Raw genomic sequence first — 72,089 nt, 5'->3', positions numbered from 1 at the left:
CTTTCTGCCACTGAATAAATTGTAACTTGATATTTAGAGGGTGCTTTCTGATTATAATTTTAAATCTGTTTAAAAAAAAAGGCTTTTAGGAATAAAATTTCCATTTGTTGAAAGAAATTTGTTTTGTTTTCATCAATTACTCCCTGGCAACTACTTCCACGCTCACATAGTGTGATTCAATGTGTTAATGTTCTTGATGAATCACTAGTAAATAAAGAAAATTCTAAAGAAAAGGTTCTGAAAGTAAATTCACGGTTCAGAAACCAAGAGATGAATACAGCAAACACATTGAGAAGAATGCAAGTTGCAGTAGTTATTTGGAGATGAAGAGGGCTGCACAGGATAAAATAGCACGGAGTGCTGTATCAGAGCAGTCTTCGGACTGAAGATCAACAACAACAACTTGTGAAACCAGAACTGGGATTTCATTTACTTCCCTTTCCTTATGTTTGACAATTTGTCTATTTCACTTATATTAGGTTGCTGAGTCTAGATGCGAAAGTTTTCTTTCCTACGTTTTACAAATAAAAGACAATTTTCAGCCATTGGCCGTCATCAGGTCATCTCGATGCAAATATTCTCATACGATGTTACCACAGTTACGACATCCATTAACAGGCACAAATAGAAGTACACTCGGCTGTAGCCACCTGAATATAACTGTGACGGTATACTATTCATTAAATGGCTTACACCCCCGTAACGCCCGACTGTCGAAACTAGTGATTTATTATTGAAGTGATCTAGACGGAAGACTTTAATTAAAAGCGTCGAAAAACAAGCTCTACCTCTTACTCTAACAGTATACGTTCTTTATTTCGTAGTACCGGAAAGGGATACAAATTCTTGTGCTGTTTCTTCTTCTCTGGGAATCTGTAGCCGATTCTGAATGAAGCGCAGTTCTGAGAAGTAATTACCGAAGAAAGAGTGTTCTGTTCCTCCTTACTCTTTCATTTCCTCTGTAATTAGCTTACTTGCGTATTCTGTTTCTTTCCCTGCTGACAGTAAATTGCCTTCCGCCGGCCGGACGAGTATGAGTAACCGTTCGACGCAAGAGCGCGCGGCTCGCCGCTCTGCAAGGTCGGGTGCTTCGCAATGAGAAGCGTTAAACCAATATTTGTATCGATCAGTTCTTGTTTGCCGAGTTAGGGCCCGCTCTGCAGGGCGGCGCCGTGCCTCGGTGTCAAAGCGAGGTAATTAACAGCGCAAGAGCGGGCGCGCCCTCGCCGCGCTACGCTATGCTTCCGCCAGCTCCCTTCCCTCCACTCTGAACTCTCCGCTCGGCGCCAGGTGGGCTCGCGCGCCTGTGCGGCCTCCACACTTTGCCCCGCCTTCCCAACAACCTGCCTTGCGTGGAACGTCTGTTAGTTCCACACTCACGCCGGACAGAAAAACATATGAAGAAATTGCGGGTAACAGAAGAGTGGTTGAACGATGAAAGTAGAAAGTACAAGAATGTTCTGGCAAATTCAGGAATACGGAAATGCTAGTCATGTAGGAATGAAATAAATACGAAATGCCGAGACAAAATGGATGCAATAAAAACATAACAAAATGGAAAAAGGAATGATTGTCGGAAGGACTGACTCAGAGCACGGAAAAGTCTAAGCAACCTTCGGTGAAATTAAAAGCAAAGGCAGAAATCCCAAGGTTAAATGCAGAGTGGAAAATGAATAAGCGGAAAGAGTACATTGAAGGCCTTTGTGAGGGGGAACAATGGCTGATGACGTGGTAACAAGAATCGACACAGAAGATATAGGGGTCCAGTATTAGATTCAGAATTTAAAAGAGCTTTGGAAGACTTAAGATCGAATAAGGCAGAAGAGATAGATAACATTCCATCATAACCTCTATAATCAGTGGGGGAGTGGCACCAAAACGACTATTCAGCTGGTGTGTAGAAAGTATGAGTCTGGCATACAATCTGACTTGTGAAAAAACAAGATCCACACAATTCCGAAGACTGCAAGAGCGGACAAGTGCGAGAATTATCGCACAATCAGCTTAACAGCTCGCTCACGTTTCCAAAGTTGCTGACAAGAATAAAACACAATAGAATGGAAAAGAAAATTGACGATGTGCTGGTGACGATCAGTTTGGTTTCAGAAAAGGAAACGCACCAGAGAGGCAATCCTGACGTTGCGGTTAATAATGGAAGCAAAGCTAAAGAAAAATCACGTTTGTGGGAAAAAGCGTTCGACAATGCCAGGTGGAGCAAGGTGTTCGAATTTATGAAAATAATAGCGGTAAGCTGTAGAGAAAGGCGGTTAATATACAATATGTACAGGAGGCATGTGGGAACAGTAAGAATGGAAGACCAAGAACTAAGCGCTCGGATTAAAAAGGAGATAAGACAAGGATGCAGAGTTTCATCCCTACTGTTCAGTTTATACACTGAAGAAGTAATGACGGCAGTAAAAGAAACGTTCAAGAGTGGAATTAAAATTCACGGTGAAAGGACATCAATGATAAGATTAGCTGATGACATTGCTATCCTTAGCGAAAATGAAGAAGAGTTATGATATCTTCCGGATGGAATGAACAGTCTAATCAGTACAGAATATGGTTTAAGAGTAAATCGGAGAAAGACGAAATTAACGGGAAGTAGCAGAAATATGAACAGCGAGAAGTTAGTTAGCAAAATAACCCATGACGGACGGAGCGAGGAAGACATCAAAAGCAGACTAGCACTGGCAAAAAAAGCAATTCTGGCCAAGAGAACTCTATTAGTTTCAGACACAGGTGTTAATTTGAGGATGAAACTGCTGAGAATGTAAGTTTGGAACACACCTGCCCGCAGCTCGTGGTCGTGTGGTAGCGTTCTCGCTTCCCACGCCCGGGTTCCCGGGTTCGATTCCCGGCGGGGTCAGGGATTTTCTCTGCCTCGTGATGGCTGGGTGTTGTGTGATGTCCTTAGGTTAGTTAGGTTTAAGTAGTTCTAAGTTCTAGGGGACTGATGACCATAGATGTTAAGTCCCATAGTGCTCAGAGCCATTTTTTTTTGGAACACACCTTTCTGTGGCAGTGAAAAATGGACAGTAGGAAAACCGGGACAGAAGGGAATCAAAGCATTTGAGAGGTGATGCTACAGAAGAATGTGTAAAATTAGGTTGCTGATAAAGTAAGGAATGAGGAGCTTCCGCGCAGAGTCGGAGAGGAAAGGAATATACAATGTTCAAAGATGTTGGTTTGTGGGGAGCTCAACATCGCGATCATCTTTCCATTTTGCTGTCTCGCCACTATCCGAATGAGGATGATGAGACGATGAGGACAACACAAGGATCCAGTCCCCAGGCGAAGAAAATCCCCGACCCGTCCGTGAATCGAATCCGGGAGCCCACGATCCAGAGGCAGCAACGCTAGCCACTACACCACGAGCTGCGGTTAAGGAATATGTGGAAAACACTGACAAGGAGATGGGACAGGATGATAATAGGGTGTACATTTGTTAAGACATCAGGTAATATTCTTTATGACAGTAGTGGTAGCTGTAGAGCGTAAAAACGTAGAAGAAAATAGATATTGGAATACATTCAGAAAATAATTGATGCGTGGATTGCAAGTGTTACTGTGACATGCAGAGGTTGGCATAGGAGAGGAATTCTTGGCGGCCGCATCAAACCAACCAGAAGAATGATGACTCAAAGAAAAAAAAAGTTGGGGTGGGGGATATTCCTTCTCACTCTACATCTACATCTGCAACCAACAGACCACAGTAAAACTGTAAAGCGGATAACGGAAAGTATGCACTACACAGATTTGGGCGCCTTAATTTTTTAGATCAAACAATTTTTGACTCGACAAAGTCAAAAACGCACTTCTCTGGAAACCTTAAGAACGAAATAGATGAAGAAATTAACACATTTACCACTCGGTGCAAATGAATGAAATTGCGAGATCATGTTGACATGTTGGCAGTGCTCTCCCAGTCGTACACAATAAGCTGGGCATCACATGACGAGAAGCTCGCATGACTATAACGCCAAATATAGCTGGCACAGCAATACAAGGCAGTTGAGCGGCTGCTCTCCACTGTGGTGGTATTCTTTATTACTACAAGTCCTGGAAACAACGTTTGGATGACTTCGAACGGGAAGGAATCGTTGCAAAACTGGAAGGACGAAGCTCGACGAGCTTAACTCAGGAGTTTGGAAGACCTATATCTCACAGCTTTGTTTCACGTGCATGGGGACCCTTCCGGGATAACAAGCACTACTGCTCGAAGGAGACGAGATGTTGGACTAGGGTCAACCACAGCAGCAGATGATCAATATGTTACGTAACAGGCTTGAAAAGACCCACGCCAAAGGCGGGTGCAATTGCAACTGATATAGTCCACTTCGATCTGTCGATCGTCAGCATAGCTGAGACTCTTTGGCCAGTCGTTCGTTGCGAGAGGGTGCGAGTGGCAATGTGGAGGCTGCAGACTGGATGCAGCGCACGCGAGCCTGGTGTGTGGCGGCCGGCTTCTGCAGTAGCCGAGGAGGGGCAGCACTGTCGTCGCCGTAGACGACGACGTGCACGGCAGAACACAGCGGCTCGCATCTGGACGAGGAAGGACCTGGTGTGGGGCCTGCTCACTGAATCAAACCTCCTGCTGATCTGTAATTGGTGAGCATATTCCGGATTTCCTTATAGGGAAAGGCGGGTCGTACACGGCCAAGAGGGATCAATAAGACTGGAAGACCGAGAACAAAGAGCTCGAATTAAAAAAAAGGTGTAAGAGAGGGATGCAGTTTTCGCCCTTACTGCTCAATAAATACGTCGAAGAAGCAATGACTCAAATAAAAGAAAGGTTCAAGAGTGAGATTAGAATTCAGGGTGAAAAGGTATCAACGGTAAGATTCGCTGATGACATTTCTATCCTCGGTGAAAGTGAACTTATTGCACGACTTATTGAGTGGAATGAACAGTCCAATAACTATAGAATATGGATTGAGAGTAAATCGAAGAATGACTGAGGTAATGAGAAGTAGCAGAATGGTAACAATGAGAAACTTAACATTACAACTGGTGATGACGAAGTACACGATGTTATGCATTCCTGCTACGTAGGCAGCAAAATAACATATGACGGACGTAGCAAGGAGGACACAGAAAGCAGATTAGCATTCTTAGCCAAGACAAGTCGGCTAGTATCCAATATAGGTCTTAACGTAGGGACGAAATTCCTGAGAATGTACGATTGGAGTACAGCGTCGTATCTTAGTGATATATGGAGTGTGGTAAGACTAGAACAGACGAGAATCGAAGCCTTTGCGACGTGATGCTACAGACACATTTTGAAAATTTGATGGACTGAGAAGGTAGGGAATGAGGAGATCCTTCGCGGAATCGGAGAGGAGAGGAACACACGGAAAGCACTGACAAGGGGAAGGGACCGGATGATAGGACATCTGTTAAAGTATCGTGGTACTAGACGAAAGTGTAGACGGTAAGAACTGTGGTGGAAGACTGGTATTGGAATACATCCAACAAATAAGTGAGGACGTAGGTTGCAAAGTGATACTTAAAGATGACGAGGTTGGCACAGGAGAGCAATTCGTGGTTGGCCGCATCAAACCACTCAGGGGACTGATGACTGAAAAAGAAAAAGAAAAGAAATTAAAAGGAGATACAGCCCTGTAATGTTCGAATAAACTATGGGTGATGTGCAAAGACAACGTTTCCTGCAAAGACAACGTTGTCTCCGGCTGTGACTTAGAGTGTTAACAGAGACAAGTGACATTGAAGCTGTGTAAACTGTAAATGGTGTCTGTAACATTTGTATAGGATGCACACTCGGCTGTAGTGTCACTCAAGTTCAAATTCTCTGAAGAAATTAAGTTTCAAGTTACGTCCATAAGGTTCTGCCCAATTGACTGATTGCCTGTCTCATGATTTTTAACCGCTTATAGCGCCCGTGATTTCCTTCAGTATTTAAACTGAGCACTGTTGCTTTATTGCGTTTGCTAAAACTAAATCATTATTTATGTGCCATTTCTTGTGAGGCACGTTAAAGCAAGATTTTGATGTAATGATTTGCTGCATTACCTTTTCGCTTCTGCCAAAACAAAATCATTTTTGGTATTTATCTGCCATTTCCTGTAAGGCACGGTAGAGGAAGATAGCGTGCGTGATTGCGTATCATGATATGTAAGCTTAATGTATTTTTTCTCTATTACACAGGTTGAATTGCACACTGCGTTTCGTAAGGCGTCCGGGCTCAGGGTGTGGTTCACGGGCATGTTTCACTCGCGTGCTGTTGACGAAGGTTGACTTCGGCCTGGTACGCCGCCTTCAAAAACAACTGCCGCCGCTACATTCCCTTAAAGATTCATACTGGCCATTACCATTGCAACACCACGAAGATGACGTGGTACAGACGCGAAATTTAACCGACAGAAAGAAGATGCTGTGATATACAAATGATTACCTTTTCAGAGCATTCACACAAGGTTGGCGCCGGTGGCGACATCTACAACGTGCTGACATGAGGAAAGTTTCCAACCGATTTCTCGTACACAAACAGCAGTTGTCCGGCGATGCCTGGTGAAACGTTGTTGTGATGCCTCGTGTAAGGAGGAGAAATTCGTACCATCACGTTTCCGACTTTGATAAAGGTCGGATTGTAGCCTATCGCGATTGCGGTTTATCGTATCGCGACATTGCTGCTCGCATTGGTCGAGATCCGATTACTGTTAGCAGAATATGGAATCGGTGGGTTCAGGAAGGTACTACGGAACGCCGAGCCGGATCCCAATGGCCTCGTATCACTGGCAGTCGAGAAGCCAGGCATCTTATCCGCATGGCTGTAACGGATCGTGTAGCTACGTCTCGATCCCTGAGTCAACAGATGGGGACGTTTGCAAGACAACAACCATCTGCACGAACAGTTCGACGACGTTTGCAGCAGCATGGACTATCAGCTCGGAGACCATGGCTGCGGTTACCGTTGACACTGCATCACAGACAGGAGCGCCTGCTATGGTGTACTCAACGACGAACCTGGGTTCACGAATGAAACGTCATTTTTTCGGATGAATCCGAGTTCTGTTTACAGCATCATGACGGTCACATCCGTGTTTGGCGACATCGCGGTGAACCCACATTGGAAGTGTGTATTCGTCATCGCCATACTGGCATATCACCCGGCATGATGGTATGGGGTACAATTTGTTACACGTCTCAGTCACCTCTTGTTCGCATTGATGGCGCTTTGAACAGTGGACGTTACATTTCAGATGTTTTACGACCCGTGACTCTACCCCTCATTCGATCCCTGCGAAATCCAACATTTCAGCAGGATAATGCACGATCGCATGTTGCAGGTCCTGTACGGGCTTTGAACAGTGGACGTTACATTTCAGATGTGTTACAACCCGTGACTCTACCCCTCATTCGATCTCTGCGAAATCCAACATTTCAGCAGGATAATGCACGACCGCATGTTGCAGGTCCTGTACTGGCCTTCCTGGATAAAGAAATTGTTCGACTGCTGCCCTGGCCAGCACATTCTCCAGATCTCTCACCAACTGAAAACGTCTGGTCAATGGTGGCCGAGCAACTGGCTGGTCACAATACGCCAGTCACTACTCTTGATGAACTGTGGTATCGTGTTGAAGCTGTATGGGCAGTTCTACCTGAACACGCCATCCAAGCTGTGACTCAATTCCCAAGCGAATCAAGGCCGTTGTTACAGCCACAGGTGTTGGTTCTGGGTACTGATTTCTCAGGATCTATTCTCTCTATTCTATCGAGTGCGTCTTGTCCTGCGGTTACGCAGGATCGGCCTTGGTTAACCAGATTTGGCATGTTAATTGTAAGGGGTGGCCGGATGCCCTTCCTGCCGCCACCCTGTACCACCCCAGGATGGATTAGTGTAGCCAGCTGTCTGTGTCTAGTGTAAATCGTGAAATAATGTGAATGTGTTTCAGATGTCTGTGAGTCGTGTAACTGAGGCGGGACATGGGGGCCAGCCCGGTATTCACCTAGGAGGGTGTGGAAAACCGCCTAAAAGCCACATCCAGGCTGGTCGGCACACCGACCGTCGTCGTTAATCCGTCGGGCGGATTCGATCCGGGGCTGGCGCGCCTATTCGAGTCCAGGAAGCAGCGCGTTAGCGCTCTCGACTATCTTTGCGGGCTACTGATTTCTCAGGATCTATGCACCCAAACTTAGTGAAAATGTAATCACATGTCAGTTCTAGTGTAATATTTTTGTCCAATGAATACCCGTTTATCATCTGCATTTCTTCTTGGTGTAGCAGTTTTAGTGGCCAATAATGTATTTCGGTAACATCGTGTTTATAAGTTTTGTATCTTGGTCTCGCCAGTTCACTAAAGCTGTACCCGAACATTTTGGGCAGTGCTTTAGTTAAGCTGTCAGTTGTGCTTTAACGATTTCAGACAATTTACGTGCCTCTTGAATTTTAAATTTTTTTATTGCAGCTGTCATCTGAGTAGAAGATTTAGAGCCAATCCACTTACGTTCAATTTAAAATCTTGTCAATTGTGTTTAAAAACATTAGTCAATTTCCATACTTTTAAATTTAAAATAATTTTATTTTCAATTGCCTTAAAGATTTCTGAAAGGTTTAAAAAGTTCGTGACTGAGATTATCCATTTTTCCTTAAAGATTTCTGGCTAATTAACGTATTTCTTTCCTGGTTTTTCCTTTTTTTTTCTTTTTTTTCTTGGTTTTTAAATACCGACGTACTCAGTCATCTGACTTTCCATAAATGGTTGTAAGTGAAATCTTAAAGGTTCAGTGGCTTGTCACCTACGGATCCCCGTATCCAAGCTATCCTGCTCAACCGCACTTAGTGCACATCAGCAACCACGTTTCACAGGACAGCAAGACACATAATCACACCCTTCAAGGGGTTGGTCTCTTTACCAGACGACGAGTGCGTTGTGTTCCGTTGACAACCGCACATCGGTGGCGCCGTTTACGATGGCGCCAAGAGCATGTGGACTGAACCGACGACAAGTGTGGACGCGTATTCTTCTCCGATACAGCAGATTCAGAATACCTTCATATGGCGAGAGGTGGGAACGCGGAATACGTCCAGGAAATGATCGTTTTGGTGGCCCAGGTGTTACGGTGTGGGGAAGCTTAATGTTGCGTGGGCGTGCTGAACCCCAGAACTGAGCACACGGTACCCACGCCGGTCAAGGTTATTGTGACACTGTAGTGCTTCCCCACGTTTCCAGGGGTGTATTCGTCCCTGACTTCATTTCTGCGGGTGACAATGTGCGACCGCGTGGAACAGCAGACTGGAGATCTTGGAACGAGTGGATATTCGATTAGATTTAGATCACTTGGAGCACGTGAGGGATGCGTTGGGCAGACGTACTGTGGCATATCCACATCCACCAACGACCATCCAGCAGTTGTCAACCCCGCTGATGGAGAAATGGAACGTCCTACCACAAGAGCTCGTTAGCGACCCTGCGACCGCCATGCACTGCTCTCCATGGTGATCACAAACCGTCCTGACAACAATGTATTGTCTAAGGTCATACCCGTGGTCTAGGGGAGCCGGCACGGTAGCTCAGCGTGTTCGGTCAGAGAGCTGGTTGGCCTCTCTAATAAAAAAACTGAGTGGAAGGATGGAAGGATCAACAAACGAACTTTAACGAATGTCATGTGACGTCCGCAACGACCAAAAACAACGATCAACAACGAACAAAATGCAAAAAAAGGTAGCGTCATTGCTTAAACTAAACTAAAAACTTAACTCCTCCCGAACCGGCCATGAAGGCTCAAAGGTGCCGACCGGCTGCCGTGTCATCCTCAGACCACAGGCGTCACTGGATGAAGATATGGAGGGGCATGTGGTCAGCACACCGCTCTCCCGGCCGTATGTCAGTTTCCGAGACCGGAGCCGCTACTTCTCAGTCAAGTAGTCCTCAGTTTGCCTCACAAGGGCTGAGTGAACCCCGCTTGCCAACAGCGCTCGGCAGATCGGATGGTCACTCATCCAAGTGCTAGCACAGCCCGACAGCGCTTAACTTCGGTGATCTGACGGGAATCAGTGTTACCACTGCGCCAAGGTCGTCGGCCAGCGTCATTTAATAGTAATTGAAAAGTACTCGGTAGCGGGTTCGAAACCCGCCACCACGTAAGTTTTAATAATCAGCATTGGCGGTCGAAAGACTTACGGCATGAGAAATCATTCTGCCAACGGCCTTGTCAGAAGAGGCCGGAGGAGTGGACAGAGGTTCACTAATGATGCAATAGGATGGTGCAACTTCCTGCTCCAAGAGGTGACACGCCATCTAGTAGCTGCGTTTGTGCACACAATGACTGCAGATGGCGTAACTTTATTTTAGAAAATGACTAAAGACGAACTGAGAATGACAGCTGCTGTTTACGCAGTCATTATTGCAGTAATATCTCGACGACGTCGCCGAAGAAATTTACGTTGGTATGTAATAGAAGATGGTGTGGTTTTTAAGACGTGACACGATGAACTGATATCGGGGGCAGGCAATTATACAATGTTTTCTGAGAATTAGCAAGACTGAATTTTTGGCATTGCTTCGTTTAGTAAGTCCAAAACACAATTATACGAGAATGTTTCTCAGTTTCAAAGAGGTGAGTAGTTACCTTTATATAAGACTAGTGTTACTAAGCTTTTCTATTTACATTGCATATTTGTAAGCTTTAGGTGAGTTCTAACACTGAGGTCTCTAGCTACTGGAGAAAGCTACAGAAGCCTCATGTTTCCATGCAGAATATCTGTAAGCATGATATACTCAACTATTTCTGAAACTTGTGACGCAATTTACCAGTGCTTGAATGATTTATACATAAAGATATGTTGATTTTCTTAAATTTCTTCAGAACATGGCCAAAATAAGTTAATGTCATGACACATTTAAATAAGCTGAAAAGTACAATAAGGGAAACCATTTTTTGTTCAGATGTGTTTCAGAAAGAAACATATTTCGGGGTAGGTTGTATGCTGGGTGCCTCTGCAACAACTTCCTGATGCAGTTTTATTTGTTATGTTTAATTAATTGTCGAACCCCTTTATTCTGCTAACTTCATTGGAAACAGCAACGATTCTTTAAAGTGGTATTCTTAACAATTTCGAAAAAAAAATATTCAAGGGAAAGATATATCCCTGATCAAACCTTCAGTTTTGCCTGTCTGCAGGCATTATCATGTATTTTTTATAATTTGGCAACTATATTCAAAATGTAGCCCTACATTGTAAAAGCTTATGTCAAGAGTAGGACCTTGCAATTTATAGGGCCAAACTATTCCTCTCCTACCTGAGAATTTTCAGACAGAGTAAGTACACTTCATAATTCATCACTTTCAGTTTTAGGGGAAAACATGTCTGACAAGAAGTGGTTCCAGAGCTTTAGATCATACTTAGTTTTCAGCTAAAGTTTGTCTGGAAGTCCGATTGACATATTTACGTCAGATTTTCTATCTTTCAGATACGCTCAACATAAAGTGAATCGAAATATATGTGGAACTTTCCAGATTGTCTCGTGCTTTAGGTGACAGCATTGTGCTAGTGGTACTTGTTGATGAGCAGTATAAATTCACATGTGTGGATATTGGTTGCAATAGCAGGGTTGGTAATGGAGGAGTGTTCCAGAACATTCCGCTCTGTGAACATTCCTACGCCAGATATACTATCAGAATGTCGAACTGCTGTGCCTTTTTTACTTGTACCTGATGATGCTTTTCCCTTATCAGAGCATATAATGTAGCCACATAAGAGAAATCTCACACAGGAACAGAAAATATTTAACTAACGTTTGAGCAGCGCAAGAACTACTTCTGAAAATGCTTTTCGCATACTCAGCAATAGGTTCAGAATTCACCTTAAGAAAATGGAGCTACCTGTTCAAACTACGGAGAAAATCAAACTGTCTACTTGTGTACGAGATAAGTTTTTACTTGGCACGTGTGGGAGGAGTTATGATGGGCAATCGGAAAAGAAAGAAGACACAGATCAACGTGTTATCATTCCAGGATAACGGCAGCAAAGTAATGTGAAGGGCAGAGGAATATTAGGTCAACACAAGTCAGTTAAGGAAGCTAGGAAAGTGTGGGACACTCTTCAGGAATATTTCAACACTGCCGGGTATGTACAGTGGCAGTGGGAATCTGTAAAAAATTGTCAGTACTGATACAGTCCCAAATTTTGAAAGTAAATAATGTGAATTACGATTTAGAAGGTAATGTAGTGTGCGGGGCAATGTATGATACTCATAAATTAACTCAATTGGTATCAGCAATAAATTTTGTAATTTGAATTTGCTGTAATTACATTTTACAATCAAGATAATGCTCTGCATTCAGCTTGTATTTTATAGATATTTGGAAACTACATTTTAATGAAAATAAAGATACCTATTATTCAAAATAGAGAAATAAGCATCATTGTTACACGTTATTGTCCACGTCTTCCTCTTGTACATTACAAGGTATGTTAAATATCTCTCTCTTAGCTTTCAACACCAGAGCTTTAATTTTTATTCGCTGTAGAGAAGCAGTTACATATGAACTAAATACTTCAATATCAGTTGGAGCAGTTTTTGGTTTATTTATGCTGGTTAGTATAGTGTCAGCTCATTTCAAAAAAGCATTTTCTTCTTCATTGTGAGCACTCTTCCTTTTCGGGCCCATGATCATACCTCGTGGGTTGCTGTACGATGATGACGACGATGCTGTTTGAAATGGCTAGCCATCTTGTGCAACATCACATTCCTCTATACACTGCATAATATATAGTATACTGTTTCTTGTACTGTCCGCCAAGACAAACGTATTATCAGCTTAGATTTTTTTCACCTACTGTACAGACTGCAGGTGAAACTGAAGGTTTAAAATTTACTTACTTTGACCTTAGTGTTTTTAGTGCAGTCCACTCCGTCATGTGCGAATTCTGCGGTGCAAGCCCCTTTCTCTGCCTCAACATGATCTCGCAAAAACAGAAGTATCTCAAAATCCCACGTTGTGGCTTCATACACGTCCGCATATCCCATAAAACTCTTCGTCGAAACGTTTACATTATTTAGTTCCGATACAAACGTCATTTTTAAACTTTTCATCTTCATTACAATTTCGGCATGAGCCGAAAACCTAACCTAATTCAGTGAATTAACTACTTTGTCTGGTGAGTATTTCCTGTTGTGTTTGTTATCATATATGGGTGATTTTGCATCATAAAGATATGTTTCTTGTCCGTACGCTTCAACAAGCATTTCTATACTCCATTCGCCGCGAGGGGTAGCCACGCTTCGCGCAGCTAGCCCCGTCGGAGGTTCGAGACCGCCCTCGGGCATGGGTGTGTGTTGCCCATAGACTAAGTTAGTTTAAGTTAGATTAAGTAGTGTGTAAGCGTAGGGACCGATGACCTTAGCAGTTTGGTCCCATAGGAGCTTACCACAAATTTCCAATTTCCTACTCCACTCTCATACATTATCAATGAAAATAGAAAGTCTACGCACTCAAATGGCAGTCATATGGCGTGGAATACAGCTTCAGCCTCCGACCGCGTGGATACCTCGCGCGGCACTACGCCAGTCATTGTACAGGAAATGTTTCCGTCTATACAGGGCTTTAAGGCGGAAGAATCAGCAACAATGAACGCCGTGAACGTGCAGAAGGCAGTGGAAACCCTGATTTAAAGACACGTAACGTGTATCCACAGGACATGTGACCTGTAACATAAAAAGTGTCATGATGATCTCTTTGTTGACACTTCAGAATAGTCCTCCACTGGGATGTCTAGGAGGGCGTTGTCAAGGGGGAGTTGAGCGTGAGAAAAAGACTGAATAACCAACGAAAGGATAACGTTCTATGAGTCAGGACGCGGAATGTCAGAAGCTTGAACGCGGTAGGAAAACTCGAAAATCTGAAAAGGGAAATGTAAAGGCTCAATTTAGATACAATAGGGGTCAGTGAAGTGAAATGGCAAGAAGACAAGGATTTCTGGTCAGATGAGTCACATTTAAAATTGGCTTATCTTATGCTTACATTAACCTGTGATTATGCAATATTAATCACTTAAATATGTTTCCAAGAAAAATGTATTGGCGAAATTTCAGTGCTCTATATTAATTACTTTTTGATGCTGCGATTTTTTTAATCATTTTTCTGCAGATACTGTTCTTCACAAAACGAGATAACAAGCAATGGGGACACATCATACAGTAGCTGCCTTTTCAGCTACGTCGTGAGCTGTAAAGCTAGCGCCTCACACGACGGTCGCCTGTCCGGGCAGACATGCCAGCATCGATTCGGCCCTGCAATTAGATCCCGACTGTGTAGAGGCAATCTCTTAAGAAAACCATTACGGCGTTTCCTGGACGAGCCGGAGGGGGCTTGGTGGAGGCATAATAGCCAGCCATTGGGCCCCAGCCTTCCATAAACACGACTCCGCTCCGAGCCCTCACCACCCCCCCTCGCCCCCCACTCCACGAGTAATCTTTCGCCGAGATAGCGCCGCGAATTATTTTCGAGAGGGAACCGCAAAGGCGGGGTGCGTGCAGGGGAGACCGCAGAGAGTCCGCCGGAGGACCGCATTACCAGCGAGGCTGCGGCATCGGCTAGTAGGCAGGGATTCAGGAAGTAGCCGCAGCATGTGAGCATTTCTAAACAGCCAATCCGCTGCTCCCTCAGCCTTACTGTGTGACACTGCAAGCGCACAGGTACAGTAAAGTGTCTGATTTTTTTTGTTAAATCAGGACTCCTCTGATTATTACGATGCAGTCGGCTAGAGTTTCCTTTAGTCCTGAAATGTGTTGTCTGTTCTGCCGGGTATTCCGAAAGAACAAACACCACACTTAGAGCCAAAGAAACTTGTGTACCTGCCTAGTGTCATGTAGGGCCCCACGCAGAGGTGCCTCAGCACGACGTAGAATGGACTCGACTAATGTCTGAAGTAGTGCTGGAGGCAATGACACCATGAATCCTGGAGGGCTGTACATAAATCCGTAAGAATACGAGGGGTGGGAGATCTCTTCTGAACAGCACGTTACAAGGAATCCTAGATCTGATCAATAATGTTCATGTATTTAAACTCATAAGAGTTTTCAGGGAGCAACTCTGTAGCAATTCTGGATGTGTGAGGTGCTGTATGGTCCTGCTGGAATTGCCCAAGTCCGTAGGAAAGCACAATGGACATGAATGGATGCAGGTGATCAGACAGGATTCTTACGTACGCGTCACCTGTCATGAGTGGTATTTAGATGTATCGGGGTCCTACATCACTCCAACTGCACACGCCCCACACCATTAAGGAGCCTTCACCAGCATGAATAGTCCCCTGCTGACATGCAGGATCCATGTATTCACGAGGTCGTCTCCATACCCATACACGTCCATCCGCTCGATACAATTTTAAACGAGACTCGTCCGAACATGTTTCCAGTCATCAACAGTCCAATGTCGATGTTGACAGGAGCAGGCGAGGCCTAAAGCTTTGTGTCGTGCAGTCATCAAGGGTTCACGAGTGGGCCTTCAGCTGCCCATATCGACGGTGTATCGTTGAATGCTTCCCACGCTTTGCTGATGGCCCAGCACTGAAATCTGCAGCAATTTACGGAAAGGTTGCACTTCTGTCACGTTGAACAATTCTCTTCAGTCGTCGTTCGTTCCGTCCTTGAAGGTTCTTTTTTCGGCCGCAGCGGTGTCAGAGATTTAATGTTTTACCGGATTCCTGATATTCACAATGCACTCGTGAAATGGTCGTACGGGAAAAATCCCCACTTCATCGCTACCTCGTAAATGCTGTGTCTCATGGCTCGTGCGCAGACTATAACATCCCCCTCCCCCGCCCCCCCAACTCATTTAAATCTTGATAACCTGGCACTGTAGCAGCAGTAACCGATCTAAAACTGCGCCAGACACTTGTTGTCTTATAAAGGCGTTGCCGACCGCAGCGCCGTATTCTACCTGTTTACATACGTCTGTATTTCAATACGCATGTCTACATCAGTTTCATTGGCGCTTCAGTGTATATGCGCGAGAACGGCTCTAGGTAGTTTCAATGCGAATGACCCATGTCTTCCGAAGCCCCACGGGGGTTAACGAATGCTACGAACAGTGCACATGACAGGTTGAGAATTTAGGTCGACTGTGAAACGTGTCCGGATGGCCGAGGCGCTTAACGCAACCTTTCTAGAGAAGCAGAGCATCGAGGTTCAAGTCCTCGTCCGGCAAAATTTTTCGAACTTCAGCACCCATATATTTCAGTGCCAGGAAATATTCGTTTTCGATTTATCAAATGGTTCAATGGCTCTGAGCACTATGCGACTCAACTGCTGTGGTCATCAGTCCCCTAGAACTTAGAACTAATTAAACCTAACTAACCTAAGGACATCACACACATGCCCGAGGCAGGATTCGAACCTGCGACGGTAGCAGTTCGATTTATCGATTGTCATCTTCGCCCAGAGTCTTTGGACAGTCTTTCTTCGCGAGAGGCCGCACGCGGCAGTATTTAGGCGCTTCTTAAGCCGTGCGCATGTCCGGAATGCGAGATTCCTGATAGGTGCAGACTGGATAGAGTGTGTGGCGGCCGGCTTGGACACCGGTCGTGATCTTCACTGTACCATCTAGGGGCGAGCCAGAGGCTGTAGCCGACTAGGGACGGTTTTGTTGTCGTGAACGAGAACTTTCGCCGCAGAACACAGGAGACTCGCGTATGGACGAGTAAGGACGTGGTGCGGGGCGTAGTCGCCACATCAAAACGAAGTCCGTGATCCGAAAGGCCATCTCGCTGATCTGTTGTTGTGAACATCTGCAGGATTTTTCTGATTCAATAGGTCCTTTGGCCTTTGTATTATGAGATCGCTGTGCTGTCCGTCAGCTCAGAGAGTTTTTAGGACCGGTGTTAAAAAGCCTTCTGAATATCTATAAATATGACATTAATTTGAGATCCCCTGTCGATGGTACTCATAACTTCGTGCGAATAAAAATTTAGTTGTGTCTAACAAGAACGATATTTTCTTCGTCCGTGCTGACAATGTGGTAATACACTGTTTCCGTCAAGGTACTTCCTAACGTTCGCACACAGTACATATTCCATTATTCTACTGCAAACTGACAACAAAGTATACAAGTGGTAATGACTAATTTGGGTTCATCTTGTCTAGCAGACTGCTTTTCTGCTGTTCCGTTAGAACTACTGATAGCCTTGGGAGAGCCAGCCATGACTATACTCTTTTTACAGAAGAATGGGAAAACTGATAGAAGCCGATATCGGGGAAGATCAGTTAGGATTCTGGAGGAATGCAGAAACATGCGAGGCAATACTGACCCTACGACTTATTAAATAAGATAGGCTCACGATAGGCAGACCTACATGTATAGCTCTTGTAGACTTAGCAAAAAGCTTTTGACAATGTTGTCTGGAACACTTTTTTGAAATTGTGAGAGTGGCACGGGGAGCGAGAAAGTCGAGGGGCATGAAAGGAAAGCAGTGATTGAGACAACGTTGTAGGGAAGGCAAACGGAAGTCTCCGTTTTATTGACAGAAGACTTAGAAGATGCAACTGGTCTACTAAAAAGACTCCTTACACTACGCTTATCCGTACTCTTCCAGAGTACTGCTATGTGGGTGGCGCGGGATTAGCCGAGCGGTCTGAGGTGCTACAGTCACGGACTGGGCGGCTGGTCCCGGCGGAGGTTCGAGTCCTCCCTCGGGCATGGGTGTGTGTGTTTGTCCTGAGGCTAATTTAGGTTAAGTAGTGTGTAAGCTTAGGGACTGATGACCTTAGCAGTTAAGTCCCATATGATTTCACACACATTTCAACATTTGAACTGCTGTGTGTTATGAGCTCCTTACCAGACAGGGCTGACGACGGACATCGAGAAGGTCCAAAGAAGGGCAGCCCGTTTCGGATTATCGCATAATGGAGGAGACAGTGCCACAGATATGATAAGGAGAGTTGGGTTGGCAATCATTAAAACAAAGGCCTCTATCATTACGGAGAGATCTTTACACGAAATTTAAATTAGCAGCTTCCTCCACCGAATATGAAATTATTTCACTGTCGCAAACCTACATAGGGAAAAATCAGTTTTAAGTGTTCATTTGTTCCACGCGCTCTTAGAGTGGAATGGTAAAGAAATGGTCAGAAGGTGAAGGTTTTTAACTGACTATCTGACGCTGTCAGGTATGACCGCAGCTTTCGTATTTTTTGGTACGTTATGCTGTAACATGTAGTTTTAATTTTGTCCGAAGAAGGTGTCCCTTGTGACACCGAAACCTAGGTCACAAATTAATTGTGTTCGCGACTGAGAGCTGTGTTTTTCAAAATTTTGGGTCCGAAGGTGGTTCGAAGAAACCTCCGGGAGGCACTTAAACGTGAATTGCAAAGTAATGATGTTGATCTAGATGTATCCTCATGTAGGTTTCATGTTCAAGTTGTACATACTTAAGTCCAGTCCCTCTAAATTTATTTAATGAACTGTTATAAGAAAAGAGACGCGATGGCGAATCCTAGAAGATGCGAAACTTCAGTGTACTCTAATACAGAGTGCTTCGACCAGCCAGCACGTGGGCATGCCTCAGAAGAAAAATCCCAGAAACCTGAGTTACGAAGGGCTTTGATGCATTACGTGTAGATGATTACCTCTGCGTATTTACGGAGGCAAAGGCGCTTATCTGCCCGTCTGTGCGGCAAGGCGCTGCTGGTACTCCTTCCCGCCAGCGCCCCGCCGCTCGGAAAACAAATTTCTGCCTCAAGAAGCGCGTAACTGGGCGTAAGTACCCGAAAACTTTAAATACTTCTGCATAAATCCGTTTGCTCCCGCACTTTAGCAATGTAAATCCGGCCGAAGTCTGCTAAAACTTCAATTAAAATGCAGGAAGATGTCAGCTATATCCAATATCCTTGAAGCAAAAGTTGACGCAAGTTTCTGAGCATTGTTTGATGTACACTCTTGTCTCCCAAAAGCGCTGCGGGCCAACTTTTTAAACAAGTTCTCAGCTGGACGGAAGATTACTTTCCAAGTACTGTTCGCAAGTCGTGCGCTTAAAATGTCGGGAAATTCAGAATTATGAAGTACTAATTTGTTTTCTTTTTCTTTTTTTTTTTTTAATTGTCGGTCAGACACAGTATCAATTTAGATGCTAAATTCATGAACCACTCATGGTGTACTATGTTAACTGTAACCAGTCATTTTTACATTTCTTTAGGGTAGTTTTGGTCTGAAGAACTACGGAAAACATGGCCACACAAATGAAGAAATTAGTTGTACATTTATTTGTTGCCAACCATGAAATTTCGGAGATAATATCAGTAAAACTTAGAGCATCACATTGAACGAGACATATGTTTCTAACCCCTTCTTTGACCCACTTCGTATCCCAAATGAAGTATCATAAAGCTGTGGGTGTGTCCAAATGCTGCGTAGATAATAATTAAACTAACATCATTTTCCAAACTTTTAGGGAAGGTGATGTATTCTAGAATAGTATCTCACCTAATCAACAATAATATCCTCAGGAAGCCACAGTTTGGATGTCAGAATAGTTGCTCTAGTGAGAATGCTATTTACATATTCACCCACCAGATTTTACAAGCTTTAAATAATAGAATGGCGCCTGTTGGTATTTTCTAAACTCTGTTTAAGGCATCCGATTGTGTATCACAGTATTCTCCTAGATAAACTGAAGTTTTATGGTACTGATGGCACATCTGATCAAAAGAATCCAGGAAGTTGTACTTAGTAATCCAACCAATGTAGTCTGCTGACATTATTGTGATTGGGGAGAAATTACATTTGGGGTTCCTCAAGGTTAAGTCTTAGGTTCACTATTGTTTCCAATATATGCAAAAGATCTTCTGTACAATGCTCAACAAGCAGAATTAGTTCTTTTTCCCAGATGACACTAGTAATCAATTCAAGCATGCATAGAGAACAGAAGAAATAGTAAAAAATGCTATTGAAAGCATCATTAACTGGTTTTATGCGAATAGCCTCACCATCAATTTTAAAAAGACACAACACATTCGGTTCTGCACATCTAGCGGTACTACACCAGCGATAAGTGTAACACATGGTGAGGCAATAATAAGTAGGGTGGAAACTTCAAAATTCTTAGGTGCCCATAATCGATGAGAATTTAAACTGGAAAAAGGACATTTTTGGGACTCCTATAATAACATATTTTGTTTCAATAATAGCAAATAATGTTCTGGGCTAACTCGTCTTTAAGAAAGAAAATGTGTTATAAGAGCAACATGTGGTGCTCACCCACGATCATCTTGTAGACATCCGTTTACGGAGTAGGATATTCTGACAACCGATTGTGTGTGTATTGAAATGAGTGTGAATTCCTAAGGGACAAAACTGCTGAGGTCATCGATCCCTGGCCCTACACACTACTTAAACTTATGCTAAGAACGACACACACACCCGTGCCCGAGGGAGGACTCGAACCTCTGGCGGGAGGGGCCGCGCAATCCGTGACATGGCGCCTCAAACCGCTCGGCGACTACAGATTCCCAGTGTATTTGTTCCCTCATGACGTTTGTTGTAAATAATCCATTACAGTTCAAAAGGAACACTGATGTACATAATTACAATGTCAGAAGAAAAAATAACATTCATTACTAGACATCAAGGTTGTCTTTAGCGTAAAAAGTGGTGTCCAACGCTGCAACTAAATTTTTTTGTCATTCACCGAGTGATATAAAGTGTATGACCGACGGCAAAGTAAACTATAAAAAAACTAAAAAATTTTCTCCTTGATAGCTGCGTCTGTTCCGTAGGAGACTTTCTATTGTTATACTATGTAAAAGTTTGCGGGTAGGAACTACTAATTCACAACTGTATGTTTATTTTAAAAAAAGACATATTCAATATTTAACTGTTTTAAAAACGGAAAAATGTTTTTAACGTTCAAAGTAGTATTCCTTGGTATTTTCATGAAGTTTTTTTTTGTGTATATGGGATCTCCTTGAAGTTCGTTTTTTTTTCAGTTAAGTGCCAAATCTGTATCCTAAAGAAATATACCGTTTTAAATGAGACTGTTTTGTTCAGACTTAATAATTTGCAACAGGTTATGGGCCCAGGCTACGTGAAACTGAACAAAATACAGGTTTTTTCAAGTTTGATTCAGTTCAGTGTCTGCTGGTAGAAGCTATCTGTTGTTGAATCGAGATGTGCGATAAGAAAATAGCTACAGACGGAGACTATAAAGTGATTATCGATAAACTCGAAGGGCCTGAAGATTGGGCAAAATGGAAATGGCATATCTCTATGGTACTCCGTTCATGTGAACTGGAAAACGTTATTATCGGTACGTGCGAACCCACGGTGCTGCCTCGGGAACCAACAAGTGAACAGAAGGCAGCAACGCAGAATGGCAAAAGAATGACGCGAAAGCGGCAAGTTTGGTAGCAAGTGTGCTAAGCAAACCAGTAGCTGAACTTGTATTGATGAGCAGAAACGCTAAAGAAATGTAGGACAAACTAGATGCGAGATTTGAACGTATTAGTACGCAACGCTTGAACATGTTAATTGAAACATTCGTCCGTGTCAGACGTGACGAAGCAGAAGATATTAGCTCTCATGTTGCTAAGCTACAAAAGTTATTTGTAGATTTAAGTGATGAATTAACGAAACATGAAGAGAATACGTTGTCTGAAAGGAAGTTAAATGGTCGAATTTCATCTACGCTGGGAAAGGAATATGATAATTTTAAAGATCTCTGGGACACAATACCGGCTGAAAACCAGAATTTGAACTTACTTATTGAAAAACATTGTGCTGTTGAACTGCGTGAACAAAGTAAAACGGATGTAATTGCATTGTTTGCGTATTACTCACGAAAAAAGATGATGTTAAAAAAGCGAGCAAACCAAAAATTTCCGTGTAACAAATGTAAACAACTAGGACACTGGGTAGCGGAGTATCCACAGAACCCTCGTGACTGCAATAACGAGCGGCAGGAAGAGAAGGTGAGTAAAAACGCTGTGTTTTCTTTGTGTGCCATGGGTGCGTCAACTGTAAATTATATTGACGTAAATAAATGGTATTGTGATAGTGATGCACTGAGAGATACATAAGACATCCAACTGCCTCGCTATAGAGAACGGAGGACGAAATTGCTTTTGTTTCATTCTGAACATTTTCTTCATATCCAATGGGAATTGAATTCATGTTAGATTCTGCCATTCGAAATCTTTCCAGTATTTCTTTCGTGTACTTTCCTTGTCATAATTGCTCCATTTTCATTTTGTTTTATTTTTATGCCAAGAAAACTGACATGAGTCCCTAATGTTACATCAAATTCACATTGTAAAGTGTTCAGAAATGCTGTTACTTCTTCTTCGTCACTGCCAACAATTAGGCCGTCATCATCGTAAATATCTGCATAAAGTCTTTTTTCATTGCATTTGCGATAAAACAAACAAGGATCTGCAGCACCGTTTCGAAAACCTGCTTTCTCCATAACTCCCATCAACCGTTTGTTCCAGCAGCGTGGTGCTTGTTTTAGTCCATAGAGACTCCGTTTCAGGAGACACACTCGATGCGTACTATCTTCAAAGCCTTCTGGATGTTCCATGTATACTTCATCTTGAAGTATTCCATTCAAAAATGCCGTCTTCATATCAAATTGTTTCAACATCAGTTTTTTTGAAGCTGCTTCTGTTCCGTAGGAGACTTTCTGTTACTATAGTATGTAGAAGTTTGCGGGTAGGAATTGCTAATTCACATCTGTATATTTATTTAAAAAAAAGAAATATTCAATATTTAACCATATGTACAAATTAATTTTCAATGTGAATGTAAAATGATTCGTTCCACGTCATTACGATTTATTGTGCAAAATGATCCATAGAGCATAAAGCTACCTATCTAAATAAACGAAACTGGCCACTATTCTTTGGACCTGAAGAGCTGAGTCTGTGCTACAAGGTAAAAACAACAGGCGAATATTAGTTCGTTTCGTCACAATGGCTAAGCCACAAAGTCGCACAGCCCTAAACGACGGAACGCTTACCATGGCAAAAATAAAACAATAAAACAGCGTTCTTATTTTAAAAAATGACTGAATTTAATATCCAATTTATTACTCCCTCTCTCATTTTCCGTAATTTTGTTGATACAGATATATGTTCCCTTATTGACTGGTTAATCAGTTGTTATCAGTTTCTTGAATTTCTATAGCAATAAGTCGTTTTCAACTGTCTTTCATTTTCCTTGATTGAATGTTGTCGTTTCGGCTTCCTATCCTGTAGTGTATTCTCCCACAGCTTTTGCCCTCGTCTTCTCTAAAAGCACAAAGTGCAATTAATTCCCCTATGTTATTCAGAAATCTTTCTGCCGAATGTGAAAAATTCCAGGGAAGTTCTGAATATTTCTGGGCAGCTAAAACCAAAGAAGATAGGGCTACGTAAACAGTATTCGTTTCGAAAACACGGTTAAAAATGTTAAAAAGAGCTTCAGAATTATGAGCTATTGTCAGATATCACAGTACGTAAGGTGAGGTCACAGTTCTTGTGTGCGCTATAACATTACAACATAACATAATATTATTTGTAGTCCACAGATCCCACGAGGATGAATGTAATGTAAACTGTAATACAACCTAAAACACTGTTTTAAGACTTCTTGTGAAGGTTGTCTTCTGTGCCGTACAAGCAGACAACTTTTTAAACTAAATCTTAACTATTTGGTTTGCCCTGGCACATTGTTGAATACCTATCTTTGGATCTCTTTTCCGTACTAGCGTCAAATCAGCGGCAGTAGAAACTACAAGGTTTTTTGAAGAGATCTTTACAGGCTGTTCTAGAGCTGACGTCACAGTTTCTTGGAAGGGGAGAGGGGTGTTAGTCACTGATGCCAGTACCATCCCGCCCTCCCCCACCCAACCACCTTCGCGGCGTCCCAGCGTTACTTAAACATCGATAAACTACCAATTAATCGATAGTATCTCCACTATCGTCATAATTGGTAGACTGATTTAACTACTCGATAGTCAGGGAATAGGACTAATTTAAGAGACCACTACAAAGAAAGCATGGTGAAAAACTAGGGACCAAGAATTAGTAATAGAATTGAAAGTTGGAGGGTCAACTTATCAGCTAGATCAAGTGCAAGAGGTTCAACCAAAAGAGTAGAGAAGCTCTGTAAAAAATTATTTTAGCAGAAATCAGTCGTACTGTGCCAGTTCAAAGGTAAAAAGAAGAACTTGATTCTCTTTATGCATAAATGATTGCTACCGATAGGCTGCGTTACAGAAATTCCGACCAGCAAGGTTTGAAAAAAATTGTTTATGCCTTAAACAGCAGATATGAGCTGCCAGATAAAACCACACTTAAATGTTTTCTGATCTCAAAACTGTGGGAAGAGATAAGAAATAAATTAGAGGAAGTTTTTATAAAATGTAATTTTTTGTGTGTTTCAACGGACTTGTGGAAAAGCAGCGCGAATGAGGGCATACTGCCATTGACTTGCCACTTTATTATAGATGAAAAATTAGGTTAGCCCGTATTAAAGGTGACAAAACTGCAGATCATCGCAATGCAGAATCTATGCACATGTAACTAACATTTTTTAAAATGTTTCTCTCTCTAACTCGCCAATGCCATGCTGAGTTTCGTTTCATTCTTGTGATAGGTACATGTCGGTGTAAGTCAAGTCGACGTAACTTGTAAGGTATTTCCTGGCAGTTCCATCCCTCCCCTCCCCGCCCCCACTCCCCCTCCTGTTAACAGAAATCTGAAGCCGTCGTGTCATTTGTGTTCTGTTTACGGACATTGCCAACCGTAACAATTCACTGAATAATTGCGTTACAACACGTTTAATGTATTTTCTTATTCATTACTACAAATAAGCAACACATCTGAACACAGATGTCTCTATAACGCACTTTCTCAAAACATTGTTACTTCCTTACCCAAAGGAAGATCTTCGGAAGCTTTTGCTTATAATTTCCGACTCATGTAAACGCAGGCACTCCTCTGCTGCCGGCGCATCTCATTTGTCGTTGCTTTAGCGTAGTAATCGTGCATCAGAGAAACTTAGTAATACAGCGGCAGTACACATGTGAATACAATTTCTGTTGTGTAAAGGCGCATGACGGTAAGGTAGAAATCCTGCTGATCTACGGAGAAAGTACGTTGACAAGAAATAATACAGTAACTTGAATTTTTATGTTCAGTACTAACAGAGAACATTATGATTATCACGAGGGTTGAATGAAAAGTAGTGAATCCACCTTCGTTAATTAGGGTTGCATGGGAGTATTTTAATAAATCAAACGCAGAAATAATCCTTAGAATGTCATCTTTAATTACCAATATTCACTTTTCCGCATAATCAGCAGCCAGTTGGATACATTTCTGCCAACGATGAACAAGTTTTCTGAAGCCGTCACCGAAGAAGTCGACACTCTGTTTCCGCAACCACAGTCTCACAGTTCTTTCAACGTCTTCATCAGAAGATCACAACTGAATGGAGAAAGGCGTCGCCTTCATCCTCGTAACGCGAGAGGAGTTCCTGGCAAATTTCAAGTCTGTGCACTTTCATTTCAGGAGTCAGCATCCGGGATATCCATCGTGCACAGATCTTTCGATAGCCAAGCAAAGCAATAATGTGACTCACACGTTCTTGTGAAGTGCTTCCTGTTTCTCTCTGCGTGATACGACGATCGTCCTGAATCAATCTGCCAATATTTTGCTTGAGAAACTATGTGGTTGCTGTCATAAGACGTCCAACTCTTTGTTTGTCAACCACGTCAGATGTTCCCGCCTCAACTTCTTTAAATGTACTCGCCCAACGACGCACAGTACTCACATCAACACAATCACCATAAACTGCTTTCATTCTCTGATGAATCTCCTTTGGGGTGACTTCTCCTGCTGTGAAGAATTCAATGACTGCACGTTGGTTAAATCGCATTGACCCTCTGCGCAGGGTTTCATACTTCACACTGTAACAAAACAACTGGTCAATGCAAAGGCTTCCCGCCAACTGGACCTGTAGAGAAGAGACTCCGGAACAAGCCAGTACCTGCAGCATACCAATGCTGTCAACTGTTGAAGAGTTACGAAAGTGGAGGCATTACTTTTCAGTCAACCCTCGTATTTTATTATGTTTTCTTGTACTCTACTGTAGACACCTGTATTGTACTTTGCTGTGGGCGGGCGAATTTCCTTTCAGGCACGACTACTGCACAGCAGACGACTTTTTTCTATGAGGAGCAGTCAGGGATGCTATCTACGAAAGTGTTCCAAAGACACTAGAGGACATGCAGCAACGCATTATCGATGCTTCTACAGCAAGCACAGAGCGAGCGGTAGCACGACGCAGGGCATCCTTCATCCACAGAGAGACCCTATGTATGAATGGCAATGTCACCATTTTGACCATTTAATGAATACACTCTGTTTTCCATGTAGTGGTAGTATCACAGTAAAAGTTACTACGAAGGGGCGTGTTTGTTACTTCTGCATTGTGATAAGTACTGTAAAACGGTACTGTACAATAACAAGATCCAATTACTGAAAAGTGCAGTATTGTTGCATTCTGTTTTCGTTGGTGACCCATAAAATGTTCAAAAGCGCCTTTAAGAGATTAAATGATTTAGTTAATTAAACTCACTGCAGTGATATTTAAATCAGGACGTTATGTATTTTTTAACATTTCCATAACTACTAGTTTCTAGGATAAAACGGTGCGGTATTTTTTTTTTCCACGCGGTGTGGCAGCGCAGTTAGAGGCGTCATGTCACGAATTCCGCAGCCCATCCCACAGAAGGTTCGAGTCCTCCCGCGGGCATGGGTGTGTGGTGTGTGTGTTGTTCTCAGCATAAGCTTGTTTAAGTAGTATGCAAGCTTAGGGATCGATGACCTCAGACATTTGGTCCCTCAGGACTTCACGCATATTTGAACATTTTTGAACACTTTGAATAGCTCTTGGAAAAGGTAAGTGCATTCTTGAATAAAATTTACGTGGTACGATTTAAAAAATGTAATCTATACCCCTTGTCTCCTACATCTGTGGGGATGCATGAAACGTATACCCGCTTCAAGAACTACCCATTGATGTTAAAAAACGTTGGTTGAAACAATTTTTCATTTAACGCATCAGAAAAAGGTTATTTTGGGTGAGCCAGATGAAATGGACGCACGACTAATAAGTTATGCAAGGTGGTTACAAACCTGATATTCACACAGCTATCGACGGGAAATGCAAAACCGTTAACTTCGGTGCCCGATGGATGAGTTTGTGACGCTGCAACGTAATTTCACTACACAGTTGGCAAGGATAGTAACCATAGAACATGTCGATACCAGGGCATAAAGTCTTTGCGAATTCCATTCTGTGTATTCTGTTGGAAAGTAACTATGTCTCGCAAACAGGCGCGCGAACAATATACGCAGATGTCGGCATTTGACAGAGGGTATCAAGTTGGACTCATAGAAGTCGGATGGAGTAATCCGCGAATCGCTCGATATCTGAATAGGAACGGTGCCACTATTCGGCGATGATGGTAGGAATGAGTGAACCAAGGCCGAAAGCACTGTCAAGAAGCAACCAGTCGATCTAAAGGGACGACAGAACGAGAGGGTTGAACGATCGTCACAGGGGCACTGAAAATTCCAGATTCATCATTATCATGGAACCGACGTGTAACAGGTGCATCAGTGGCCACAACGACCATTAATAGACGACTCACAGAAAGGGACCTGAACTCAGGGCGCCCCTTGCGCCGACTACCATTGACCTCCGCGCACCAAGAAGCCCCTTTTGCAGTAGTGTCCGGTTCATTCTCCAGTGAATGAGATTCGGGTTGCGTATTTCTTCAGTGATGAGTCCCGCTCCGAAATGAGCCCCTATGACCAGCAAAGACGTGCCTAGAGACGTCCCGGCCAGCGATGATTTATCAGCCTGACTGTCGCCCAGCATAGGGCTCGACAGCCAGGAATGATGGTCAGGAGTGCCATCCCATTTCATAGCAGGACTCCCTTGGTTATCTTCCGTGGCACCTTACAGCACAACGATAAACCGAAGCTATTCTACGCCCCGTTTTGTTGCCTTTCGTGGCAGGCCATCCTGGACTTACATTTCAGGAAGGTGATGCCAGCCCGCGCACGGTGAGAGTATCTACTGTTTGTCTTCGTGCTTGCCAAGCCTTACCTTAGCCTGAAAGGTCGCAAGATCTCTCCCCAACGCAGAACGTTTGGAGCATTGTGGGCAAAGCCCTCCAACCCGCTCGGGGTCTGACGATCTAACTTCCCAGCTAGACAGAATTTGACACGATATCCCTCAGGAGAATGTCCAGTAACTCTGTTAATCAATGTCAAGCCGAATAAATGCTTGCGTAATGGCCAGAGGTGGACCAACGCATTACCGACTTGTTCAATTTGTGAAGCTCTTTCTTTTGAATAAATCATCCAATTTTTCTGAAATTGTAATCATTTATTTGTCCCATTGGTATAGTTCCTTCGTGGTGCGTAGTATTTTTGTCTTACATTATATATTGTATTTATACAAATACGTTTTTGCTGATTTTCTACTACGTATAAAGAAACTTCGTATAAAATCAGCACCACGAAGGACCTATTCCTACGGGATGGATATCAGGATATCGATAGAAGTAATGTACATGTACAGACAAACAAATGATTAAGAGTTTCAGAAAAAGAACCATTATACGGAGTTTGGCGTTGATATGTATACAGGGTGAGTCAGGAGGAAAGGTACAAGCTTTGATGGGTGATAGTATTGGTGTTTCTGAACAAAAAACGTCAGTTGGGCATATGCCCTATTCCGAACGGTTTCTGAGATATCACACATTTAATGTACATTGTGTTTAATTTCCTGTATTTTCAAACATAGTCACTGTTTACAATCTAACGCAGTACTGTAGAGGAAACTGAGACGTACAATTTGATAGAGACATTTGTGGTCTAGTAAAACGGAAAACTACCTCTCATTGGCCTACAATAATTACCAAAGTTACAGCGCAAACGCGTTGCGCGAGATTTTGAATATTCTCGCCCTCTCTTCGCAAAAGCTTTCAGTCATTAGAGAAAAAATGAATAGGCCCTTTTTTGTAGGAAATTTGACATAGTTTAATTTTTTCTGCGACACATATTCGCTGGAGGAAGTGGTTTCGAGTTAATCAAGAGAAAATGTACAAAAGTGATATTACATGTGTTCTATATCGGAAACCATTCAGAATAAGGCACATGTCCATATAAAGATTTTTGTTCAGAATCATTAATATTGTCACCCCTCAAAGTATGTACCTTTCCTCGTGACTTGTCTAGGGTTCAGCAGTCTGTTGGTCCTAGTATTTGTTCTGTTACTTGCTGATACTTTTGCCTATGTCAAGTATTTGCATGTGTGAAAGATGCCAAGCTGCAGCTCCTCGTTAAATTGTAGGTCCTTCTACAACTGACAGTACGAACCAAGGGCTCCTCCAACAAAGCACTCTGGTCTTCAAATCAAACTCGGGGTTGAGTACAGGTTAGCAGATAGTAAGATTACGGACAGTCTACGTACAAAGAGAATATCTGACGATAATATATTTATCCCCAAGTATATTAAACGATTATACCAAAGAATCAGCACTTTCAAAAGTGACTGCAGGCTGATACAACATTCACTGACATCGCGGTCGAGATTCATCAGATATGGACTAAGACCAGTAACACGCACATCAACGTTCTCGTAAGATTTGGAGGACAACGCGTTTGTCGTATAGTAACATGCACTGAATATGTTGAAGATGTAGTTAAATGTAACAGAAAAAATTCGTAGTTCGTCGAAACTTTCTGTTGGACGAAAAATGATCAAATTTATTTATTCACTGCAGCTGAGACTCTCACCACGATTTCGCAAGTTACTGAAATAAATGACAAAACACAAAATTCTGATAACTGGAAAGAAGTATAATTCCTTTGACTTTATGTGTACATCAAATAGCTAAAGACTTGTCACATTCTCTCCAAATTATGTAGTCGTGTTGGTGAGGACACTGACACTATGTAATTCATACATACTACCAGATTATTATCTCCACTCTGTGACTGTCACACACATACAAACACAGAAACACACGCAATTCGTTCTGAAAGCAACGCTCACAACTTGGGACGCACGCCGCCAGTATGGCTGTAATATTGAGCGGAGAATCTTTCGGGGTGCGCCGCTTTTACACGACAGCTGTCTCAACGCAGTTTCATTAGTGCAGCATAAATGGCGCCAGCGCAGAGGGAAAACAAAAGAGTCTGGTGTAATATCAGCAAATCCCCGACGCACGGGGGCAGCGGACACGTTCTGGGGCTCCGCAACGCAGCAAGTAAACAGAAAAAAAAATACCATCCTGCCATGCAAACAAATTGCGAAACGGTAGCGACAAGGAAAATTGTTACCAGATGAGATACAAATGGTAGACACGAAACATTTTCCCGTTTTGCCGTTTGGTATGTGCAGTCAGCGTGACGTGAGTATTCAGCAAAAAAAGGGAACCTCCTAAAATGAGATATGATATCGTACAAATATACTAAGCAAGACACGAGAAAAATTTTTTTGTCAATTCTGTATAACTGCGTTGGGATAGAAGCACTAAAACGCTGGTAGACTTTTGGAAAGGCGTAGTAATAAAAATTAGTTCGGATGGAGGGTTAGCATTACTAAAGGAAATTGTACGTAAACGCGAAATGACAATAATGTGAGGTTGGCAAGAGAGAGGGGGTCAGAACCCAAGTAGTGAACTAAATCATGAGATTGCGGGTAATGCAAAGCTGTATGTGCTTATACGAAATTTCTTCTGTAAAGAACTCGAAAGACACTTACAAGGTGACTCTCCTATGGATCGTAGGGCGTATTTTCACAGATATTTGCAGTTTGTTTTTTGCAACTTATAGCCAAACAAATGCTACTTCTTGCGTCTTTCATACATCGCCTGTCGGTTTCTTTCACATTACAAACAAAATGATTTTTAAAATCGCAATTTTACTTTCCCATTCGATATAGCGGTCCCAAAGACGTCTAGTGCGATATTAGTTTCTTCAGGATGTGTTAATAGGGACAGTAAAACACGAAGAATAACCTGTACTCTAGCAGCGACTCGACACCTCTTCTGAATGACGGCAGAAGTGAGCGCGGGCTAGTACGGTGACTGCTGCAATAGTGGTTATTCTCAATGTTTTACTGTCCCTCATAGTGCATATTGATAAACGGTATACTGTACTAGATTAATTTAGGACTGCTCTATAGATGCCTTGTTTGTCACGTGAACCGAACGGATGCTCTCCACGACGCCGGTCGTCACGTGAATGTTGCTAGGAGTAGCATTTGTTAGCGGTGACTCCAGCTACACTTTCCAAAAATGAAGTTGCAAATACCTGCCGAAACACCAGAGTAAATGCGCCTGCCGACTCTAAGGGGGCAACTTACTATATAGAGCGTGCCATAAGCAACAGCGAAAACTGACTAAGTGGAAGTATGAGATAACAGGAGCAAAAATGTTCCAGTAAACAAAACTGCGAATGTGTGACTATGAGCCGTCACAGACGTCAATATAAAATATTGCCCTAGTTCTTACAAATGTATCTGAGATTTAACTTTTTGATGAAGTCACCATCTAATTGGTCTCTACTTTCATCCACGGCCCATGGCCGGAGAAATGGCACGTGCATGATGGAGCACCTGCCAGTACACTTTGCTGGTGACGTTAGACGACGCCGAAATATGGTCCAATACTAAAAAAAGAAAACAAAAATCTTAACACCAAGAAAGAGCTGTGTCATATGAGGCTGTGCCACATAAGGATGCCACTATGAGACTGCAAATCAGGCTTGCTTTAAATACGGGCCGTAACGGTAGCGAACGTTAGTTACCTTTGAGATTCGACTTGGTGATTTGATTTTAGTCAACAATGCCGTAAAGGAGACTGTGGTGTCACCGCCAGACACCACACTTGCTAGGCGGTAGCCTTTAAATCGGCCACGGTCCGTTAGTATACGTCGGACCCGCGTGTCGGCATTATCAGTGATTGCAGACCGAGCGCCGCCACACGGCAGGTCTAGTCTAGAGAGACTCCCTAGCACTCGCCCCAGTTGTACAGCCGACTTTGCTAGCGATGGGTCACTGACTACATACGCTCTCATTTGCAGCATAGCCTTCAGCTACGTCATTTGCTACGACCTAGCAAGGCGCCATATCCAGTTACTACGAATGTATTCTGAACAGATATTGTGAATCATGTACCGTCAAGAGCGACGTTCATCATTAATGGATTAAAGTTAAGTATCAAACTAATTACGTCCGCTTTCTGAATTCTAATTCCTTGTCATGTTCCAGACCACACGTCAGTATAGTTCTTCCCTCCTCACGCCAGCCGGCGTGAGCTAAAACGCGTGCATTTCGGCCTCCTCTCGTAAAACGGTGTTGGCTCTTCAGCCAACACAACAGAGACAAATACGCCATTGGCAACACCTCACCGGTTTTGAACGAGGTCGTGCAATACGGCTATGGAAGCTGAATGTTCCTTGATTCCAGCCACCGTAAATGATTGCTGGCAGCGATGGTCACGAGAAGTCCGGTAGCGAGATGACCAGGCTCCAGACTGCCACGTGGCACAGGGAAGGTAATCTTTTTCGGCTTATAGCTCTGGCACATCGTAATCCATCTGCAGCAGCAATTGATAGTAGTTGGCACCACAGTTACACAACGAACTCTTACAAATCGGCTACTTCAAGCACAGCTGCAAGCTAGACGCCCTGTAGCGTGCTTTCGACTGACCCCAAAACATCGCCATTTGTAACTTCAGTGGTGTCAAGAGACAGCTTATTGGTGGGCGGGGTGGAGGTCCGTTGTGTTTCCTGATGAAAGCTGGTTCTGTCTCGGTGCCAGTGATAGACGTGTTGGTTAGAAGGTGGCCAGTTGAGGGACTGCATCCAACATGTCTCCGTGTTGGACACACTTCAAGTACACATGGAACTATGGTCGGGCGTGCAAATTCGTAAGACAGCAGTGGTTATCCCACGCACTCTGACTGCAAATTAGTACATCAGTCTTGTGATTCAGCCTGCTGTCCGGCCGTTGAAGAACAGCATTCCAGGGGGTGTTTTATAACACGATAACGCTCGCCCACATATCGCTGTTGTAACCCAACATGCTCCTCAGAGTATCGATATGTTGCCTTGGCCTGCTCGATCATCAGACCTGCCTCCGATCGAGCGCATACAGGACGTCAATGGGCGACAGCTCCAACATTGTCCACAACTAATATTATCCGTCCCTGTATTGACCGACCAGATGCAACGGGTCCACAAACTGACATCCGGAACCTGTACGATACAATATACAGGGTGTTTCAAAAATGACCGGTATATTTGAAACGGCAATAAAAACTAAACGAGCAGCGATAGAATTACACCGTTTGTTGCAATATGCTTGGGACAACAGTACATTTTCAGCCGGACAAACTTTCGAAATTACAGTAGTTACAATTTTCAACAACAGATGGCGCTGCAAGTGATGTGAAAGCTATAGAAGACAACGCAGTCTGTGGGTGCGCCATTCTGTACGTAGTCTTTCAGCTGTAAGCGTGTGCTGTTCACAACGTGCAAGTGTGCTGTAGACAACATGGTTTATTCCTTAGAACAGAGGATTTTTCTGGTGTTGGAATTCCACCGCCTAGAACACAGTGTTGTTGCAACAAGACGAAGTTTTCAACGGAGGTCTAATGTAACCAAAGGACAGAAAAGCGATACAATAAAGGATCTGTTTGAAAAATTTCAACGGACTGGGAACGTGACGGATGAACGTGCTGGAAAGGTAGGGCGACCGCGTACGGCAACCACAGAGGGCAACGCGCAGCTAGTGCAGCAGGTGATCCAACAGCGGGCTCGGGTTTCCGTTCGCCGTGTTGCAGCTGCGGTCCAAATGACGCCAACGTCCACGTATCGTCTCATGCGCCAGAGTTTACACCTCTATCCATACAAAATTCAAACGCGGCAACCCCTCAGCGCCGCTACCATTGCTGCACGAGAGACATTCGCTAACGATATAGTGCACAGGATTGATGACGGCGATATGCATGTGGGCAGCATTTGGTTTACTGACGAAGCTTATTTTTACCTGGACGGCTTCGTCAATAAACAGAACTGGCGCATATGGGGAACCGAAAAGCCCCATGTTGCAGTCCCATCGTCCCTGCATCCTCAAAAAGTACTGGTCTGGGCCGCCATTTCTTCCAAAGGAATCATTGGCCCATTTTTCAGATCCGAAACGATTACTGCATCACGCTATCTGGACATTCTTCGTGAATTTGTGGCGGTACAAACTGCCTCAGACGACACTGCGAACACCTCGTGGTTTATGCAAGATGGTGCCCGGCCACATCGCACGGCCGACGTCTTTAATTTCCTAAATGAATATTTCGATGATCGTGTGATTGCTTTGGGCTATCCGAAACATACAGGAGGCGGCGTGGATTGGCCTCCCTATTCGCCAGACATGAACCCCTGTGACTTCTTTCTGTGGGGACACTTGAAAGACCAGGTGTACCGCCAGAATCCAGAAACAATTGAACAGCTGAAGCAGTACATCTCATCTGCATGTGAAGCCATTCTGCCAGACACGTTGTCAAAGGATTCGGGTAATTTCATTCAGAGACTACGCCATATTATTGCTACGCATGGTGGATATGTGGAAAATATCGTACTATAGAGTTTCCCAGACCGCAGCGCCATCTGTTGTTGAAAATTGTAACTACTGTAATTTCGAAAGTTTGTCTGCCTGAAAATGTACTGTTGTCCCAAGGATATTGCAACAAACGGTGTATTTCTATCGCTGCTCGTTTAGATTTTATTGCCGTTTCAAATATACCGGTCATTTTTGAAACACCCTGTATGAGCTTTTGTATGCTTTCATTCAACATTCTGGCGGTTACACCGGTTATTAATGTACCGGCTTATCTCGCGTTTACACTTATCTGTGCTCTTGCAATGTTAACCACTTAAATATGTTACCTAGACAATATATTCGAGAAATTTCATTAGTGTACATTCAACAATTGTTGGTGTTGCTATTTTTTCCGTACTGACGGAGAGGCCTGCACCTTTGCCTTCAACATCACCTAACGCCAGTCCTTTGTTTTAACTCTTGGGTCGACTAAAAAGTGAAGTGTGCAGCGCTCTTCCATTGATACGGCTGAAGAATTCGAGCAGTAAAATGGCCAGTCTTGTTCCGCTTTACTAGATGATCTGCAAGTGTTTTAAGGTATTCGTAACTCACTGCAGAGGCGAACAGAGCACTGCAACCAATTGTGAGCTCTACACTTGGAACACCTAATTTAACAGGTATTCGTGTACAGTAAATAGGAGCATTGAATGTGCTGATATGATATTTTATTTAATATCAAGGCGGGCTATAGACAATATTTAAGCTCATTGAGACTGAGACTCAATCCAAAGATTTACATTTAAAAATATAAACACATCAAAAAACGTTTTGCATTACCCAGGTTCCCAGAACTCTCCAAGACAGACATTGACTGTGGATATTGTATCACAGACAGTTCCTTTGACTGTTCAGAGATGTTCTACGCCCGCCCAAAAATTTAACCCACCGTGCATGAGCAGCGCCTATTAGACGAAGGGGGTTTCGACAGCCGATCAGTTCCAGTCATTCCACCAGGAAGGAGGTACACAACTTGTCTTGTTGTAATTCAACCATACCTACACGGTCAATACCGCGGTTCGATCGCGTCCGCATTGTTACTTTGTGTCAGGAAGGGCTCTTAACAAGGGAAGTGTCCAGGCGTCTCGGATTGAACCAAAGCGATGTTGTTCGGACATGGACGAGATACAGAGAGAGAGGAGCTGTCGATGACATGCATCCCTCAGGCCGCCCGAGCGCTATTTCTACAGTCGATGACTGCTACCTACGGATTATGGCTCGGAGGAAGCCTGACAGCAACGCCAACATGTTGAATAATGTTTCTCGTCGAGCCACAGGACGTCTTGTCACTACTCAAACTGTGCGCAGTAGACTGCATGACCCGCAACCTCACTCCCGGCGCCGGCCGGAGTGGCCGTGCGGTTCTAGGCGCTACAGTCTGGAGCCGAGCGACCGCTACGGTCACAGGTTCGAATCCTGCCTCGGGCATGGATATGTGTGATGTCCTTAGGTTAGTTAGGTTTAATTAGTTCTAAGTTCTAGGCGACTGATGACCTCAGAAGTTAAGTCGCATAGTGCTCAGAGCCATTTGAACCATTTTGAATCACTCCCGACGTCCATGGTGTGGTCCATCTTTGCAACCACGACACATTGCAGCGCGGTACAGATGGGCCCAACATTATGCCGAATGAACCGCTCAGGATTAGCATCACGTTCTCTTCACCGATGAGTGTCGCATATGCCTTCCACCAGAGAATCGTCGGAGACGTGTTTGGAGGCGACCCGATCAAGCTGAACGCCTTAGACACACTGTCCAGCGAGTGCAGCAAGCTGGAGGTTCCCTGCTGTTTTGGGGTGGCATTATGTGTGGCCGTCGTTCGCCGCTGGTGGTCATGGAAGGCGCTGTAACGGCTGTAAGATACGTGAATGCCATCCTCCGACCGATAGTGCAACCATATCGGCAGCATATTGGCGAGGCATTCGTCTTCATGGACGACAACTCGCGCCCCCATCGTGCACATCTTATGAATGACTTCCTGCAGTATAACGACACCCCTCCACTAGTGTGGCCAGTATGTTCTCCAGATATGAAAGCTATCGAACACGCCTGGGACAAACTGAAAAGGGCTGTTTATGGACGACCTGACCCACCAAATACTCTGAGGGATCTACGCCGAATCGCCGTTGAGGAGTGGGAGAATCTGGACCAACAGTGCCTTGATGAACTTGTGGATAGTATGCCACGACGAATACAGGCATGCATCAATGCAAGAGGACGTGCTACTGGGTATTAGAAGTACCGGTGTGTACAGCAATCTGGACCACCCCCTCTGAAGGTCACGCTGTGTGGTGGTACAACATGCAGTGTGCAGTTTTCACGTACAATAAAAAGGACAGAAATGATGTTCATGTTGAATGTTGATCTCTATTCCAATTTTCTGTACACGCTCCGGAACTCTCGGAAAAGAAATGATGCAAAACCTTTTTTGATGTGTGTATTTGTAGTAATATTAAAAGAAAAGTCGTGTTCACGTCCCCAGGATCGCGTTATGGCGTGAAACAGATGCGGTACGTAGTGGAATGATTAAGTACGTTGCTCTCCCAGTCATTATCGGGTATCCAGAGAGCGGAGCCGTAACTTCTCATTGAAACAGCTCCGCAACTGACATCACGAGATTGAGTGGACTCCGTTCCAGTGTTGCAACTAAGGAAAAATAGCAGGCGGTTTTGGAGACTGCTCCCAAGTCCTGTATACGTAGCTACAGCGGCAGATTGATTTATGTAACTAGAACGATATTTCGTATGTACTTGGTAACGATTCGTACCTACACGCTGAAAGCGAACTGTTTCCTTTTTAATTAACTACACAGCCAAAACAAATATGAATTACATGTTGTTTGTACAGTCGTATAACCGGCAAGTCCTAGTGGAAACGCATCTGACAATAAATTATGTGTTAATGATAGTTAATCCTCTAAAGCGCAATTGAAACGGGTTCATGTAGGTAAAAAACAGAAATAGTTGTTTGAAATAAATGGTTGCAGCTCCGTCATAATTTGCATTACGTAGTATCTCTTTTATTTCGAGATGGTGACTAGCTGCGGACGCCTACGTCCACTTTGAAACTATCCTACAAAGAAAATTATAGTTGGCATACAGAGTCATACCTACTATTATAGATTAAGATTAAGCTTCTTATTATGTGGCTATACTCCTCCCAGGATTCATTATTTTTATGACGTATTTTAAAGATTTTTAAATAACACAATTTTTAACGATCGGCAGTTTTATCGCAACTTAATTGTGTGTGTCCTCCAGTTTGCACTGAGGTTCTAAGTTGAGTTGTATGAGAAGGAATGTCATCAGAAAAATGAAAGGATTTGTTATTTTTATGAGTAGTTTAAAAAGAATTGTTAGAAAATGCATTTTGCTCATGTCATCATGTTTTCGGCAATTGGTAGTGCTTATCGATTCAGTATTGGATGCGCCGTCATACTAGTTGCGTTATGGATTTGATTTATATAAAAAAGAAATGTACATATTGCTCATTAGAGCACAGTAAGTAAACTATGTAAATCTGTGGCAAATAGCTTGTCTATGGGCGATTTACTGAATTCTGGTTGTTTATTTCTACTTTATAGTCTTTGTGCATAATTCCACATATTGTGGCTTCAGATTATTATAATTAAATGTCATTTTTGGTCACTTAATGCAAAACTCTTTTATTATGTTTTATATAAAACGTAGGCACTTCTCCGTTAAAGGACTGAATATGAGATAATGTACTGCTGTAGAGATTATCTGCTTAGGGGGCAGTCTCCTCGTAAATTGGCAGGTTAATTTATTTTTGGAGCGAGGGCTGCCGCAATTTACGATTTTGAGTTGTAGTAAAGACACGAATCTTTTTAGGGACTGGACATGAATTATGTGTAACGCAGAACAGTATAATTACTGAGCCTAGCTCACGCAACCGTGGTGTCCTTTGCGAAGCCCACGAGAAAGACATGCCGCGGTACCTACGTCACAGCACGTGACACTGCAGGTCTTACGAGTGCCAGCAGCCGTCTCAGGCCAGGAGCGAATAACTGTTTCAGACGAGTATAATAATTCCTGATTGCTTGTTTAAATACATGCAGGCTCTCGATAACACAAGGCAAGGTTAAGACCCATAGTGGGTATCTTTTCCTTTAAATATTTATTTCCTGTGGGCCCTGCACGGAGCCAAGCGTTCGCTAAGTGTGGCTGACAAATTCGTTGTGGGGCCGCGTACCTCGTCGATCCCGGTCTTCTGCAGGTGACGTCATATCATGCCGTAAGCACAGCACTTTGGAGTAAGTTTACCCAACGGAACCCAATGGATGGCCTTAGGAAAAAAGATGATACTGTAGAGTTTTTAAGTCTATACTAAATTAATGAAAAAAGAATGTCTTGTTTGGTCAGCAAACATTCTACCTAGGACACACGCCGCTGTCAGTGGCCTCTAGGGTTATACCTGGTAACCACTTGTGTCTCTGCACACTGGTTCTCCGACGTCTATTCTATGCTGTTAATTTACTGTTACTGAGGCGACCATAATGCCGCTTTGATCAACACTGTTTGGGCAGCTTTCTTACATAGTATTTCTCCTGCATTATCACACTCACGATACGGTATGCAATAAGTAAGACAATTCATAAAATTAAATAACTATGACAAATTTCAATACACTAAATGTATATTAGTGTAATATAATTGTATTGAAAATGTGTATGCCTCGTTTGTATAAAATTGACGTACTCACTGTGATTTTCTTTGTAGGATGGTTTCAAAATGGACATAGGTCTCCGAAACTACTCACTGTCAAGAAATGAAAAAGATACTTCTCAATGCACTTTGTGACAGAGCTACAACCATTTATTTCAATTGTAAAACAAGTTGGGGACCTATTTTTCAACTGCAGCTTGATGAAAGCTCGTAAAATAGTTACTTAATTACTCAGTACTGCTAAGGTAATAAATTGAACTGACCGTGGGTGTGCAAACAGATGAAATTTTTTGTAAATGGAATGCACATGGCTGAAATGGCTCTGAGCACTATGGGACTTAACATCTGAGGTCATCAGTCCCCTAGACTTACAACTAATTAAACCTAACTAACCTAAGGACATCACACACATCTATGCTCGAGGTAGGATTCGAACCTGCGATCGTAGCAGCAGCGCGGTTCCGGAATGAAGAGCCTAAAACCACTCGGCCACAACGGCCGATGGAATGCATGTGTTTATGCAGTTTTTATATACTGAAGCATCTCTGAAACTTACTTAAATGCAAAAGCGCTGACTGAACACACAAAAGTGGGCTTCTGTGTGAGCATTCCGTGAAGGCTGATCTGCAGCATGTACCGGACGTGTTGACTCATTTGCCATACATCTGCTGTACAAGTGCATGCATAGAAATACCCAAATAGTCATTTAGTGTGAAATAATACTCCTGGTGCAGTGAAATGTACAAGATATTTGTGAGTGCAAAAATGGTTCAAATGGCTCTCAGCACTATGGGACTTAACATCTGTGGTCATCAGTCCCCTAGAACTTAGAACTACTTAAACCTAACCAACCTAAGGACATCACACACATCCATGCCAGAGGCAGGATTCGAACCTGCGACCGTAGCAGTCGCGCGGCTCCGGACTGAGCGCCTAGAACCGCGAGACCACCGCGGCCGGCATGTGAGTGCACGTCCAGTCAACTGAGTAGGTAAACATTATGTAGCCAGTTACAGACTGTGAGCTGATACTAACCGCTTGGTAGAAAAGGAAAGGAAGATATGAAAGTCAACGAGCATAATGGCACCAGATTTGTTAATAACTTGCGCTACTATGAAACCATGCCTTTTACAAAATACATAGATGTACACTGATCCTACTCAGTCAGCATCGAGATTCTAGTTTGGGACGAAAGACAGAAATTACTTTACAGTTAAAGTATAACAGAAACAGTCCTGACATCATGAAATATTTCATTTTAGAAAACCGTGACCGGTTTCAATCAATGGCTGATAGTCCTGAGACTATGCATACTCTGAAAGTGGACTAACTTGAAAGTTATTAGAGCTCACACGAAGATAAACACAACAATAAAAAATATATAACTACAATATAAATGAGAGTAGAGATACGAAATACTACCGAAAATATCCGAGAATTTCATTGTTCCGGTCAAACAAGCAGCAGTACGACACACTGCCACTAGATGTCTCGAGGTTCACATCTTAGCTATTGTGGCACAATGTTGCGTCATCTTTGACACATGTAGTTGTGAGTTGCAGTGTGTCTGACAATATGGGTTTCAGGGCTCCAGCTAGTTGGTAAACGTATAACTTGAAGTAGCAACGGATTTGCATTAAATTCTCTTTCAAGATGAAGAAAACTACAGCTGACACTCGCTTCTGGTCGATCGTCAACAACCACAACACCGGAAATGGTCGTGAAAGTGAGTGACGTGATTCATGAAGACTGAAGGTAGACAATTCACGACGTTTCTAACAGAGTTGGGCTGTTGTACAATACAAGACAACGAATTATAGCCGGTGAACTAAACAATAGATGAACTGCAGCGAAGTTTGTGCCTCACCTTCTCAGCATTAACCAACAAAACTTCTGGATTCAGACGTGCAGTTAAATGCAACAAATAGTTCGATAGTGTGCAAAATTCTTATCCAGAGTCATAACAGATGGTGAATCTGGGGTCTACAGTTTTATCCCTGAAACGAAGCAGCAGTCGTCACAATGGAGAACGCCATTTTCTCCAAGGCCGGAAAAAGCTCGACAAGTTCGCAGCAACATGAAGTCAATGCTGATCATTTTATTCGACCTTCGAGAAAGAGTGCGTACAGTGTTTGTTAGAAATTGTCGTATTGTCAAGGAGCAGTTTTACTGCGATGTTTCGAGGTGCCTGAGGGAAAATGTTCGGCGCAAACGGCCAGAGTTGTGGAAAAAGAAGGACTGGATGTGCATCATGATAACGCACCGGCGCACATCCCCTCGTTGTGAAGGAACTCCTGGCCAAAAACATCGTGGGACAGGTTCACCGCCCTCTCTACTCGCCAGATCCAGATCTGTGCCACGTCTGCTTGTTCCAAAAAATGAAAATCACGTTGAAATGCTATGTTTTGACTCGATTGAAGACATCCATGTGGAATCGCAACATATCGTGAACATCCTTCACCCTGCGGATTTCCTGGACTGTTTGCAATTGGGAACAACGCTGGGATCGTTGCATACATGCCCAAAGTGACTATTCTGAAGGTGAAGGAGGATATTAGGATGCAAGTATAGTTTTATAACTTTTGCAATGAAGTTGTGAGATATTTTGGGTAGCACCTCTTAGGTCTACTCCTGTTGCTGGTGGCATGGAGCACTACTCTCTAGGCTGATGTGAAGAGCTATTTCTGCAGAACATGCAGTTGCCGTCGCGCAAATAGCGAGAGCCCCGTCCACCGTCTCCAGTATTACGTCCGTGATAGCCGATGACCGTCATATAGGAATAAAATCAGTAAAAATACAACTGTACTAAGAAATATTTGGACCATGACCACACTCTTGGAAATATTAAAATAGGCTTCCTTAAAACGTAATAAAATAACACGTAAAAGAAGCGTAAGAAATAAGTATCACATTAACGTTCGAACTAGACACAAAGTGCCCTCTATGGGAATTTGTGCGTGATAGTTTGTGCTTGACGTATGGTGTACAAAGATTGCTTGCCAGGACGCCACTAGTAACCAGTAACGGTATGCAGATCAATATGTTCCGATTTACATTCAAATATACAGAAGTGTGGCTCACCGTTTTTGACTCGAAACGTAATCATCATTATATACAAAATAGCTAAAAATTACATTGGAAATAACAGAAACAGTACAAATGATGCTAAAAAAATATGAAGGAAATAGCAAAAACAATAAAGCACTGAACCTTTGACATTAAAATTAGGCACAAGGCACCCTGCGACAGGTCTTGAACGTAAAATATGTAAGGCAAAGATGGTTCTACCTGGACGCCACCAGTAGCCATTAGCCATGGTAGCAGCATAGAGATCGATATATTTTGATGCAAAATTACGGAAGTATTGACTTGGTTCAAAACAGTGTATACAAAAATAATGATATGACATAATCGAACAGATTTGCTACTGAATGACTAGGTGTTTTAAACATGGACGGAAATAGCATGTTTGGATTATACTGTGGACCACGTGAACATGTGACTCAGACCCATACATAAAGACACTATGTTCGGTTTTCAATCGGAAAACGAAGTAATAGCATGAGATTTACCGTACGTAACCGTGACATCGGGAAACAAGCTGGCCCTGCATGAGTGCAGCCGATTATACCCGCAGTGCAGTGCCTAAGCCTGTAGTACATGGCAAACTTAACCAGAGATTGTCCGTACTGGTGATCTAGTGGTAAAGTGTCTACCTCGAAACAGAGAGATCGTGGGGTCGATACCCGATCAAACCACGGAAACTTTCATTTGTTTCATTTGTCTTTAATCTAGGCTTCAACTCTCAAGGATGTGGGGAATCGTCAATAAGGACATGCGGTAGGTCCCCCTTTCCCGGCTCAATGACCGGGGTGAGTTAGAGACGCACAGGTCACTGAAGTGAAAAACTTGCCCACGAAATTATTATTACCCACAGATGTGCTCCAGTGTGCCGTGAAACAGTAACCTGCGACCAATCAGCTGAGCAGAACCAAAAACAGACAAGAAGTTGGGTAAAATACACAGGTAACACGGCCAACAGCAGACTAGGCCGCACGCTACAAACTGTCATCCAATTAGCCGCCGCAAACGAAAGAGCTTCCCATCAGACATGTCACACACCCGCCCAGATCAAAGAGCTGCGCTAGGCAGTGCACCATCGATACCAGCGTGTCATTATGCGTGCCTGTTTGGATAAGACAGGGTAGCGTGATATTAACTCATCAGTGAAACGAGTCGAGCCGAAATCAGATGAGTTTCATTTTGAATAATTATTTCGCAAATGGATTGTTTGCGGACTCGAATGTATGCTTCTGTTACCGCATACTGCCTGACCAAAGAACTTGAACATCCCTATGTAATGCGGAATTGACCATTAATTGTCATGGGAGCCGGACCTGCCACTGTAAAAGAAGACGGGGAGTATTACGTTGCCAGTACAGACACAGTACCAGCAGAATGAGTCGGCCAGGAGAACTCAGTATTTTCGAACGTGGGCTAGTTACAGGCTGTCATCACCTGAGTAACAAAACCATCAGGAACATTTCAATTATTCTAAAGCTGCCCAAGTAGACGGTGTTGTGACTGTGAAGCGGAAACGTGAAGAAACAGCTACATCTGAACCAAGAGAAGATAGGCGTCACGAATGACGGAGAGGCACCGTCGAGCACTGCGGAGGTTTTTTTTGCCATCATGTACACGTATGGTGCCAAACTGTGCCAACAGTCAAGTATGGAGGAGATGATGTTACGGTAAGGGTGTGTTTCTCCTGGTTCTAACAATACCACCACTTGCAAAGTAGGTTAGAAATCAGATTAATAATGTTGCTCACGCAGCATATGTTCGCTTTATCGGGCAACATCTAAGTTATTAACTGTGGATAGTGTCATCAGAATAGAAATAATGAAGTCACTGTAGAAAAGTCATTAATTTGGCACTTATCTTGAATGGATTCCCACGTAGATTTCGTCGATTTACGGCTCATCTTGTTGATTCTAGGGTGATTGCACTTTGGCTGCTAGATGATCCGGATCTGTATTTTAGCAATATTTGAAGACCTAACAAATGCGTTTTTCAGGAAATTCTTAATGATCAAACAATCCCAGATGGGAACAATGGCATGATAGAAATAATTTTTGACTTGGTGTTCACGATCCACATTTTTAATAAACTTCTTGTAAATTCACATATACTTCATCTTAATTGTCACATCATCAAGAAAACAGTTCTGTATCAATCTTCACATATTTAATTTCCACTTTAACCAAACACAAGACTTGACTGTTCTTTTGCAAAGCGAAATAACAACATAACTTCTCCAAAGTGAAACAAAGACTGCTCTGTGCGCATTCACGCCAAAACGATTACAAGTAAGTCAAAGATTATTACAGTCCCACAGAAATGCATACACACAAGAACCATATCACTGTAATATATCGATACATCGGAGTACCTATACGTTAATAAAACCAAATGTGAATATTGTCACAAAAATATGTCTTACTTCGCAGAAAATTAGTTGGATGTTACTGGTATAGAGAACTGGGGGTGGAGTGCCGTAATGGTCACGTAAATAAAGAACCATTACATGGTGAGGTTATGGTCCCCTCACTGCGCTTAAGCAAATGTTAGATGCGGAAGGATATGAACACTTTTATAGCATTGTGTATGGCGTACAGTAGAGCAGCAGCTCGGAGGCGATTATTGCATCAGCATAACAATGCACCCTGTCGAAATAAAGTAGCATTTGTGAGGCAATGGTTTACGGTCAACAACATTCCTGGAATGGATTGGCCTGCCCAGAGTCCCGACCTTATGCCAGTTACGATCCTTCTTGTATGTTTCTATACAACATAAAACAAAGATGCCATGTCTCTGGTGCATTTCAACAAATTTGTGCTAGCGCACTCCGAATCGTGACCGAAGTGTCCACAGTCAGCAGATCTCAATATTGTCGAACCGTTGTGATGTACTTCGGAGAGAAGGGTGCATTATCACTATCCGCCTCCATCATCGTTAGCTGCATTTTCCACCATTCAACAGAAAGAACGGTATAAGATTCCCCTGAAAACCGTAAAGTATCTGTATTTCCCCATTCTGTAACTACTGGTAGCTGTTTTGAATCCTAACGAATTTCCTGCACCGTATTAGGCATGGTACTGTGTTGTGTTTGCGGTGTTTCCATATTCAGCTACCTTCCAGCAGAGGCATCTCGTCTCTTGATACTTGTCTTCATCATAATATTCATAATATTTAGATAAGATGGTTAGATTACTTCATTAAAAAATCAACTTTTATCTATTCCAGATACTATCGTCTGTTTCTAGTCCATAGACTACAGCCCTAAAAACAACACTGTCATTGTGCCTTTAAGACTAAAACAAGACTAGGATTTTATAACTAATACATACCGTATTATTGAGGGAGAATTCGAAACAGCTTCTCTCGGGATATCTCTCCAGCTGCCAAAAGCGCCCTACATGTTATGGAGGTGGCTTACACCTGATCTGAAGAAGTGACTTACAGCTCTCCTGCACGGTCTTCGGTCACTACGTGCCCTAAATAGCAACAGCTACACAACTGCGAAACATATCTACGTGAACATTATGACACCAAAGAAGAAAGAATAGAATTTAAGATCCCATCGATGTTAAAGTCAAACTGGGATCGGTGCAGAAGCTCGGATGTTCAAGGACATAGAGCCGGCCGTAGTGGCCGAGCGGTTCTAGGCGCTACAGTCTGGAACCGCGCGACCGCTACGGTCGCTGCTTCTAATCCTGCCTCGGGCATGGACGTGTGTGATGTCCTTAGGTTAGTTAGGTTTAAGTAGTTCTAAGTTCTACGGGACCGATGACCTCAGAAGTTAAGTCCCATAGTGCTCAGAGCCATTTGAACCATTTCAAGGACCTAGAACGAAATCGGCCGTGCCCGTTTCAAACAAATTTAAGTATTAACCGAATTAGGAAAATCATGTAAAACCTACATTTCGGAAACTGGACAGGGTTTCAATCCTAATCCTCTCCAAAGATACTCTTGTGTCTTAACCATCGTTTCTGTACAAATTATTCGCGACACTTCCCAGAAACAGCGCTCTTTAGTCGCAGGTTGATGACATCCAAAACGTCGAGTTCTAGTAGCGTCTTACCTTTCTTTGTGATGAAAATTTTAGACTGATAGTAAATTTCCTCTAAATATCCACTCGTACGATTGGCGATAATGTTCAATTTTGAGGAATGATTATTGCTTTGTTAACTCGCATATGTTCTCTACCCAGAAATGCCATTTGCAAATGGATCGCGGAAATTGCATGAGAATGAGTCACAAGCGGTTGATCATATCCCTGTAACTAAGTATCCGCTACACATGATGGAGTCGGTTGACCACATCGCATTGGAGAAAATGAAAGAAGATCAGGGTTTAGCGTCCCGTTAACGACGAGATCATTGGAGACGGGGCACACATTCAGACTGGACGAGGAGGAAGGAAATTGGCGTGTCCTTTCAAAAGGAATGAACCAGGCAATTTTATTGGCATTTACTGAAAACGAAGGGAAACCTAAATCTAAATCGCTGGAAGACGATTTGAACAGACGACTTCCACAATGCGTGAACAGTGTTTTACCAGTGAGTGATCTCCTAGGGTACTGCGTATTGCAGCCCGATCGAAAGAGTTCCGAGTTTAACGTATTCCTCGCCATTGTAATCTCTATGGCGCCTCCCTAGGATTCTTTCCAGAGACTGTGACCTTGACAGTACTTACTAAGAGCCTCGTTACGTTATGTAGACTAACGTATCGGCCAGTTACAGCAGAGGTGGAATCGTTATTCTAAGAGGACGTGCTGAGAAGCAATGACTCCGAATATTTACGTGAAAACTCTTAAAGTTTTCTAAATAAAACAAACCTTATTAAAATTCTAAATTTTTATCGTTCATGTCTACTCATTTATTTCTCAATACAGACACACTGGTGACAAATATATTTCTCACAACGAGAGACCAGTTTGTCGATGCCATCACTGTAGAATCTTTGTCATTGTTGACCGAACCACAACGTCACCTCTGTTCGCACAGCTTCATCGCTACTAGAGTGAAATCCTTGAAGGTGTTCTTCCATTTTTCGGAAACAGATGAAAATCAGATGGGGCCAAGTCGGGATTTCTTGGAGGATGACCGATGACAGTGAACTCAAGGCGTCAGATTGTTGCGGATGTGGCAGTGGTCTAGCATTGTCATGTCAAAGGAGAGCGTGCTCCATTTGTGGAGAACCCAAGTTTGAAACTGTACTACAACAAGCCGTTTCCCACGCACTGACATAGTTACGTTACACACCGCCATGTTACCCGCTATAATTTTGGAGCCCTCTCACGCCAAAGGGCTGAAAATATGTAGACATGAAGAATAAAGATGTAGAATGTTAATAGTGTTTGGCTCAAATGGCTCTGAGCACTATGGGACTTAACTGCTGAGGTCATCAGTCTCCTAGAACTTAGAACTACTTAAACCTAACTAACCTAGGACATCACGCACACCCATGCCCGAGGCAGGATTCGCACCTGCGAGCGTAGCGGTCGCGCGGTTCCAGACTGTAGCGCCTAGAACCGCTCGGCCACTTCGGCCGGCGTTAATAGTGTTTGTTTCATCACAAAAGGTTTATGAGTTCTCTCAAAAACAAATCGGAGGTATTACTTTTCAACACGCCCTCGTTAACCAACAATTATGCACCTGCAGTAACTGGCCGCCACGTTATCAACACAACTTGACGACGCGGTCATGTACCCGGAACGATATCGTAAAATGTTTGTGAACTTACACTATTAACATAGCCTAATTCTAAGTTTAATCCAGCGTTTGTTAAATCACCAATAGTAATTACCGTGACGGATTGAAAGACTAATATCACGTATGAGAAACGTTGAACTAGCAGGCAAAGACTACAATACGCAAAAAGTCGTACTGGGCTATGGTAATGTCCCTACGTAATGTGATAATATTGTAATATTCCTGCTGCGAGTGCCAGCGATGATACGCTACCGTATTTGAGACGACAACGTTCGTTGCTGTGACGACAACGCTCTTTGATGCAAAAAAAAAAAGAAAAGGGAGGGCATCGTGCTTTTTGTAATTGTTGGAGATAAAGAATGCCGATTGGACCTTTTTTTTAGTTCAGATGAGTTTGCATATAGACGTGAAGTTGAAGTGCAAGGGAGATACAACTTGTAATCGCAATTATGAAGAATAAAATATTTATTTTATGAAAAAGAAGCTACACATCGTTTACGAACATTTATTGGACGTTGGATCCCCGGACCTTCATACAAATTATTAGTATGATTAGCAATACAGTGCATAGTGATTTCTTCGCGAATTAACAATACTGGGGGAATCTGCTACTATCACCGCCCGAACGACGCGCAATATTTCGCCGTCAGCTTATGTGTTCAGGATGTTCCAAATGGTTCAAATGGCTCTGAGCACTATGGGACTTAACATCTGTGGTCATCGGTCCCCTAGAACTTAGAACTACTTAAACCTAACTAACCTAAGGACATCACACACATCCATGCCCGAGGCAGGATTCGAACCTGCGACCGTAGCAGTCGCGCGATTCCAGACTGCGCGCCTAGAACCGCGAGACCACCGCGGCCGGCAGGATGTTCCCTAAGCGACCAATTTGTTAGTCAGAAGATATCTTACTGCAACTGTTGTTCAACCTTCTCATTCTGAAAGTGTTTTTCCAGAAGATATTACGGTGACAATATTTTTTGCTACCAGGAGAGACGGAGTCTTCATCGCGAGTTGCAGCAGTTTTATCCGACTTTGCCTGGCATTCTCTGAGAACCGGAGAAGCAGAAACCCCCGACCACCAACTTGTCCTGTACCTAACCTGTTCTCTCCTTACAGCAGCCACGAAGAAAACATAATCATACATGGTCAAAAAAATTTTCACAGATTTTTATCTTTGACAGGTAAATAAATTTTAGAAAGTATGCATCTAGAAAAAGAATCAAAAGGCAGTTTAAATCCAATACCTGTCTTGTCTGTGTGAAAGATCAAGCAGGTGAAGTTAATTAATTCGTTTTCTTTACGACGTAGCAGTTTACACTTCAGTGTAATAGCTGCGAAGAGATGATTAGTACAAGATCGTCCGAGACGGAAGGCAGCATTAAATTAACCATACCACCGATAAAGAGTACCTTTCTAATGACAGTAATACAAATAACAAATCCATAGAATGACCTTTCCAATCACAGTAATACAAATAACAAATCCAGTGTAATATTAGAATGACCTGTTAATAATATTTTCATGGATTTTAACCAATTCATTGTTCGAACGTCGTGATATACAGGTCAAAACCTGTAACCGTTTAAGCATATGCAAAATATATGCAATATGGTGGAGGACAATACCTATAGTGTTAAATTCTTAGAATTTCACTTGATAGTAATATAGAGGGCTGTGGCGTCTACGATAACCAAGATGGCGTGCTATGAAGTGCAAATGCCCTAAGGTTTTAGTAACGCGTCGTTAACCGAACACACATTTCTTATTCAAGGATAAACAGCTGCCATCTCTTACTGCGGCCAGCAGTTAAAGTTCACGCAAGGCGGTAGGCGCTGTCGCCTGCACGGCTCGCCGCCTCGGTCGCCACGGCCACAGGGCTCTTCACGCTGTGGGCAGCCGCGTCACTGATGGTTGCTGACCAGATGCCCTCCACATGTCGCCCGTGTGGCCCAATGACCAGTAGCACAGCTAGTAGATTACTAGGTTACTAGGATGCTCTCACTGACGTTCTAGACGGCACACTGGAAGGCACCCTACAACTGTGCACAAGATGGTCGTGGTCGTGAAGAGTTACGTCACGACCTCACAGTGACAGAATGCCCAATGATGCCGGTGTCTGCTTGTAGATGCATGTCAGGTGGGGTTGCAGCTACTGCACTGCTCTCAGCAGACGGCAATTTGGCAGGTCACCAGATTCCATCATCTAGGCCTCTAGTATGCCTAACGGTAGGATGCGCGCAAGTCTTCTCGTCAGCAGAGGTGAAGATGTGGCATCACTAGCCTACCGTGGCCCACTGCAGCCAGGTTCTTCAGTGTGGGCTGGTGTTGCATCATAGGTCACAGTTACCTATGTGGGCCGCAGGAGTGTCACTGGTCACACTTCAGTGCTGGTTAGCTGTAAACTGAGGAGTGGGCTTTGGAAGTCAGAGTACTTATACCAGTAGTCAATGCCAATTACATTATCGTATAGCATGAATGAATGTGGCCTAGTTGTCCGAACCTGTCAGTACTCTCTAATAATGTGTGGCGTCTCAGCTCTGCTCTTCAGGCTTTCGCTTTCTTTATTTCTACAGAGTCTGTATGCTGAATAGCCACCCTTGTGTACATTTCACGTGTTGTTACTTCACTGTGCGTTTTCTATGGAATGACACTATGCTCCGTTCTCTGTGAGGTCACTCTGCTGAATCGGCACCTTGATCATCCAGCCTGGGTTGTATGTGACAATTAGGTCAATGGTGTGACCACGTTACATGCGAAATCAGATGCTCTTCCTTGTTGCCACTCCTGTCTCGACATTTCGTACTAGCCTGCCTTGGCTTCAACTCTGGAGCTGGCGCTGACTAGGGAAAACTTCAAAATTTTTTCACATCCATCCAGAATATAATTCTTAAGCGTAACAGTAAATTTATCTAGAAGGATCGTACCACAGAAATCCTTAAGCATTTGAACAAATATTTATTAACCATGAGATTGTGGTTGAATGTTGATGACCTGAAAACAAAAAATAGCGTAACACACTTTGCTTACTTTCACTCCATAATGTGTTATGACTTCATATTTTGCACAAGAAGGGTTCTAACCGAACGAGACGGCGCAGTGGTTGGCAAACTGAATTCGGATTCGGGAGGAAGAAGGTTCAGATCCACGTCTGGCCATCCAGATTTAGGTTTCCGTGATATCTCTAAATAATTACATCCAAATTCAGGGATGGTTCCTTTCAAAGAGCTCGGCCGATTTCCTCGCCGATACTTGAAACAATCAGAGTTTGTGCTCCTTCTCTGATGACCTCGACGTCGACGGAACGTTAAACCCTAATCTTCCTTCCTTCAAAACTCCGAAGTACAAAACTATGTAGACTTTATTTCACGCCATGCAGTAGACTATTCAAAGCAGTGTGGTGAAAATGTGCTGCTTGTCAGGACTTTTATCTTTTAATGGAAAATGAAGTCAGTAGTACTTTCATGCTAAAAGAGTACATCGAATCAGATCATAGAAAAAACTGGTTGCGAAAGTGCACAGATGTGGTATTTAGGAATCGTCAAGGGTAGTTTTTATTAATCGTACAATCAACCCCAGAAGCTAAGCTTAATGAACGTGTCTTACGTTTTTAGTGGCCCAATGTTACTGCCAGCGAGAAATTCTTTTTAATGGGGCTAGTTTGAATATCACTTCTTTTTCTATTTACTTTCCTCCATCTTTATAACATGTTTATCTACGATTTACGATTAATGTATGCGTTCGAAGTGAGATAATTATGTCGCTTGCCGATTTTAGCGGTGTTGTTAAGCGTGTTCTGTGCTAACGTTGGTCATCACTGAGCATCGTTCGGTGAATCCAAGTTAACCGGAGTTCTGAACGAAGTTCAGTTTCTGAACTATCGTCAAAACTGACAAAACTGACGTCCAGTCAGCGATGTTTACACAATCGACCCATGGTATTTGTGACCGGACTAAAATTTTATTCAAGTGCAGATCACATAAACTAATGACTAGAGCGTAACTATAAGCCCTCACAGCATATCGACTCAACATAAAGTGGACTAATAAAAGTAAAGTCGTGCACCAAATTTGTTTAGAAAAAAACTAAAACCCATATACTGACACGGGAGCCCGCATATAATGTAGATAACACTATGAAATCTCTAAATTTAGAGCCCTGAAGCTCAAAGTTAATCACTATTCAACAAGCCATAAATATTTTTTGTAACACAGGAAAAATTCCAAATCTGCATCGCATATATTTGTAAAAAAATACAGTAAGGTGAGAAACCCACAAAAATTAAGTCCAAATTTCATTGTAGCTCTAAAAATTTCGCAATTGTTATGGGCACAGATGAGAAAAGCAGTAAATGCAGAGGTTCACAGGTCAGGCATCCATTGTGATTCTAACTGAACGCCCAGCTCCAGTCTCTGACGGATGCTTCCATACCCTCAGGCCGAGCTTTCCACAATTACCCGTCGTTTGGCTCCGACTAGAATTTGTTACAATTTTCGAATCTTTACTACAAGCTAAAATCTATTAATTAATGAACACTTGGTGCCGACTCTTTGATAAGCTACACTCAGCTGTAAGTTGATTACTTCACCTGAAATAAAACAACAACAACAAAAATTAAGCAAGATTACGCAGTCTACTAATGTCATGAATAGTATCTGAAATTTGTTAATACCAACAAAATGGCTCATCATTCTTATAGGAATTTCCTCTCCTTTCTGCTGTTGAGGTTTTTTTCATAACTTTAACCGAATTTAAAGTACAGGTGATTTTAATTATGGAAACATTAATTAGCGCATAATAACCAAATAAATCATGTAAGACAGTCATTCTAAAATTAGAATGTGGTGACCGTGAAGATTTACTAGCACATGCTGCTCTGCCAATATGAGTGGCTGTCTTACCTGATTAATTAAACTGGTTTTTATTGGATATCCATAAAACTGCAATTTAACGGCGACATTTGATGTTGCCGGCAGAAGTCGATATTTCAGCAGATGTGTATTGCCAATCTGTTTAAACTAATGCGTCTATCGTTTCTGTATCAAATATAGATAAACAGCTATTAATTTTAGGTGCTTTGTCCGTTACCTTTGGATTTCATTTACTGACATATGTTTTATTTACTTCGTACGGACACAAACCGGTCATTAAAGAAAAAGTCGTTCAGCTTGTTTCACACTTTGAAACAGAGTAAATAGTTTTCTCTACATTGCGTTCATACTGTGGTTCGAACATACACTAAACCTACTGTTACACAAATAACATACTAAACTCTAATGGAGTGGTGAGCCCACGGCGTCCACTCCTGTCATATTCCGAGGCTTCTGCTGCCGCGCAGATTGATAACAAACAGGTGTGTTTGCGTCATCCGGCTCCAAAGGAGACCACATGCCAATTCGATTTTGGTAATTTTTTATATTTATGTTAGCGGAGTTCAAAACTCAGATATCAGTGTCCGAAAGCTGGGCGATACAACTTTCAAAAATTCTCGATAAAGTTTTCCGGGTGTCTTCAGTTTTTTTTATAGCTAGTAAAATGCTTCGGTAGGCCATGTGGCTCTGTGGCAGAATGTCTGACATATGGTTGTGCCAGATTCTATTCTCACAACATACAAATTTTTAAACAAAGATACATGTTCTACGAATATTTCCTTGTGTCTTGTTTCTGTCATGATCTTTTTCCTATCCTTTCTTGTTCAGTAAAAAGACCTACATCACGTAAATATAAATTCATCAGATATTTGCTAATTAATACACATCTAATTATCGTTTTGATGAAAGTTACATATGAGTTGAGAGGAAACACGGCAAATATGAAGCATTTGTATGGTGCTCATGTTGCCGTGCTAATTATTATTCTCCGTGTTTTTACGACGCTCATCATTCTGGCTCGTGTGAGACCACATCTGTGGTATAAAACAACGGACGTGGTCCAGATAAAGAGTGTTTAATTTTTTATTTTTGCTCCAAAAATTTAATTTCTAATGGTTGTAGGCCTATTTATGCAAAGTTTATTGACAACTTTTTTGCAATGAAAACTGAAAGTTTGAGCACAATCTGAACTAAATAATAAAAATATGAGTATTTTTCATCAAAATGATAATTATATATGTGTTACTTAGCATATATTGAATAAACTCTGTATTTAAATGACGTAGATATTCTAACTGGAGGGGAATTAACCGAAATAAATAACAACCTAAACAAGACTCGAGCCACCGATTACGTCTAGCTCACTTTCGATTTTTTTATATTAATGTATTTTACACTTCGCAGAAATGGTCATAGAATTGCATCTTCGTTTAAAAATTTACATCATCCGTGAGTCGAACCTGTGGCGTCCGCATGGCAAGTGAACAGATCAAAGGGGCCTATAGGAGTTTTGTTCTAATTTTAGTGAATTAAAAACGCTCTGAAAACTTCAAAGTTAGTTTTAGCGACAATTTTGAGAGTTGCATCGAATTGATTTTGGTAACTGATTTTTGTGTTTTGAACTCCGTGTAGCATAAATACTAAAAATTACAAAAATTCAACTGCCATGTAGTCCCCTCGTCAGTGACACTCGCTTGCGGTTGTCTGTCCGTGTCTGATTTCCGCATCAGTATGCAGAACTACCGAATGGATAGAACCATGTGAGAGAAAAAAAAGCATTAGGAACTATATTCACAACCAACAAACAAACCGCCAGCGCCATATATTGGAGAGTAGCTTTCGGGGCAGTGGGAGCAAAAGTACTTAATTTTCAGATTTGTGAAGACGTTGCTAAGAGTCCAATACGTAAACATTGTAGCTGTCGCAAATGTGTGGCACTTAGTCTACATACCCACCATAACCATCAGAATATCAGGATCTCCTGCTACATGGCAGACACTCTATCCATCTGAGCCACCGACGGCACAGAGGATAGTGAGACTGAAGGGATTTATCTCTTGCACGCTCCACGTGAGATTCACATTCCCAACTTAATGTCCACATACTACATTCGTAGAGCCCCTGCCCATTACACTCATTATTCGCGGCAGACAATCTTACCGAGTCCTGTAAGAGTTCGGGCAATGCGTGTGCATCCAGCACAGAAGAAGAAGGTCAGTGGCCAATTAGCCTTAACTATATGAAGATGGTATCTGTTATTTCGGACATGTCCTAAAGAACACATACCATCTTCATATACGAAGTCTCACAAGTTATTTAACGGAAGAAACAGTATCGTAGAGCGATGAAACGCCAGCCGACGTATTGGCTATTAGATGCCACCCGCGACAATTTCTAAAGTTCTTTACGTAACACAGCAATATTTATAGAATCACAAACCGAATCATCAGAAATATAAAACGGTACGTTGTACTATAACGACGTTCACATTAAAATGCAAAATACACTCCTGGAAATGGAAAAAAGAACACATTGACACCGGTGTGTCAGACCCACCATACTTGCTCCGGACACTCCGAGAGGGCTGTACAAGCAATGATCACATGCACGGCACAGCGGACACACCAGGAACCGCGGTGTTGGCCGTCGAATGGCGCTAGCTGCGCAGCATTTGTGCACCGCCGCCGTCAGTGTCAGCCAGTTTGCCGTGGCATACGGAGCTCCATCGCAGTCTTTAACACTGGTAGCATGCCGCGACAGCGTGGACGTGAACCGTATGTGCAGTTGACGGACTTTGAGCGAGGGCGTATAGTGGGCATGCGGGAGGCCGGGTGGACGTACCGCCGAATTGCTCAACACGTGGGGCGTGAGGTCTCCACAGTACATCGATGTTGTCGCCAGTGGTCGGCGGAAGGTGCACGTGCCCGTCGACCTGGGACCGGACCGAAGCGACGCATGGATGCACGCCAAGACCGTAGGATCCTACGCAGTGCCGTAGGGGACCGCACCGCCACTTCCCAGCAAATTAGGGACACTGTTGCTCCTGGGGTATCGGCGAGGACCATTCGCAACCGTCTCCATGAAGCTGGGCTACGGTCCCGCACACCGTTAGGCCGTCTTCCGCTCACGCCCCAACATCGTGCAGCCCGCCTCCAGTGGTGTCGCGACAGGCGTGAATGGAGGGACGAATGGAGACGTGTCGTCTTCAGCGATGAGAGTCGCTTCTGCCTTGGTGCCAATGATGGTCGTATGCGTGTTTGGCGCCGTGCAGGTGAGCGCCACAATCAGGACTGCATACGACCGAGGTACACAGGGCCAACACCCGGCATCATGGTGTGGGGAGCGATCTCCTACACTGGCCGTACACCACTGGTGATCGTCGAGGGGACACTGAATAGTGCACGGTACATCCAAACCGTCATCGAACCCATCGTTCTACCATTCCTAGACCGGCAAGGGAACTTGCTGTTCCAACAGGACAATGCACGTCCGCATGTATCCCGTGCCACCCAACGTGCTCTAGAAGGTGTAAGTCAACTACTCTGGCCAGCAAGATCTCCGGATCTGTCCCCCAATGAGCATGTTTGGGACTGGATGAAGCGTCGTCTCACGCGGTCTGCACGTCCAGCACGAACGCTGGTCCAACTGAGGCGCCAGGTGGAAATGGCATGGCAAGCCGTTCCACAGGACTACATCCAGCATCTCTACGACCGTCTCCATGGGAGAATAGCAGCCTGCATTGCTGCGAAAGGTGGATATACACTGTACTAGTGCCGACATTGTGCATGCTCTGTTGCCTGTGTCTATGTGCCTGTGGTTCTGTCAGTGTGATCATGTGATGTATCTGACCCCAGGAATGTGTCAATAAAGTTTCCCCTTCCTGGGACAATGAATTCACGGTGTTCTTATTTCAATTTCCAGGAGTGTACATCAAAATCCGAAACCGGAAATAAATGTGGCTTAATGTACACATGGAATGGTCACTCGACGTGTTACAGGAATTTTTTTTTTTTGGAAATTTGTGGTAAGGTCTTACGGGACCAAACTGCTGAGGTCATCGGTCCCTCAGTTTACGCACTACTTAATTTAACTAAGTACCGCGAAGGACAACGCACACACTCATGCTCGAGGGAGAACTCCAACCTCCGACGGGGGGCGCCGCGCTGACCGTAAAGGCCGGTTCCCACTAGGGCTGCCGCGCGTCAAAACGGCGCGTCAGCGGCGTGGTTGCCATGGAAATGGCGTCAGCGGCAAGGCGCGGCGGGCTCTGCGTCGCGGTTTGACCATGTCGAACCGCTTCCGCTGCCGCGTGCCGCGCTCCAGGTGCACGCCGCCAATCACAGAACGCGCAGAGCGTGACGTCAGGTACGGACTCCCGGGCCACACGAACTTTCGCCGAACCGCTGGCGCGGACGCGGCGGCAGCTATGAAATACTTATCATCCGACTCCAAGGAAACTATTCGGTAGAAAAATTTGATTCTTGGGCATGTTACAGCCTGATATCTTCTCTCGATAAAGGACCGAATTTCTTTTCGTTATTCGTCGTGGTTACTTGCTGTATCGCATTTATGTAAACCTTTACACGAAATTTTAATGAGTGTGCAGAGGTAAAAACGCATTGCGTGGACTTTGCGTACAGTTCATTTTAGGTAATACATTATTGCGTATGAAATTTAGTCAACATATCGAAATTGTTTTTAAAGCTGAGAGCAGATCGATAGCTATCACCGTTCTCGAGATATTGTCTGATATGTCGGCGGACGGGCTATGCCGTGACCGCGCGCGGGTTGCTCGGCGACGCGACCGGCACTTCGTCCTGCTTGTCGTAAACCATGTGGTTGTATCAACTGCAAATTTCGTAAACGGTTCAAGAAATCTAAATGTTTTTTTTTTTTTTTTTTTTTTTTTTTTGCAAACGATAACTTGTGAAAAGTCATGTATTTCGTCGCATGATAAATATCCTAAATCTGTTTATCTACCAAGATATGAAAGTAACTACAGTTTTTCAGAAGGGATAGATGAATTTTTTTAAATGGCATTAATAGCATGTCGAATGAGAAGTTAAACCGAAACTAATTTGCTGGTATGTCATAAGATGTAATTTACTAAATATGTAGAGCTATTGATTATTTCCTTTCTTTTTTCTTTATCCAGTGTACTTTACTGATTCAAGACGCGTTTCGCCTTTTACTTTAAGACATCTTCGGTGGAATCTAGAATGACTCAGTTTTGTTTTGATCTGTGATACTTGGAGATTATAAAACAGTTCACATCTTTGTTTACGTGAATGACTGATTACTTACAGTGAATTGAGTTTTTGGCGGACATATACGTTTCCCCTCACCTGCTCACATGCTGGAGGTTGAACTAAAACTTAGATTATGGAACATAAGCACATTTTCATGTTCGCTCATTTTTCTTCTGTCACTAGCAGTAGACGTTTTACCGAAAACTCTGATTTAAAGTCGTAACTACAGTGTGTTCACCTCATGTCCCTACCTGTCTGGTTTGTTTATGTACATGTTGCCAACTTGCAGAATTATATGCTGAAAACTAATGTTTGTTTATTTTTGTTCTCCTTATATCTGTATGTGTGTGTGGCTAGCCAGTGATAGTTATAGAAAGTTGAAAGTGAATCCAGTAGTTGTCAGACAGTGGTTGAAAAATTTGGTGTTCAGCTGATTTCAGTTTTGGTTTAAATGTTTTGAGGAGTGCATGGAAGAGTAAATTCACTGCTTACATTAATAGATAAAATAGTAGAATAGTATTTCAACAGATGATTATTATCAGAATACTATCACCCAACCCCTTTGTCCTCACTCTTTGACGCCCCACAATACGCCCTGTCAACTAACCCCTATTGTCGTCAAAGTTGTACTGTAATTTCCTCTTCCTCCTCTATTTAATTCCGTACCTCTTCTTTAGTCACACGATCCTCGTATCTAAAGTTCAGCATTCTTATGAATCACCACGTTTTGAAAGCGTCCATTGTCTTCTTGACAGAAGTGTTCATCGTCCACGTTTCACTTACATACGAGGCTGCACTCCACACAAATACCTTTGTAAAATAGTATCCAACCATTAGCATTTATATTCGGTGTGAACAAATTTTCTTTTTCAGAACGCTTTTCTTGCTATTAACAGTCTTCAGTCAGGTTTGCGTCTGCACCAGGAAATGCCTTACAATTTAAAATCTGGTTTCGAAAACTGTTCCAAATATATATTATTCTTAAGCAAGGTGCTGGCGATGATTACATTATGCTCTGTGGGAAATTCTATCAGGTGGCTTCCACTTTCATCCCTTCCACCTAGCCTTTGTGTTCTTACTGTTTTCGTGTACCTGCTACCGTATCACATTTTAAATTTTTGTCTCGCTTAACTATCTGAATAATCTCTTTTGTCGTACATTGTTTCAATGTGTTAGGAGATAGTGAACAATCGTGAACGGTAGTCATGAAATCTGTTTATGGTGAAATGAGAAAACATGAATAATGAAATATGTGAAAGAGTACATTGTACAGAAAATGAAAAATTGGTATGTCTTCACCCAACTTCGTCTTTCCTTCATGTAGGTGTAAGATATAGCTAATCAAACGCACCGCGTGTTTCAGTGGGTCCTGCCCCATACCTCAGTGGCCTTAAAGGCCGGTTCCCACTAGAGCGCGGCAGCGCGTCGTGCGGCAGTGGCAGCGGCAAGCGTTTTCCGCTTTGACTCGGCGGCTCGCGGAATTGGCGTTCCCATCTGGAAGCGGCAGACGCTAGCGGTAGCCAATGACGGACAGCCACTGAGGTACGGGGAGGGACCCACTGAACGCCCGGTGCGTTTGATTAACTATATCTTACACCTACATGAAGAAAAGACGAAGTTGGGTTAAGACATACGAATTTTTCATTTACTGTAGAACGTACTGTGTCACATATGTGATTATTCATGTTTTCTCATTTAACCATAAACAGGTTTCACGACTACCGTTCATGATTGTTCACTATCCCCTAACACATTGAAACAATGTACGATAAAAGAGATTATTCAGATAGTTAAGCGAGACAAAAATTTAAAATCTGATACGGTAGCAGGTACAGGAAAACACTAAGAACACAAAGGCTTGGGGGAAGGGATGAAAGTGGAAGCCACTGATAGAATTTCGCACAGAGCATAATGTAATCATCGCCAGCACCTTGCTTAAGAATCATGAAAGAATAATACATATTTGGAACAAAGTTTTCGAAACCAGATTTTAAATTATAAGACATTTCCCGGTGCAGGCGCAAACCTACAATACTTTATTGGTTACGAGCTGCAGTTTACAACTAAAGAGACAGTAAACGGTAACAAATTAAGGAAATGGAACTTGAATAAGTCAAGACCTACAGTTTTTCGATAATCTTAAAGTTACCATAATGCAACGACTGACTGAAACAGGGAAAGGAATCCGCTAGAATACGAATGGATATCTTTGAGAGAAGAAGTGGTGTAAACAGCAGAGTATGTGAACGGGAAGAAGGTACAGTAGAAATCGTTAAATAAAACGTGATATATTAAATTTGACAAGAGGGAAAAATATAAAAATGCAGCAAATAAAGCAGGCCATGGGAAATGTCTAAACATGAAGTTGACAGAAAGTCCAAAATTGCAACACGATTTTGCACTTGGAAAACGTAGGGGAATGAAAATGAGAAAGAACAAAGAAAACTTTGCTCAAAGGAGAAGCAACTGTCAAGAACTCATTTGGCAAGCCAGAACTTAGCAAATAAGAGAAGGCTAGAAAGTGGAAGGAATTTGTAGAGAGGAGAGGGGGAGGGGTTGTACAAACTAACATAAGCACAATGTTAGATTCCTGTGAGATGTCTGAACACGCAAGGCAATACTGATCCTATCACTTAGCTAAGTAGACACACTGAAGAACTGCGAAACTGTGTTTATAGCATTTGCTTGTTTAGAGAAAGGTTTTGACAATCTTAATTAAAACATTCTTTGAAGCTCTGGAGATGTCATAGATAAAACACAGGGCCACAAGATTATCTACAACTTGTACAGAAACCAAACTGCATTTCTAAGACTTAAATGACTTGAAAGGGAAGCAGTAATTGAGAAGGTAGAAGTAGAGAGGATATAAAATGAAGACTGAATAGCAAGAAAAGTGTTCTGAAAAAGAAAATTTGTTCACATCGAATATAAATTCTAATGATTGGGTACTATTTTACAAAGGTATTTGTGTGGAGTGCTGTATTTGTGAGGAGTGCAGCCTTGTATGTAAGTGAAACGTGGGCGATGAACAGTTCTGTCAAGAAGACAATGGACGCTTTCAAAACGTGGTGATCAATAAGAATGCTGAAGATTAGATATGAGGATCGTGTAACTAAAGAAGAGGTACGGAATTAAATAGAGGAGGAAGAGGAAATTACGGCACAACTTTGACTACAAGAGGGGTAAATTGACAGGACATATTATGAGGCGTCAAAGAGTGAGGACAAAGGGGCTGGGTGATATATTCTGATAATAATCATCTGTTGATATGCTATTCTACTATTTTATCTATTAATGTAAGCAGTGAATTTACTCTTCCATGCACTCCTCCACAAAACATTTAAAACAAAACTGAAATCAGCTGAACACCAAATCTTTCAACCACTGTCTGACAACTACTGCATTCAGTTTCAACTTTCTATAACTATCACTGTCTAGCCACACACACATACAGATATAAGGAGAACAGAAATAAACAAACATTAGTTTTCAGCATATAATTCTTTACGTTGGCAACATGTACATAAACAAACCAAACAGGAAGGGACATGAGGTGAACACACTGTAGTTACGACTTCAAATCAGTGTTTTCGGTAAAATGTGTACAGCTAGTGTCAGAAGAAAAAAGAGCGAACGTGAAAATGTGCTTATGTTCCATAATCTAAGTTTTGGTTCAACCACCAACTTGTGACCAGGTGAGGGGAAAAGCAGATGTCTGCCAAAAACTGGATTCACTGTAAGTAATCAGTTATTCACGTAAAAAAAAGACGTGAACTGTCTCATAATCTGCAAGTATCACATATCAAAACAAAACTTAATCATTCTAGATTCCACCGAAGATGCCTTAAAGTAAAAGGCGAAACGCGTCTTGAACCAATAATCATTCTAGATTCCACCGAAGATGCCTTAAAGTAAAAGGCGAAACACGTCTTGAACCAATAAAGTACACTGGATAAATAAAAAAAAAGTTTGTTACTTACGAAAGGAAATAATCAATAGCTGTAGATACTTAGCAAATGACATCTTATGATGTACCAGCAAATTAGTCTCGGTTTAACTTCTCATTCCACATGCTATTAAATGCCATTTCAAACAATTCATCTATCCCTTCTGAAAAACTGTAGTTACTTTCATATCTCGGTAGATAAACAGATTTTGGATATTTATCATGCGACGAAATACATCACTGTTTACAAGTTATCGTTTGCAAAAAAACGCGTTTCGATTTCTTGAACCGTTTACGAGATTTGCAGTTGATACAACCATATGGTTTACGACGAGCAGGACGAAGTATTAGTCGCGTCGCGAGCGACCCGCGCGCGGTTCACGGCACAGCCCGTCCGCCGACATATCATGCAATATCTCGAGAACGGTGATAGCTATCGTTCTGCTCTCAGCTTTAAAAACAATTTGGATATGTTGACTAAATTTCATACGCAATAATGTGTTACCTAAAATGAACTGTACGCAAAGTCCACGCAATGCGTTTTTACCTCTGCACACTCATTAAAATTTCGTGTAAAGGTTTACGTAAATGCGATACAGCAAGTAACCACGACGAATAACGAAAAGAAATTCGGTCCTTTATCGAGAGAAGGTATCGGGCTGTAACATGCCTAAGAATCAAATTCTTCTGCCGAATAGTTTCCTCGGAATCGGATGATAAGTACTTCATAGCTGCCGCCGCGTCCGCGCCAGCGGTTCGGCGAAAGTTCGTGTGGCCCGGGATTCCGTACCTGACGTCACGCTCTGCGCGTTCTGTGATTGGCGGCGCGCACCTGGAGCGCGGCACGCGGCAGGGGAAGCGGTTCGACATGGTCAAACCGCGATGCAGAGCCCGCCGCGCCGTGCCGCTGACGCCATTTCCATGGCAACCACGCCGCTGACGCGCGGTTTTGACGCGCGGCAGCCCTAGTGGGAACCGGCCTTAACAAGGCGGCCCAGACCGCGCGGCAACCTCGCAGGGCGATGTGTTACAGAGTGATCCGTAGAAAGAGCATAAAAATAGCAAATTCTTTGAAATAAGACTTAATCTCTCATCCTTGAGATTGTCATGCAACTTGCAAGATACAATACACCACGGACTGACTTCACCTCACACAACAACGGCAGAAGATAACACTGCTTCCAGACAAGACACCAAACCCGGAAATGGAAAAGAATGCATACCGCTGACTACCAGTCAACTATACGTACTGTGTGACGCCGACAAGCCTGATAAATTATTGGTACTTCGTTACTACGTAACGTAACAAAATACAGAAACAACAGAAATACAATAAAACCTCGCACAATTCTTGACAGAAATTATGCCGTATTAATTGAACTAATTTTCAAACAAATTCAGTACAATAAGATAAAAAACTCAGTCTCGGAAGGAGACGAATAAGGAATATCCGGAAGCTACCGATCAAAACTATTTCTCGCTCTCATTCCCAAAAAAAGTATAACACACACAGTGTACTCTCCCGCTTTCGCTAGTGACAACTGTACCATAAATATGTTACAACGTACAGAATTATTTACAAATAGAGTTTCTTTTTTATTATTGTCATATAATTATTACAAATTTTATAATCTGTAAAATAAAATACAGTTCTTTCTGGCAAACGGGTAAGCCCGTTTTAGCTATCCGTGCCGAGTTTAATACCACGGCGAACATCTCCTGTCAGTGAAGAATAAGAATGAACAGTTTATCTGAACTAACACGATTGCACTTAATGAGTCTAGGCAGTTGTTTATTATACAGGGTGATTCAAAAAATCTTTTACAAACTGACACTGCGCATCGCGCATACAAATAGGATCAGTAATGACATAGGAACTGGGGTTTGCAAACGTGACTGAGGGTTCTACGGTCACGTGTGGGCTGGTATCGTAGGAGACTCTTTAATTGAGCCGTGCATTCACCCAGACCCACTTAATGGTCGTACCCAGACCGAAAAATGGCTCTGAGCACTATGCGACTTAACTTCTGAGGTCATCAGTCGCCTAGAACTTAGAACTAATTAAACCCAACTAACCTAAGGCCATCACACTCATCCATGCCCGAGGCAGGATTCGAACCTGCGACCGTAGCGGTCGCTCGGTTCCAGACTGTAGCGCCTAGAACCGCACGGCCACTCAGGTCGGCACCCGGATCGACCTGATGGTCGTATTCCTGCGTGAAGTTCTGCCGCAAATGCTGAATGATGTTCCCATGCCTATTCGTCGCCACATTCGATTTCAGCACGACGGAGCACCTGCTATTTCAGCGATCAAGTGACGGCACATCCGCAGGCAACCTTTGCCGGCCGCTGCATAGGTCGCATTGCCACCACGATCACCCGATCTGTCCGTAATCGACTTTTTTCCTGTGAGGGTATCTGAGGAGCGCGTTACATTGCTGGAGGACCTAGTGTACAAGATTGTTGTTGCAGCAGGATGTGTTTTGCGGCTGCACGATGTCTTGGAGATACACCAGGTATCTTTGAAAGGTTATTTAAGACGGTAACTTACAGCATCATCTACAAAAAATGTAAGAGGGCTGCTCAAATTGTCTCTTAAGTCGTTTATGTAGATCAGAGCAGCATAACGTCTATAACAATTCCTTAGAGAATGCCAGGTATTACTTTTGTTTTACTCTTTGACTTCTCGTCGTTTGCTGAGAACTGTGACCTTTCTGACAGGCACTCAGGAATCAAGTTGCAATTTGATTAGAAGTCGCTTGTGAGTAACGGTGTCAAAAGCCTACTGGAAACCTAAAACTATGGTAATCTTTACATTAGCAATGGTCAGTTATTTTTCAGCTCGAAATCATCTAGTAATTTTTGCGTCCAGTTACCTAATCTAGCCGACTCAGCATCGCCTGGTTTAATTCTATTACTCTCCCATTACCCTTGTATCGTTCTTATAGGCCTTCATCTTATAAGCTCTTTTCAAAGCAATACACATTCCCTTCAACTAATATTCGAACGTTATGAGTTGCCTCGAAGGAAATGATTTATTGACAAACACTATGAAAATTCAGAAAATTCAGAAAATATCGTTCATGTGACTTCGACAGCTTCTGTCGATAGCACCCATTACTTCGTAAGAATAAAGAGGTGGTTGCGTCGAATAAAATGTTATCATAAGAATTTTGACAGCTCTTTTAATGTGTGTAGTTCTGCCTCTCTTGCACTATAACCACCTTTTTGAGGTTATGAGGTACCGTGACTCGTCCTTTACGCAGAAAACCGCACACAGGCAAACCATCACTTACTGTGTTGTTCGTGAAATCAGAATATGTTGCGAGGATACTGTGACAGTATAGCTTCACTGAGATTTTGGATCCGGTCAGAGGTGTTACGTTTTCTGTGGTTTGTGTTATTTACATAAAGCTATCGCTTGTAAATTTTATCTTACCATTATTATTGACGCCTACTGTATTGTCGACTATACTTTATACTTTATTTTGTTGGAATTATGTAGTAGTGTCTAGTTTTGTTGGTGTGTTGACATATGCTTCTGAATTAATGGTACCGCCTCTTGGCATCGCATCAATGAGAATCACACCTTCAGAATGCCGAGGGGGGGGGGGGGGGGGCAGGGGAGAACTTAAAGGAACCTTTTTTTTTTCATTCACGCGCAACAAAGGACAGATGAAAAGGGATAAATATATTTTCTGCTTTGGATCACGTTCAGATTTAGTCGAATGGTTTCCTACTGTTCGCCCTATACACCAAAGTAACTCTAGCGGTCAACATACTGTTTCCAGCAATTTGTCATCAATAGTGTAGCTATACAGTAGTGGATTTATTTTACTATGTTTACCCAATAAGTTACATTTATTTACGTTCAGGGTCAACTGCCAGAGTCTGCATCATTTATCAATTCTCTGTAGATAATTTTACAAATCGATGCTATCTTCTAGCGTTGCTTCTTTATTACAGACAACCACGTCATGTTGGCACTGTCTTAAAGAGCGTTCAACGCTCTCTGCTGTGCCATTTATATACATTGTAAACAGTAAAGGCCCTTGAAATGCCTGGGCTAGCAGGACAGAGCGGGTTAGGTTGTGGAAAGGGGCCAAAATGAGGTTGCTGTCAGTTGCACTCAACATACACAAGAATGCAAACACTCAAAGTTGTAATGGATCTCCTTTGATTAACCTTAGCTCGGCTGAAAGCCAAACTCAAAATCCAAGACACAAGGCCTAAGTAAGAAATTGAAATAGAAGGTTCTTCTGGAGGTGTCACCCAAAAATATTTTCCAAATCTTCAATCTAAACAAGCTGAAGGCCTTAGCACATTAATTTCAAGGGAATTCGGCTGGAGGCTGCATATTAATCAATAACAAGCGTTTCAATCCAACGGGAGAAGGCCTTACCTTAAAACAATTGAAGTAAATTCGGCTGAAGGCCCTTATACAAACATCACAACCGTATGCCTTAAGGGCAAGACAAGAACATTAATTTAAGAGATATTAAAACTCGGCTGAAGGCTACACATCAAAACATTAATTTAACGGCTTAAGGCCTTAAAAAATTCGATGTAAAATTCGGCTTAAGGACCCTATAAAACAACAATCTCATTCCTTAAGGGCAAGACAAGAACATTAATTCAGGATATATAAAAACTCGGCTGAAGGCCACACATCAACCAAATAACTAAAACTCAAACAGGGAAGTTATTATCTAACAGACACAGAACGGCGCTCAGAAGTTCCAAGGGTAGGCCTGAAATTGTAACACTAACGCCCGTTTAGGCGAGACAGGCAGCCTGACCAACAACCGAGAGACAGCCGACCGACCAATCAACCAAATCAGCTCCGCTCCATGCAACCAGCAAAACGATCACAAGGTTTCAATATAACGACACACAGAATCAAACGAAGAAATATAAACAGTTGAGGCTCGATAGTAAGTTAAGGGAGTACTCAACTTTCATGTCCAAGTTCGGTGGACGACGAACTTCGTAGCATTTGCAAACAGCATCCCAGACACCAACCGCGCGTGCACGCTGCCAGCGGCTCCAGCACAACAGCTCGCGACGGGGGCTTGCTTGCTGCCCCACGCCTACTGACAGACTGGACTGCTGGTCCGTCCGCGAGTGCTCCTCCATCACGACTGCACAGCTGGTGTGTCTCCAACTCACTGGCTTCCTTCGGACGGACGACGTCCCGGAGACACTGGCTCGGACCGAACCATGCAGAGGGAACACAACCGTCATCTCTGCACAGGAAGGAACCTACCCAAATACACGTCGCCGATGAGACGACCGACCGAACGACCAACCAACGGTCGTCCCCGCTGGTAGTGGCTGTGAGGACCTCACTGGGGCTCCGTCCCCGATTGCACTGCTGGTCCGTCTTGAGCTGACTGCCAGACACAGGCCCACCCAGAAATACTATAGGTCGCTCCAGAGATGGTACGACAGTGTACTTATCGATACGCGCTTTTGCTGCCGCTCACGGGAAAGTAGGGCAGAAAATTAGTGACGCCAGTAAATGGAATAAGAAAACGAGGCGGCAGTACCGTAATAGAAGATGACAAACAATAAAAGGCAAGAACACGAGCCGCGCGCGGCTCAGTCCTGTCAAGCTTCCATGGAATAGGCCGGAAATTACCTCTACATTTCGAGATTTAGTTCCGTTAAGAGCGACGTGTTGAGTTCTATCGGCAAAGGTAATCTTGAATAAAGTCGCAAGTCTGCCCCAAGACTTGATAACCTCGTATTTTTGTCACTAAACAGCAGCGCGGGTCGGTGGCAGATGCCTTCCTGAAGTCGAGAAACACGGCATCAACCTGAGCGCCGTTGTCTGCACCGCTGCGCATCACATGGAGGAACAGAGCGAGCTGAGTTTAGCAAGATCTCAGTTTGCCGAATCCATCCCGATTTTTATAGAGATTTTAAATCTCCAAAAACATAATTCTTGAGCATAAAACATCTTCCATAATTTGCAACAGATTGACTTCAGCGATATAGGCCTATGATTATGTCCATCTGTCCAACTTTTTGGATGCTTGCAGGTACATCTCATCTGGTCCTGGCACCTTTCCACTACCATGCGGTCGTAGTTGCTTTTCTACTCCGCGATCGGTTATCTCAATATCAGCCATTTCTGCGTTCCTACGATGATCGAAAGGAAGGGCCGGTTTACCATCTTCCAGGATGAAACAATTTCGGAAGATGATTTCGTAAGACCTAATTCAGTATCTCAGCTTTCTGAATATCGTTTTCCGTCTCGATGCCTATATGGTCACTGACTGAGTAGATGATTTCGAACCGCTTGCTGATCTTACGTAAGACCAAAATCTCTTAGTGTTTGTAAAGGTCGGTCGACAAAATTTTACTTTCAAAGTCGTTGAACGTTTCTCTCATTGCTCTCCTTGCGATCATTTTTCCTTCGTTCAGTTTTTGTTCGGTTACTAGGTTTTCACTTCCCTTGAATCTGTGATGAAGCTCTCTTTGTGCACGTATGGAGTTTCCTTACACGGTTGTTTAACCACGGTGGGTCATTCCCGTCCCGCAAGACTTAGCTCGTAACATACTTGTCTAAGGTATATTGAGCGGTGTGTTTGAATTTTTTCCATTTGTACTCCACATCTTTGTCCTCAGCACTGAACATTTGATGTCCGCTACTAAGACGCTGTGCGATTTCTATCCTGTCATTCTTGCTAAGCTACATTCCTTAGCATTCCTTATAATATTTTGGTTAAAAATAACAGTCTAGATCGCAATGTTATTTATTTATTATGACCGGTTTCGACTTTAAGTTTAAGTCGTCTTCAGATTGTGAACCGCGCAATGGTACGAATAGCAGAGTTACAGAGAGCACTAAAACGAATAGGCTTGCCATAAAATACAGAAACGACGTAGCATTTACGCCCGTAGGTGCTGCTGGCTGTCCTCTTGGTGCCACGATCGCAACAGCAAGTAATGGCCGTAGAGCCACCGGCTAAATAGCGTGCAAATCCCTCGCCGAATACAAATTACTTCAGCACCATCCAATGACAACCGCTTCACAAAAATCGAAATGTCGATGTTATGCGAAATTTACGAACTAAGTTCTCGTAGACCAGCTACGAATATATAAAAGGGCACACAGTTAAAAGTCACCAGACAAGCAGTCTTTTGTATTAAAAATTGGCGAATTTATAGAGTGAGCGAGAAAGCAGTGTCACCTAGTGACACTGGTGTGAAACATTTTCTTGTCAGAACTTCGGCGATAAACAAATGAACTAGGGAAAAGAAGTTATATGCACGTGCATATATCACGTGAAGATACAATTACATTAAAAGATATATCCATACATTCATATACATGTCGTCCACTTGCTAGACAGTGCCCTCTAGAGTGTACTCGTATTCAAAAATGGCGCCGTTCTCAAGGCAATGCAGAGGCCAAGATAGCAGCCCTAATTCAGATAAGTTTGTGCGAGTACACAAAGGGACGTCGTTGTCGTGGTAACATAGAAACCAATATGGAAGCTCAGAAACCCGTGGCTGTACGGCCATCAGTTATAGTTAAGATCGTGCTACTGCGAGAACAGCCGAGCAGCGGCCCGCAGCAGCCATAGCCGAAATTGCTACGTCATTTCTGTATTTTCTTGTAATATCACATGTTTTAGTAATCTCTGTAACTCCTATTCCTACCATTGTAGGGACCACATTCTGAAGATGACTTTAACTTAAAGTCGAAACCGATCATAAAAGATAAATATCACTGCGATCTAACTGTTATTTTTAACCAAATTATAGCACCAGATCGCTGTTCTGTTATGGGCAATGTTGCCTAAATTTATAATTCCTTGTAATACCAGTGGTCTTCATGCAGATGAAATTTTAAGGGCTGAAGAGTACTCGCTGCTTGAATGAAGGTTTCTCCAGAGGAATGTTACTTCGTTATGGTCCTATATAGGCCCGTTTTAGCTATCTTAAAAGATAATGGGCATTTCTGAGAGAAGCTCTTGATGTCCACAGCGAAGTAGACGGAACTGTCTACAGTTGCTGCGTGAAAAACACGACTGCTTGCTTTGCTCAAAGTTTATCCGTCGCACAGCATATCTCGCCGAGCTACATGGAAGTGGAGCACGGGGGGGGAGGGGGGGGGGGGAGGGAGGGTACGTATCTCCTGGCGCAGCGCCCCTTTACACCTGAGTGCTCCTCGTGCTGCCAGATTTGCATTCATAGGCGCCATTGTTCTTCCCCAGTGTCGCTTCTTCTAGGCTCCCGCATACTCTCCAGAGAACGTGACCCGAGAAACGGCGAACAGACGCATTAACATACGTTAGCATTTAGATGTCTTCTTGCAAGGGGCACATTGGGACTGAATTCCCTGTCCAATGGACGATCGCCTCGCTTGGCCGGAGGTGCCTTCTGGTCCTGCCATTTAGCCGGTAGTTGTGACCATTGTGTCTGCAATGAGTAACGCCTTCCAGCTGAGAGCGTGTCTCTGGCTGCTTGCCTGATAAAGTGAGCGAGGAGATGCAGTGATAAGGCACTGGACTCCATTGCGGCAGCATGGTGGTTCGAATCCGGTTGTAACACAGCAACACAGTATTTTGTCTATCTCTTTATCTTTGACACTGTTTTATCATACTGATTATGTTATGTAAACCTTTCAGAACGAGAACGTTAAACTAGTCTGGCATATGTCCTTAGTGTTTAAAATCAATTTTTTCAAACTAATGTTTCTATTATTATAGCTAAAAGATTTGTTAACTTTAACAAAAATTGGAAGCGTAAACGACTGAGCTTTACCTCAAGGATTATAAAACATTTTCTGAACGTTGTGTGATATCACTCCAGTAGGGAAAGAACAACGCCTTTTACTTTGGCGCCTTCTCTTGCCTTGTCGTCGCACAGTGTTAGGGGAGCACTTGCGAGTCAGAGCCAAGATGTCATTGGTGTAAAGTCGCAGGTAGACACTCGCAGCGAGTAGTCATGAGGTGCAGTGGACTGCGCTGCAAGGCCTCCAACGAAGGGCTCAAATGTGTTTAGTTGGCGTGTTAAGTCGTCTCTTTTACACTGTTGACTCGGATGCAAGATTTTCCAGGTTATAAAAAGTTGATTTTGCTCGCTCCACAAGTACAGCAAACTTCATAGTTACCGAAAGGCAGTACAGAGATCTGGAGCTATAAGTGCTGTAAGAGACGTGAATATACTGAAATGCATTTGCTTTGCTGTTCATAAACTTGTGCCCCATCAGAATAGCTAGAAAGTTTTTACATCTGCAGAAATGTAGCAGTAAAATCAGTAACAGTTATAATTTTTAGCTTTTTTGAAGAATAAATTAGCTTTCAACATCTAAGTGTCTGTAAATTATTGTGGGCTGATCATTTCCTCTAACCTTGTTCATCTCCTATAGTCACGCGTTGTTTGAAAACTAATATTATGTCTTACTTAATATTTGAACAGTGCAGTAATTTTTGTACAACGTAAATGTCAATTTTATGGCTCTTTACGAAGTAAACGTGGCTTGTTGGATTTCTATTAAAAGTTACTCTTATACTAATCCAGTAAAATAACTGAAAAAGCCCACAGATGACAGGACAGTTTTTAGATTTGCTTACAAAGAATGGTCGCAATCCTGGAAACTAAATCCGTCTAGGCAATGAAATAAAAGGGCTTTTGGTTTTGTCATAAAGTATACATTGGCACAAAAGGAAGAGCTTTTCGTTTACTTGCGTAGACGGACCATATCTCCAAGACTATAGAAACATGTAAGGAACGACGGAAAACAAAAAATAACATGTGACGAATCGCATCTCCAAAAATATGGCAGCAAATAGGGAACTACGACAGACATAAAAAATGACGGATGGACGATGTGTTAGTGTTTCCATGGTTAATTAATTTTCAA

This window comes from Schistocerca serialis, chromosome 1, assembly GCF_023864345.2.
Source record: "Schistocerca serialis cubense isolate TAMUIC-IGC-003099 chromosome 1, iqSchSeri2.2, whole genome shotgun sequence".
Taxonomy (NCBI): Eukaryota; Metazoa; Arthropoda; class Insecta; order Orthoptera; family Acrididae; genus Schistocerca; species Schistocerca serialis.
This window is presented reverse-complemented; position numbering follows the sequence as displayed.